Source organism: Lactuca serriola, chromosome 4 (genome assembly GCF_051521515.1).
Source record: "Lactuca serriola cultivar US96UC23 chromosome 4, Lser_US96UC23_V15, whole genome shotgun sequence".
NCBI lineage: Eukaryota > Viridiplantae > Streptophyta > Magnoliopsida > Asterales > Asteraceae > Lactuca > Lactuca serriola.
The window spans coordinates 146,561,185-146,633,273 of NC_136411.1; the positions used below are offsets into that span (position 1 = coordinate 146,561,185).

At 37.7% G+C, this 72,089-nt stretch overlaps 2 protein-coding genes and 1 non-coding gene across 3 annotated transcripts; 2 read left to right on the plus strand and 1 right to left on the minus strand.

The window, feature by feature from the left end:
- Positions 1 to 10,220: 10,220 nt before the first annotated feature.
- On the plus strand, positions 10,221 to 10,634 carry LOC145098892 (uncharacterized). Its single transcript, XM_079036487.1, has one exon. It carries the CDS (start codon positions 10,221 to 10,223, stop codon positions 10,632 to 10,634), a length of 414 nt encoding a protein of 137 aa, XP_078892613.1.
- Positions 10,635 to 29,050: 18,416 nt separating this feature from the next.
- LOC145103569 (small nucleolar RNA R71) lies at positions 29,051 to 29,157 on the minus strand. The gene has a single exon (XR_013706653.1). It is a non-coding gene; the product is annotated as a small nucleolar RNA R71 (small nucleolar RNA).
- A 190-nt stretch (positions 29,158 to 29,347) lies between these two features.
- Positions 29,348 to 30,103, plus strand: LOC145098893 (uncharacterized). Its single transcript, XM_079036488.1, has 2 exons — positions 29,348 to 29,819; positions 29,889 to 30,103. Exons 1-2 carry the CDS (start codon positions 29,348 to 29,350, stop codon positions 30,101 to 30,103), a joined length of 687 nt encoding a protein of 228 aa, XP_078892614.1.
- The last annotated feature ends 41,986 nt before the right edge of the window (positions 30,104 to 72,089 follow it).

A 72,089-nucleotide genomic window follows, 5' to 3' on the forward strand; every position in this document is an offset into this window, starting at 1 on the left:
CTCTGAGCATATGAACTCCGCGAGTCAGTAGGCAGACTCGGCGAGTAGGGTTGACCTGGAAGGTTGACTTTGACCGTAGTTGACTTAGTTTGACTTCTGGAGTTCAGTTGGAACTAAGTGTTATGTTGATACTAGTAGCTAGCGGAGCTAGTGGAGCAGCGGTTTAGAGGGTTGTTGGTCAGCAGCCAGAGGATTATCATCAAAGTTCAGCAGTGCGAGGTGATTCTCCTCACTGGTTGTATGGGTCTAAGGCACCAATGACGGCCCATTTAGATTATGTATGATAGGAAGACCCGGGGGTTAGCCCTAGGCAATATGCATGAAAGACCAGGAGGCGGCTCCTCGCACACAGTATGTTATTATGTATGATAAGAAGACCCGGGGATTAGCCCTAGTCAATATGCATGAAAGACCAGGAGACGGCTCCTGGCACACAGTATGTTATTATGTATGATAGGAAGACCTGGGGATTAGCCCTAGGAAATATGCATGAAAGACCAGGAGGCGGCTCCTGGCACACAGTATATTATTATGAAAGGTAGGAAAACCAGGGGGTTAGTCCTAGGCAATATGTATGAAAGACCAGGAGGTGGCTCCTGGCGCATTGTATGTTATTATATATGAAAGACCAGGAGGTGGCTTCTGGCACACTGTATGCTGTTTAGCTAAGTAGAGCAGTATGTACAGTTGTCTTTGTGATACTTACATAAAAGACCAGGGGGTGGCCCTTGGCACTTGTCTGTAAGACCCAGGGAGTGGCCCCAGGCTTGACCAAGAAGACTACGTGCGGCCCGTGGCATAATGGCAAGACTATGTTTGGCACATAGCACCTTAGCAAGACTATGTTTGGCACATAGCACCTTAGCAAGACTATGTTTGGCGCATAACACCTTACTTGATTATGGATATGTTGGCTTTGTATGGCATGTATGGATCAGTTGGTTCGCATGGTATGTGGTATCTAGGGAACTCACTAAGCTTCGTGCTTACGGTTTTCAGTTTTGGTTTCAGGTATCAAGTTTTCAGAGAAGGAGCTCGGGAGGGTTGCAGTGCACACACCATGACAAGTTAACTTAGGATGTTTTACTCTGATAATTAAACAAGTGTTTGGAAATGAGACTATGATTTGTAATATAAACCCTTTTTGTAAGTTTGAACGACTTAACTATGAATTAGTAATGTTTTTAAAAGAAATTTTTGGACCGTATTTTTGGGGCGTTACAAAACAAAACAACATTTTTATTCTATCTTGATGTTTGAATACATGATGGTTCTTACAAATAACAGTATAGTTTTGTGAATTACCTTAAACAGGTAGACAGATATAACAAAAACTAGTAAGCTAGATGGCCTAAAATCCATGACTAATCCGTCATTTGAATTCCTTGTTTACTGATTCCCTAAGAATACATGTAGTTTTGAGGGTCAACACAAGGATGGTGAGAGTTATAGGTTTTCTGCTAAAAACAGTGATACTTTTAAAAACGTTCAAAAACTATTTTCTTTGTAAGTGAAACTATACTTAAAATCGTGTTCGTAATGAGTCTTTGAATAACCATTGAAAACCAAAATATGTCTTTGCATAAGTAAATTCATACTTAAATTGTGTTTGTAAAGAGTCTTTGAATAATCACTGAAAACCAAAAGATGTATTTGCATAAGTAAATCCATACTTAATTAAAATTGTTTTGAGAGAAACCAAATCTAGGGTTTTGTAGTGAGAGAGAAATATTCTATTTAATGTTTGTAGTAAGTCCTATAACCGAGCTATGTGACTGAACGTACCCCTACAACGCTTCATTATACGTTGTAGTAATGCTAGTAGATACCTATCACCCGCTTCGATTGATTGGTCAAGGTTGTAGCTAGAAACCGCGGGTGGGAACGTCAACCCCGTATAGATCTATACATACATATCTTGCTCCGGAGATTAATGGTTATACTAGTTTGGGTATGCTAAGTTTTTAAACTTAACTAATGAATAGTGTCTCACTATAAAGCCCTTAACTATGGTATGTGAATAGCTCTCAGCCCTAAGTTATATGTGGATAAGTTACTAGGCATAATGATTTGGCATAAAGTTTATAAAAGCTGAGTATGTTTGGTATATACATAAAAGTGTAATGTACTCGCTTTTATAAAGATGTACATATCAAAGTAGTGATCATAAGTATATATATATATATATATATATATATATATATATATATATATATATATATATATATATATATGAAAGACAAAATAGAAAAATTAATCTAGAATGTCGATTCTGTCCCTGTTTTAGAAAAATTCTAAAACAATGATCAGGAGTCGGAGTTAGAATCCGTAAACTCTCAAGGTTTAGATATTGAGTCTACTTTGTCCCTAAGTTTTTACCTGACATGATATGAACCCTAACTAAGGTGAAAATGATTGTTTTTACAGATTGGTCCGAAAAGAACTACAATGATATGCAGTTTTGCAAAAATCCTAACAAATTGTATAAATATCGTATGAATGTGTGTGAGTAGTCCCTAAAAATTTATTGATATGAAATATGTGCATACAAAATAGTTTTTCAAACCATTGGGTTTAATATGGGCAAAACAGGTATTGAACACACCATAAATTTTCACATAAATTGATAACATTTTGTAGGATGTTTACAAGAGTGTTTTTGCATAACCCAAATATGTGAGCACATGTATTCCCACCGATCGATATATATATATATATATATATATATATATATATATATATATATAAACTTTAAAATGGGGCCGTAAACACTCACATTTGATACATGAAGTTGGTTTAGACTCAAGAATGTGATCATTTCCGGGAAGCACCTCGAGAAAACATGAACTAGCAACCACTTAAACCCATGCTATTTTGGACTCGAAATAACCCACGAAATAACTATAAAACTTCGAGACTTGGACTTGGAAACCACAAAAAAATGTCAAGCATAAGGTATAAGGTGGTAGTGGTCAACCACCCTCGGTGGTGTGTTATTTTGGCCAAAAGAAGAGAGTAATGGAGAGGGAAGACATGAGAGAGTTGGCTGATGATTTTGGTGTGGAACTGAGAAGAAGTGAGCTCTATTTATAGCCCATGGAAGTCTCATGCAACCATGCAAGACCATGCCTTCTTAGCTAGTCAAATACACCAACACCACCATGCTTGGTACTTTTCCTCAAATATGCACTTTAGCCTAAAGGACAAGGTAAGGTGTATTGGACGTGATTATGGCCAATAGAAGGGATTTGGCTAATTTTTGGTCACTCATGCAAGGATTGTAGGGGCTAGTGATGTCATCATTCTAAAAAATGCCCAAAAACCATCCTAGTTTTGTGTGCCCAAACCTCGACACTTCATATTTTTTTTTGAAAGTGTCGTATGATTGGGTAGTGTTAAATTATTCCATAAACCCAAATGGATTAACTTTTCAAGTTGTAGAACTCCGGGAAATCGTATTTAAAGTTTCGCGTCTAAATGACCTGAAACGTCCTATTTTTCGACTTTTATAAATATTTTTACTAAAAATATTTCAAGTATGATATTAAATATTAGACCATCGTCCGAGTTCAAAAACGCTCTCAGAATTTCCATTTGAGGTGTGTAAGTGTCTCAAATAATCAATTCGGTTTTAGCAGTTTATAGAAAGTTAGTGTTTTACTAGTTTGTTTTTTATGATTGTCATATCTTTTGCATAAGAACTCTGTTTTGAACGTTCCTTATATTTATGAAAATATGGGAACATGTGGTACGAGACTATAATGTTTTCTTAGCTCACAACATCTTAATATGATTTTTCAGTTTTTCAGACGTATTAACTAGGGTTGCAGTTTGAGCTGTTTGATTCGTTCAATATTTTGCACATTTGGAAGTAAGATACCATCTAGTATCTTATAATAGTTGTAATGACACTATATATCTTTTCAAAATATGCATTTAAGCTCAATATGTCAAATTACAAAGAGGTTTGTGGTGAACAAATTGTCTACAGTTTTAGACCTAAATTTCGGGATGTCACAAACTGGTACAAAAATTCGACTAGGATTGAAAAATACATAATTTCTATCAAGAACTCACTTACTCTTTGGATTTCGATTATATGTGCATTCCATGGTCCTTCATCTTCGCACTGATAGTGGGTGAATTCGTTATCCTTAGCTAACGAAACAGTTAGAATCAAAGAAGAATTGAATCACTAAACTTTTGGACATTTCGGAATCCATAAATGGGGAAATGAAATCGTCTGCCCTAAAATCACAAATGTTTATACCAAGAAATCTCCATTTATTCAAGATGAAAATCTAGCTAATTAAACCAAGAAAGCTCCAAAATCAGGTTTCATAAACAAAAATCAATCTTTAGTCGGTTCACCTCCACCACCTTCAGCCGTCATTCATATTCAAAATCAAAATTTGATATTTAGCCCGCTTGATGTAGGGTTTCGTGTTCATCCCCAAAATCCGGATTATTTCGAAAATGAAAGGGAGAGGAGAAAGATGAAGAAGAAATCAGAGGGGATAATTACAATTTGAAATGGCAATGTTGGAGTTCCGGTCCTAATCGGAGTTCTGTTGTTTGTCGGAGATCTTAGTTTCAAATGACACACCCCACCCGTGTTTTGCTCTAGACTTTCGGGAATCACTGAAACACTGACTGTGACGGTGGCATGGAGTTCGATCTTCAGGAGGTTGAATAAAGGGGATGCCAACGATGGGTTGAGGATGCCAAAGATGTGGTAGGTACGAAGATGTTACATATGTGTGTATGTATGTGTGTGTATGTGTGAGAGAGAGAGAGAGATAGAGAGAGAAAATAGAGAGAGAGAGGTTTTCTCTTTAATAATATTTCATTTTATCGCTTTATTTATCTAAAATTAATAGAAAAATAAATATATAAATATAAATATAAATCATAGTAATAATCAAATCCTTTGTCCCTAAGTGAATGTTTATATAAAAATATGATATGTTTAAAAACGATTAGTTAAACGATAAGGTTTTATATAACATTTTAGATTGATAAGGATATAATAGTTAAATTAGGAAAAAAAAGTTATTCAAGAGTTTAAACATTGAAAAAACAATTTAATTAAAAATCAATAAAAGTAAAATAGTGATGTGACAATATTTTTGACCTATGATATATGTTTACCATTAAAAATGCTCTTAATTCCAATAAACTATTTCTTATGCTACTTTTGGCATGAAAAATTCAAGTAAAAAGCATAAACAATGTATATATAATTATATACGAAAAGCTTTTGAAGATATCATGTTTGTATAGATGCAACTAGATTGTAAAATAATTTTATGAGTGTAAAGATCAAAAAATAAAACAATAATTCAAGAATATTTTCAAATGTGGAGAATATTATTTTTATATATACTATTAATTGTTAAAATCTTGAGGAATAGAAAACTTTGTCAATTCTCATTTTTGCCACTTTTTTTCCTTCATTTACTACTTTGGCCACATATGTTCTGCTTTTTTTGTTTTGTTATTATTACACGCAACTTTTTTGACTTCCTTATTTTGCCACTAAACTTCTATTTCTCCTTTTCTCTCGCACAAACCTCATAAATAATGAAAAGTGACAAGGCTAGCATAACTATCAAGGCCATATGATACATATTTTTATGTGCCTTTGAGAAACACGTTCTTGACCCTATCCACCTCTTCTTGATTTCAACCTGAAAGGAACTTGTCTTTTACGAAAAGGACCAGACTACCCCTGGGCATGCATTCTATGATCACCCGTCGTGAAACCTTTAAACAATAAACCACAAATCGGGGTTAACTAATCATTATTTCAAACTCGCAGAACCTGTACAGCTTGTGTGTGACATCCACTATGAGATGCCAAATGAAAGGTAAAAGATTCAAAGATTCAGTAGCAACTTTACATTGGCAGCAAATATATATTTGTCACCATTAAAGAAATATCCAATCTTTTACTCACAAGCCTCATCAATACGTTACTTGAATCTCTTTAGGATTGTTTTAATTGAAGACAAATAAACTCTCCATTTAATGCTCAATCATAAGAACAGATAAAGAGAAAATTCAACATGCTTTTTGACTTTCTTTAATTTCTTTCTTTTTACTGGTAACCTGCAGCTTTTTCCTTTTGTGGAGACCTAATAAGTCTTTAAGAGAAGTTTGGTCATAAGCCTTTCTCGAAAGGCCAAAAAAATGGCCCCTGGTTCCTCTTTAACTGATTGATAAAGAACATCACCAATACCTTCTTTCATTTTTGAACTTCAATTCTTGAAACCAACATATAAAAAGAAGAGTAGATTACACGAATCGTCCCTGGTGAAGGTGCCAAAATACACGTTTGGTCCTTATTTTCAAAAATTAACCCGGACCATCCCTCATCAGTTTAAAACCTACACGCTTCATGCTTGAAAGACGAATTTGTTACAAGTTTAGTCCGTTCTAGATTTAAAATGACCATAATACCCTTGTTTATTTATTTTTCAATTAATCCAATAATATTTATTATTTTTTTTAGAGTAAATTACTGAAATCGTCCCTATGGTTTGGTCTAAATTGCACGTTTGGTCCCTAACTTTTTTTTGCACTCGGATCGTCCCTGTAGTTTGATTTTGTTGCGTTTTTCGTCCCTATGGTTTGGTAAAAATTGCATGTTTGGTGTGGCGGTTGCCGGAGTTTTGGAGGTGATGGTGGTGTGTGGTTTTCTTCAGGTTTAGAGAGAATATGGGATACAATTTGGGTGGGTGAGGTGAAAGTAGAGGATGAGTGGTGGTAGATGTGGGACCCATTGTTTTAAAATTATGAGTAAATTACTGAAATCGTCCCTGTGGTTTGGTCAAAATTGCACATTTGGTCCCTAACTTTTTTTTGCACTCGGATCGTCCCTGTGGTTTGATTTTGTTGTATTTTTCGTCCCTACGGTTTGGTTTTGTTGCGTTTTTCGTCCATATGGTTTGGTAAAAATTGCATGTTTGGTCCCTAACTTTATGTATGTAAGGGACGAAAAATGCAACAAAATCAAACCACAGGGATGAAAAACGCAACAAAATCAAACCACAGGGACGATCCGAGTGCAAAAAAAAGTTAGGGACCAAATGTGCAATTTTGACCAAACCACAGGGACGATTTCAGTAATTTACTCATAATTTAAAAAAATGGGTCCCACTTCCACCACCACTCATCCTCTACTTTCACCTCACCCACCCAAATTGTATCCCATATTCTCTCTAAACCTGAAGAAAACCACACACCACCATCACCTCCAAAACTTTGGCAACCGCCACCTCCCTTATAAATTCAAAATCCAGCCATTGGAGGTTCATTTAAAGTCGGAAACAAGAAGCTCATGAGATCTTTCAACGTTTCCCTCATTCCTGAGGTTGAAACCTACTATTCTGATAATGAAAACCTAGTTCGCACATGTGTGATCCTCGCAATTGATGGCTCTTTTGCAGTCACATAGTCGGTGAAGTCGTCACCACTAGAGGTACATCCGGCCTCCAATTCGCCATTGTTTCCACAGTCGGAATCGAAGCTCCATAGTTGAATCTGCACCTTCGCCGCCTCCTTCTTCACCCGTGCACCGCCATCGATTCTTCTCTGGTCTCCTTAAATTTCTAATAAGTGGTAACCCTTACCCTGACGGGGAAATAGTGTTTGGGTTTCGAACCTTTAGATGGTGATGGTGATGGTGATTTAGGATTTTTTTTGAACCTCCACTACACCTTCTGCTCCTATGGTGGTGTTAGTGTTGACCGATGGTGGTGTTGTTTATCCATCTGTGGTGGTTGTCTGAACTATGGAGAGGAGACGAACCTGGGGTATGGATTGATGAGTTTTTAGATCTAGGATATGGATTTGATTTTAGGGTTTATATTCAGGTTTCTTTTTTATGTTCGAGATGAATGGTGGTGTTTGTCAGAGGTATTTGGTGCCCGTAGGTTGATGGTTGGCGGATGTCGATGGTAGTCGGAAGTGATGGTGGTGGGAGGTGGTTGAGAAGTTATTAAATGTATTGGCCATTTCTTTTTAAATACAATAATAATTATTTTTTATAATAAACAAATGAATAAATAATTAATAAATAACAAATAAATAGAAACTAAAAAGAAAATAAATAAATAAGGGCAAAATGGTCTTTTTATACGCAAAAGGACTAAGCATGCTAGAAAAAACTAACCCAGGGATGGTCCGAGTTAATTTTTGAAAATAAGGACCAAACGTGTATTTTGGCACCTTCACCAGGGACGATTTGTGTAATTTACTCTAAAAAGAAATGCCCCTACTGGCATTACTTTCTTTTGACTTGACTTTGTCTTCCATAAGCAGCCAATGTTTCTTTTTCCCTTGAAATTGTACAGGCTTTTAAAGACTTCGGACCATTATAACCCTATGAGCTTTATCATTGACATTTTCCTTGTTTTTATATCGAGACCTGAAGCTACCCATGTATCTTTTAAACCCTTGAGACCAAATTTAGATAACATACTCCCTGATGAAACACGTGAATAGAGCAACACACACATCGACCTTAGTTTGTGACCTCTTGTTGTCAGTTTTAATCAAACTTGCTTTAAATGAGATTATACATCTTGATTCCTTGTAACTGTTCCTTGAAAATCACAATCAAACTCACGTGATTGATGGTGATAATAGATGGTTGAAGCTGAGACGGAAGCAACTAGTGAGTCTATCAACGTGAGAGCCCAACTAGTAAGAGTTCAATCAAGGATATACTTTTAACTTTCTTTACTCTACATTACATGAAGAGAGAAGGCAATCACATCTTTTGAGGTCAATGAGAATCTCTATCAGTATGAAAATCCAAGCAGAAAGCACATCAACGAGAGAGTATCATCAGCTTCAATCTTCCTTCTGAATTCTGCACATCTTTCCAAAAATACCCTTTGATAGCATTGCCCTTAGAGTGAGGCAAAGCATGACAAATCAAAGCAACAGAGACCTGTACCCTTTTTGAATGGAATGCACAGTTTTGCTTGATCACATAAGACAGATAACATAAACTAACGCTACTTCCTTTCACACACTTTATCTCTACAATCATCTTGTTTGACTAAAGCCACTTGACAAATGCAAAACGTGTTCCTTGACAAAGACTTCACACAAGTACATACAAACAAATCCGTGACAAAAAGAAATATCAAATCTACGTACTCAGAAAACATTAAACAAAACCAAAACTTGCACAAAACTTTTAACACGTGCAACAAAACCATAGACACAACCTTTCTTTAGTAGAGAGACAACTAATACGGATTATTTAAAAAATAAGACTCTCACATCATCAGAAATTAACAAACCACCATACCAACCCATTTGAGTTTGGGTTTTGGAGTATACCTCACATCTGAATATTTCGGATCAGATTTAGAACATCCATCCTGAGGTTTCAGAACATTCATATTCCTTTCTGAAGATTTTTGTTTCCAATGAATGTTTCCAACTTTACTTGCTGGTTTCGATTCAGAATCAGGAGATATACCTTTTGAAACACAAATCTTCTTTGGTTTTGTTAGTCTAATAAGATTTTGGGCTTTATTTTATATTAGGTTGTATGATTGGGCCTTTTCGCTAGGAAACCCTAATTAGCTTGTCTATATATTATGTCTTTCCTTTTCATTGTATTTGCAATTCTCTTTGATAATAATATGAAACCCTAGCCGTTATATGTATTTCACTTGTTAGTTTACATGGTATCAAAGCTCGGTTGATTATCTGTAGTTTTTCGTTTTTTTGGGACGAGTACTGTTCATCAGCGATTACTGTTCATCGGAGCATTGTTCACCGCGATTACTGTTCAGCAGAGTTACTATTCATCGATTGCTGTTCATCATGATTATTGTTCATCGGCGTTACTGTTCACTGATGATTACTATCATCGGTGTTACTATTCACCGACGATTACTGTTCATCGGTGTTACTATTCACTGATGATTATTGTTCATCGACGGTTACTGTTCATCACGGCTACTGTTCACGGTTACTATTCATCGCACTATTCATCGGTACTGTTCACGTGCACTGTTCATTGCCATCATTTGCAATTTTGGGGTATGCCTTTTTTGCTCGTTTTTGTATTTGGTTTGGTTTGATTTGTTCGTTTATCGGTTTTGAGGGTTTCGTTTTCGTCTAGCTTTGTTGATTTCAAGATCTTGATCGTTTTTTGCTGCTACTCGTATTTACTATTTGACTGATATTGAAATATGGCCCCAAGAGGTGATTCTCTTCAGTCCATTAGTATTCAACTTGATGGCAAAAACTATGCCTATTGGAGTTATGTTATGAAAAATTTCTTGCGGGGCAAGACTATGTGGGGGATTGTTACAGGTGACAAGAAGAAACCAACAGACGAGAAGGCCGCTAATTATGCAACCTTACTGGATTCATGGGAGACTGATAACTCCAAGATCATGACTTGGATTAATAATTCTGTCATCCAGTCTATTGGTACTCAGTTGGAGAAGTATGACACGGCAAAGGAGGTTTGGGATCACTTGGCTAGGTTGTATACTCAGTCTAACTTTGCAAAGCAGTATCAGTTAGAGTTTGATATTCGAGCCCTCCAACAGAACAATCCCAGTGTTCAGGAATTTTATACAGCTATGTCGGATTTGTGAGATCAGTTAGCTCTTACAGAACCTGATGTGTTGAAGGCTTTTAAGCCTTATATTAATAGAAGGTAAAAGCAACGTTTGGTTCAATTCTTGATGGCATTACGTTCAGATTTTGAAGGTCTGCGTGGATTAATCTTGCATCGTACACCTCTTCCCACTGTTGATTCAGTTGTTCACGAGTTGATTGCTGAAGAAACTCGTATCAAGTCCCATGCTGATAAAGCTCCCAAGACAGCTACTCCTGCTGTATTTGTTGTTTCACAACGACCCCAATCTTCAAACCAAAATCGTCCCAGAGTTGCATTTGATGAATGTGCTTTCTGTAAGAAGAAGAACCATTGGAAGGCAAATTGTCCTTTGCTGACAAGCAAGGGAAATCAGCAGCAACAACAAACAAGATCACCAACACACTCTCAGTCTTCACAGTAGAACAAGTCTTCTGGACAGTCACGTCCCTCTTTTTCATCTTTTAGGCCACCACAATACGCTGTTGCTACACCTTTAGTTGAGAATGAAACAGATTTCACACCACCATCAGCCCTGGATCCACAGATTGTTGAGTAGTTCAAACAATTCTTAGCTACCAATCCAACTGCCATGTCAACTTCCATGTCTCACTTAGGTCTGTCTTCATCCAACACGTCAGGTATTCCTTCATCCTTGTGGATAATGGATTCTGGTGCATCTCATCACATGTCACCACATTTTTCATCTTTTGCTTCATTATCTTCTCGTACACCTGTCTCTGTTATGTCTGCTAGTGCTACACCCATGTCAGTAGAGGGTGTTGGTTCTATTTTCACTCCTTATATATCTTTAACAGATGTGTATTACATTCCTACACTTGCTTTGAATCTTGCATTAGTCAGTCAGTTGTGTAAATCTGGTTGTTAGGTCTTCTTTTCTGATTCATTCTGCTGTGTACAGGACATTCAGTCTCGGAGGGTGATTGGGATAGGCTGTAGACTTGGGGAGCTTTATGACTTGGAGCAGCTACATGTTGCTAATGTTGCCGCATCTAGTGTCGATTTGTCATCTTTTCGTTTAAACCCTTCATCGTCTCCTTTTTATCTTTAGCATTCTCGTTTGGGACATGTTTCAGCGTCTCGTTTACGGTTTTTGGTTTCCACTGGTGTGTTAGGCTCTTTGAAATTTGATGATATTTCTGATTGTTGTGGTTGTAAACTGGGAAAATTTTCTGCTTTACCGTTTAATAAAAGTGTCACTCGTTCTGTTGCTCCCTTTGATATTGTGCATTCTGATGTGTGGGGTCCCTCTCCGATAACCTCCAAGTCAGGAGCTAACTATTATGTTTCATTCATTGATGATTACACTCGTTATACGTGGGTTTATTTTATGAAGCGCATGTCTGACTTTTTCACCATATATAGTGAATTCAGAGCTATTGTCAAGACTCAACACTCTGCTATCATAAAATGTTTTCGGTGTGATCTGGGAGGTGAATTTACCTCCAATGATTTTAAACAATTATTGGCATCTGATGGCACTATACATCAATCATCTTGTACAGACACTCCTCAGCAAAATGGTGTTGTAGAAAGAAAACATCGACATCTCCTAGAAACTGCTAGATCCTTACTACTCTCTGCTCAAGTTCCCAATATGTTTTGGGGAGAAGCTGTTCATATCGCTACTTATGTTATTAATCGCATTCCTACTGTGTACACTTCGGGGAAGAAGGTTCTCACAAAGAGAACAGGGCACAAAGCCGTCACCAAGTTACAATTAGGGTTTATCCCTAATACATGACTATATACTAATCTATTCTATAGAATCCCTTTAAATAAGGTATAGATTCTGTTCTAAATCTAAACTGATCTCTATAAATGTCTAATCCTAATCACAAAGATTACAGATCAAATAGATATTCTATATATACAACATATAACTTCCGAATATACAAAGATTACTAATTATGAAGTTCACGTTGGCGCTAATAAATTGGGACTGGTGCTAGCGCTGGTGCTCAGCATATATAGTTTGACTCATCAGATCATAATGTGTGACCTTACATTAAGTTACACTTATATCGGTTTCAGTGTAACTTATATTTATTTTTATAGTCATTGTTAAGAATTTATAAATAAGCTTTATCAGTAATTCCATGTCATTATACTGATTGGTCTACTTATAGGGGTGATATCTAGGCTAGAATTTGTGAGATGTTTAAAGTGAGATTTCCAAACAGTATACTTTGTATACCACACAAACCCTACCTCCAATATGATTGTAACAGCCCAAAATTTAGATAAAAATTTTCATTTAATAATTAGAAATCTCATTCATATTTTTTTTTCCAAAATTCCATTACACAAACACATTGTTCAAAAGATCAGAGTATCCAAAACAACTAATGCGGAAATATTGGAGAGTGCATGTTGCGTCATCAAGTCGGACCCTTGCCCTTAGAACTAGATGTACCTGAAACACCCAACAAAACTATAAGCACACGCTTAGTGAGTTTCCCAAAATACACAAAACACATAACCATATAATGTCATGCACAGATACATATAAATCTGCCATGGACTCTATCCATGGTCTTTAACCGGGATGTCATGGGCTACCCCCATGGTCTTATGCCCAAGGGCCATGGCCTCCCCCTCATGGTCTTACCAAGTGCCATGGGCTCCCCCATGGTCTTCATATAAATCAACACATGCCAAATAACAAACCATTGCATATTCAACTATAGAAATCACTTATGAGAAGACTCACCTCAGTCAGCTGAACACAATAGTTGCTCGATTACCAGTCCAAAACCTCACATTGAACAATTATACAAATAGCCCTAATTAGGATTATAAATCAAACTTATTAAAGAGTCCAAAAACCTAAACCTAAGTCCCTCCATGGTGGCCCAAAAGTCATTCCTTTACTAATAGGCCTAGGATCAAAGTTTAAAGCCATAATGGGTCGCATGGCCCAACAAGGCCCAACCAAGACAACTATGGCCCAAATCAAAATAACAAACCAATAACTCTAAATGGGTCCAAGCCCAAATCTGAATAGGGCTTAATAAGATTACAAGCCGAACGAAGCCCAAACCCATCTTGGGTGCGTATGCCCAACATACCACACCAGTACACTTAGCGTACTGAGTCCCTTCGCTGCACGCGCGACATACACGTTCTTACGCCCGACGTACAAACATACCATGAACCAAACGATCATTTAGTGCTTAATACTTGGGATTTCAATGTCAAACTCCAGATATTAGTCTATTAAGATGTCATAGGGCATAAAGTTGGCAACTTTATGCCCTTGCATGCCATATGGGACCCCAATACTTCATTTTTCTCATTAATACCACTTTTAAGACCTTCTACTCATGCATGGACCCCATACAACCTTCAATATGGCATTTTTATGCAACAAGAAGACTTAAGGAGCTTGAATCAAACATTTCTTGCCTCCGGAGTTGCTCAAACTCTCAAGAGGGAGGTCCATGAACCAAAAATGGACTTCAAAACAAACCCTAACTCAAACTAGAAAAAGAGATGGCAAGGTCTAGACTTTTTACCTCCAGAAGCTCCTCAAGATGAACTAGATGCAGGATCCAAAATCTCAATGACACCCAAGACCTGATCACCACCATATCCTACTTGAATACTAACTAAAATGGCCACCAAACAATCTGTATGCTCAAGGAGCACACTCTCATTAAAATCTGGGGTTAAGCGATGATAATAGACTATAGAGGCTGTCTAGGGTAAGATCCAAGCAACATAAGAGTGTTTATATATGGACCTTGCCCTAAAATTAGGGTTTTAGACTCGGTCCACGTATACCCCGCGTACTGCTTGGTATGCCCTGCATACGTGGTGCATGCCCTCGATATGCCTCCCCTAGTACGCTAAGCATACACCACTGTACTCCCAACGTATGCAGGTACCAATTTTACAATTAAAATCCATTCAAAAGAACAGAATCGATTACCAGAATTTCGACTGTTACAATGATCTTACCTGGTTGCTCCTTAGTTGATAGATCTTGATGTAGACATTGGGATTGTTGAGGAATCTACACTATCATTAGTCATTAGAAATATAAGACTAAGACTTAGTGATAATCATACCTAGGTTACATAATAGGAAAAGCTAAGTGATGAGGCGAAGTAGTGCCCAAATAACGATTCATCACTTTTAACTAGTGGGTGCATTGTTACTTTCATCATACACATCGATATGAAGTATTTAGATAATTAAATTTTATATGTGCTTAATGTATGTGATCAAATGTTCCGTGTTAGATGAAATAATACAAGATGATTTTTATATGATTTACCATATATGTATTTTAATACCTATTATATATTGGGTAGTGATAGGTGATGAGGGATGAATAAAATGATGGGGGTGATGGATGATGAGAGATGAAAACGATGATAATAGGCCACGACTTTAAATAATACTAGTGTACTAACAATGTAGAAATATTACTAGTGTACTAACGATGTAGAAATAGTACTAGTGTACTAACGATGTAGGAATACTACCAGTGTACTAATGATGTACTCATATAACAAAGTATAGGTGACGACCACAGACTACTCAGGACGGTCCGGTGGGACATAAGTAGGTTGATATCATGTAGGTGATGAACTTTATGTTCATTTGATGTACTCTACTACCTACTGACATGTATTACAGAGAACTCCCTATAATAGTACTGTCAGCAACGGTGATTATGATGATCCTTAGGATAGATCCTTAGAGATGAATATATAAGAAAACGTATCAACATGTATTGCAGATGAGTCTTTGAAATAATATTCTCAACAACAATGATTATAATGATCCTTAGGATAGGTGCTTAGGAGTAAATATAGAAGAAAATAGGGATGGGTAATCAGGTTAATTGTTTGATAATTAAACATATTGATTATTATTATTGCTTGAAAACCCTATGTACTCACCAAACTCCTAAGTTTGACCCAGTTAGTTTCTTTATATCATAGGTAGCAGTATGAAGGTACATGGATAGTGATGTTTGGATCTGACGAGAGATCAAGGAAGTGTAGGCCATAGTATAACATTATGTTGCAAGGAATTTAGCATTTATGTTTATGCTTATGTTTCTTCTATTAGTTATGGCATCCCAAGTTTTTAATAATTAATGAAAAACATTTCTTCGGAAATACTTTTAATGGGACAAGTTCAGCAATATAAAGAATACTATGTTTTAAAATAAGCATAAAGAAAAGGTCTTTTCAGGCTGTGAAAATAGGGATGTCACATCACAATGCCCTTAGGTCTTCTTGTTGTTGCAACTCGCCCCACAAAGAAAACCTCTCAAAAATCTAGTCTATTCCGAGAAAAAATCAAAAAGAACCTCTATGGAAGTTCTTCGATTTCTTGATGAAAGGGGACAATTCAATATGGATTCGAAACCAGGTGAAATCATGGGTTGCCAAGAGGAAAGTTGGAGGAACCATAGAGATTGGACAAGCATCATGGGTAAAAACCCCGCATACCCTTGTCATTGATGCCTTATCCTTACTCTTCCAACGAAACATGAGGTTGCTCTGCCAGATCCGAACAATGAGTGGTGAGCTCAACATTAGTGAAGGAAATGAAGCACATATATTTGGACAAGTGATAAGGGTGGGGAAGCACCAGATGAAGGGCCAGGAATCTATTATGAAGATGAACCAGCGGGTTGAATACAACCATGATCGTGTGATGGACCACGATTTCATACTCTTGGGAATAGAGCTCCAGATCCAGATGGCTCCCACAGTAGCAAACAGGGTAGAAATAAGTAACATAATAATGGAGGAGCGACTGACTTAACTAACCCATGAATTGGGCAGTTATTTGGTAATTTGGTAGCAGAATGATGGAAGTTGGTTGTAAAATGGGTGTCAATTGTAGGAAATAGTATATGAAAGTGTATAATTGACTTTCTAATTTTGTTGAAGAATCTTCAAATCCATGTAAATGTAGTAGGATGATTGGGCATGTAAATGGTTGTTGTTAGTAGAGGGGAGAAAGCTTATAGCAAGAGGTTTAGATAGTCTAGCAAATTTTCAAAATTTTCTACTCATGTAAAAATGTTTAGGATTTTTACCCCTAACATGCACACACTTTGGTAATAGTGAAAAATGCTTGTAACCGATAACAATGATATAAATATAATGATGCATATGTTATATTAAATCTTGATCTTGTGGAATTAGTTCTCACATAGATCTTGGAGGGCCTTAAAGGACTTATACGTAGAAGAAATTTATGAATTGCAAGCCCAACAACTTCTACAGAAATGAAGGTGTTATAGGTCCGACACATTGGATTGAAAGGATGGAATCAATTTTCCAAATCTGCTTCTGTCCGGAAAACTACAAATTTAGGTTTGTTGCATGTACATTTATGGAGACTACATTGACCTGGTGGAATGAAAATGCATCAACAATGGGTGTTATCGTGGCAAATGTTATGTCATGAGAAGAGTTGAAGGTGCTACTATTCGAGGTTGGTACAAGATCAAGTGGTGGAGGAGGAAAAACTTGTTATGAATGAGGGGAGATGGGGCATTCCAAGCGCGATTTCTTGAAATTGAAAAAGATGGATAGGAACGCTTGGATTTGAGCATTTTTGATCGGGAATAGAGACGCCATCTAGGACCCTTCAGTTGTAACTGGTATATTCCTCATCAATAACTTATATGCTACAATACTCTTTAACTCAAATGTTAATAAAAGTTTCATAACTCCTGCATTTAGAGAACTCTTAAATGATGAGTCTAGAAAGTTAGATGTAGCATATGAAGTAGAAATGTCCATTGGATAGATAGGAAGCGCTAAGGAAATCTTAGTAAATTACCTATGAACCCTAAAAAACCACACCTTTCACGTCAATCTCATGGTGATGACCATTGGAAGATTTGATGTCATCATTGGTATGGACTAGTTATCTCCCCACCGTGTGTGCAATCACGTGTTATGAAAAAGTCAATTGATTCCCCTTGCCTAACGAAGAAGCATTAATAATCTATGAAAATAAGTCTGGGAAGAATTTACAACTCGTTTCTTGCAAAAAAGAATAGAAAGATCTACACAAGAAATTCCATGATTTCTTTGCTTTCAGATAAAAAAGAGCAAAACGAAAGAAATCAAAGACATACCATAAGTGTGTGATTACCCAGACGTGTTTCCTGAAGATCTGCCCGGAGAACCCCCGACACAATGGGTTGAATTTCAAATTGACCTAATTCCAAGAGAAGAAACAGTAGTAAAGTTACCTTACAGATTGGTATCCTCAAAAATGCAAGAACTATCAAGCCAACTGTAAGAACTTCTTAAAATGGATTTATCAGACAACTATTCTCAACTTGAGGAGCACCTATTTTTTTTTTTCAAGAAGAAGGACGGATCCTTTCAGATGTGTATCAATTATAGGGAGTTAACAAATTAACGATCAAAAACTATTACCCACTCCTAAGATTCGAGGGACTTATTTAATCAACTCGAAGGATCAAGCTACTACTAAAAAATAGAGATGAGATCCAAATACCGTCAACTCATGAAATTAGGAAAAGGCATCCCAAAGACGACATTTAGAACTCAGTATGTTCACTACAAGTTCCTGGTTATGCCTTTTGGACTAACAAATGCCCCAGCAGTGTTCATGGATCTCATGACCCGTGTTTACAAACCGTACTTGGATAAATTTGTGATTGTATTCATCAATGATATTTTGATATACTCATGAACCAAAGAAGAATATAACCAAAACTTGCAACAAATACTAGAACTCTTGAGAAAGTACCAAATTCTCCAAATGTGAATTTTGGATTAAAAAAGTATATTTCCTAAGGCATGTGGTGAACATCAAGGGAATCCATGTAGTACACTCAAAGATAGAAGCAATAAAGAATTAGGAAACACCAAAAACGCCAACCGAGGCATGCTAATTCTTAGGCCTTATTAGCTACTACATGATATTCATTAAGAACTTCTCCAAGATAGCCAAACCCCTTACAACATTAATGCAGAAGGAAGTAAAATTCAAATGATAAGAAAAGTAGGAAACTACATTCCAAAAATTAAAACACGTGATGTGTAGCGTACCAATCCTATCACTTCCTTAAGGAACTAAAGTCCTTAGTGTATATTGTAACGCATCTCATAAAGGAATTGGTTCCATACTAATGAAAAAGGATAAGCTGAGTGATTATGATTCTTGACAACTCAAGGTGCATGGGAACAACTACACTACCCATGACCTTGAACTGGGAGCTGTAGTTTTTTTCCCTAGAAACTTAGAGACATTACTTGTACAAAACAAAATGTACTATCTTTACAGATCACAAGATACTTCAATACATCTTTGATCAAAAGAATTAAATGTGAGGCAATGAAGATGGATCGAGCTACTAAATTATTACGAATGTGAGATTTGTTATCATCTCGAATAGAAAAACAATATAACATATGCCCTGAGACAAAAGGAATGCATGAAACACTGACGGGTACGAGCGTTAACCATGACTATCCATTCCAACCTTGTTGCACAAATCTGTGAAGCCCCACTCGATGCTCTAAAAAAAGAGAACATTGTGGATGAGGGCTTGCGAGGTATGGATAAACAATTTGAGCTTAAGGTTGATAGGACACAATACCTTATGAACCAGATCTTAACACCTAGTTTTGGTGATATTAGAATCTTAGTCATGGATGAAGCTCACAGATCAAGGTATTCTATTAATCTAGGATCCGACAAAATGCACATGGATTTGAAGAAATTACATTGGTGGCCGAACATGAAAGCTGAAATTGCCTCTTATGTGGGTAAATGCCTAACCTGCTCTAAGGTCAAGGCAGAACATCAGAAGCCCTCAAGATTACTCCAACAACCAAACATACCCAAGTAGAAGCAAGAACAAATCACAATAGACTTCATCACCAAACTACCGAAAATGCCTTTTGGGTTTCACAGAATTTGGGTAGTATTCGATTGACTAATAGAGTCCGCCTTCTTCCTACCAATAAAAGAAACAAATAAGATGGAAATGATTACCGAAATGTCTCTCAAGGAGATTGTCAAATTGCACGGTGTATTGATCTTTACCATATCTGACAGAAATATTGGATTCACATCACAACTTTGGAAATCAGTATAAAAATCCTTAGGAAATCTCTTAGACATTAGCATGGCTTACTATCTACTAACTGATGGTCAAAGTGAACGAACCATCCAAACTCTAGATGATATGCTTCGAGCCTGCATGATAGATTTAAAAAATGATTGGGAGACTCATTTACTGTTGATTGGGTTTTCCTATAATGACAATTATGACACCAACATCAGATTCGTACTAGTTGGGGCTCTATACGGACAAAAGTGTCGATAACCGATATGTTGGGCAGAGGTCAGAGATACCAAATTAGCTAAAAAGAATACGAATAACGCAGTATGTACTAGAACATAAATAATACATGAAACCAGTGAAAGGGAATGACGCACCGATTGAAGGTTGCACGTGATCGTCAAAAGAGCTACGTTGACGTGAGGCGTAAGACTCTTAACTTCTAGGTTAGAGACATGGCTATGTTAAAGGTATCACCTTGGAAGGGAATGATTCAGTTCGGAAAACAAGGAAAGTTGAACCCCCGATACACATGACCTTTTGAAATTCATCCCAAAATTGGTCATGTTACTTATCGATTGAAGCTGCCCCAAGAACTAAACAAGGTGCACAACATTTTCCATGTATCGAAACTTAAGAGGTGTCTATCTGATGACACTTTCGCAATCCATTCGATGAAATCCAAGTGAACACATAACTCCACTTTATTGAAGAACCAATGGAGATTATGGAACAAGAGGTCAAACTCTTGAAACAAAGTCGTATTCCTGTTGTGAAGGTACACTAGAACTCACAATCAGAACCAAAATTCACTTAGAAACATGAAGATCAAATGAAGCAGAAACACCCCCCAACTATTTAATAATGTCCCGTCTACAAATTGAATTTCGGGACAAAATTCTTTTAACGCGGGGAGAAGGTAACAAACGGTAAAAATAGGTCAAAGTTTTCTGGTCAAACCACTTCGAACCCTCTTGTATTAGGACCTATTGTATAGTATTCTTTACTTTTGAATGAAATTAAAGTCATTATACTCAAATATGCATTTGGAGTACAATTTTGTCTCTAATTAGTGTCAAATGCTAAAGAACAAAACACAATTCACAAAAAATAAGTACTACTTAATGCAATAAAAAAATAAAATCTATGCATTGAGTGTATTTGGAAACCAATAATTATCAAATTCGATAGTATATGTTCTCATGAGTACATGGATATAAGGAATGTCAAAAACAGAGATCATACGAAGAAGTTATGCCTTTTTCACGTTTGTAAAATCAATATTTAACTGATTTTTTCCCGGAAACAAACTATGTAACGCTTAGTTAGGATAGTCACACATTTCGTAAATTGTTTTTGAGCATGTTTTTGAACTCAGACTAGTACCTAATATTTGATTTTACTTTTACATTATGTTTAACACGAAGTTAAGGCGCATTCACAAAAACTGTCGGACTAGGATTTTATAAAAAGAAACCTTGAATGTCGTTTTCACCTAGTTTCGTATATTGGTTTGGAATTTCGTTTTCATATTTGAACTCAGCTCACTCGGGACAGTCAATAGGTGTATTCATTTTTTTTTTACTAAAATGGATAGCGAGGCATGTTCTTCAAGGTGATAAATTTCATGATGATGACATCATCACCACTTACGATATACAGAGAAGAGATCTCTCAAAATCAGCCATTATTTGCACTCAATCACATGGTCAATCTACTTTCTCTCTCTATATTGCTCTCTCTCTCTCTCTCTCTCTCTCTCTCTCTCTCTCTCTCTCTCTCTCGGCCTGGAAGCACCTACGACCGACAGTGATATCCGACCACTAGAGCTCGACCGAGAAAGAGCTTCATGGTCAGCCACGCGCCAGTCCTGTTTTCCGGAGATGATTCCAACATCCCCAATCAAAGTAAAAAAGTAGTTTTTGTAGACTCATGGCGAGAAGATCTACAAGCATATGAAGTCGTTTTGTCTAAGAAGTCTCCCGAGAAACAGTCGAGAAATCACGAAACGAGTCCTGATTTCCGAAGCGAACACTTTTCATGCTACAATGGTGAGTTTTACGGCCCCTTTTATACATTTAAATTTTCCGGGGAAGATACATGTATTATTCGTTTTACATTAACATTTTCGTTTCACATTTATGCTCATTTACGTTATCGTTATCGTTCGCATTTATGTTTACGATATGTTAACTTTTATGTTATATTTACGTTTATTTACATTATCGTTAACCTTTATGTTTATCTTTTACGTTTATGTTACATTATTTATATTTCTTAACATTTACATTTAAGATCAAGTTATATATATATATATATATATATATATATATATATATATATATATATATATATATATAGGCTAGGTTATTCTATTCTAACTAATTATTATACGGATATCGTACGCTATGAGAATTACTAACAGAATAAGTTGTTTAGCAATGCGAATACGTTCAACCTTATAAAAATATCGTCATTTTTCATGCATTCTCGCTAATTATTATTTATTTTTGTTCTCACACATCGTTTTTCACTCATTTTCATTCTGGAGAATACGACTCAATAAACATTTTGACAAACATTCTGACAGAAATGAGAATAATAATAATAAGTGTATAATAACATTATAGACGATTTAATTAGTGAGAATATATGTTAATGACAATAGTTATGTACGAATGAACGTGTTTGCATTGCTAAACAACTTATTCTCTTAGTAATTCTCATAGCATATGATATCCGCACAATAATTAGTTAGAATAGAATAACATAAGCCTATATATATATATATATATATATATATATATATATATATATATATATATATATATTAGTTTATAATCAGGGGAAACCTCGGTTTTAAAACTAATTAAATCTTTATATTAAAAAATCAAACTTATTAATCAATTATTTTAATTAAACTGTTAATTAAAAAATATTTTTTTAATTATATAAAATTATAATCGTTGATTTAAATAAGTATGTGGTCTTATAATTTGTATTAATGTTATTTTAATGTTTATTCTAATGTTAGTAATTTAATGTAATTAGAATGAAAATTTGAAATAGAGAATCAATAGATTGACAAAGAGCATAACATTAATTAGAGGACCTAATAGATGACATATGGCAAAAGGAGAATAAACATATTCTTTTATTAGAATAGGAATATATATATATATATATATATATATATATATATATATATATATATATATGGAAAAGTTCAATAGAAAACCAAAATTATTGGTTCTTCAAGGAACCAAATCTTTTTTTTCAATTTCTAGAGCTTATTTTTTATCAAAAAAAAAAATCTAAAAATATTTAAATTCATATATTAACATTGTGAATGTGAAAAATAATTTTCGGATTCACGTTGTGAATTTTCAAAAATTCACATTGTGAATTTGACGTAAAAAAAAATCGAATTTTATATCATTGGAAAAATGATAAAAAGTTTTGAATTTCTGTATTTTTAGTTTTTTTTTTTTTTGATAAAAATAAGTTATAAAAGCTGAAAAAAATATATGTTCTTTGATTCCTTGGTTAATTATGGTTCTCTATTGAACCTCACCATATATATATATATATATATATATATATATATATATATATATATATATATATATATATATATATATATATATATATGGTGAGGTTCAATAGAGAACCATAATTAACCAAAGAATCAAGGCACCAATCATTTTTTCAACTTTTAGAACTTATTTTTTATAAAAAAAATAAATACAGAAATTCATAATTTTTTATCCTTTTTCCAATGATATAATATTCGATTTTTTTTACGTCAAATTCACAATGTGAATCTTCGAAAATTCACAACGTGAATCCGGATTCACACGGTGAATCCGGATTCACACGGTGAATCCGAAAAATAGTTTTCACATTCACAATGTTAATATATGAATTTAGATATTTTTAGATTTTTTTTCGATAAAGAATAAACTCTAGAAATTGAAAAAAAAGATTTGGTTCCTTGAAGAACCCATAATTATGATTCTCTATTGAACTCATATCATATATATATATATATATATATATATATATATATATATATATATATATATATATATATATATATATATATAAACTCTAGAAATTGAAAAAAAGATTTGGTTCCTTGAAGAACCCATAATTATGATTCTCTATTATTGAACTTTTTCATATATATATATATATATATATATATATATATATATATATATATATATACATATATATATATATATATATATATATATATATATATATATTCTCAAATTTTTAGATTAAATATTAAAAAAATACGAGATCAAAATAAAATTATATTTTTTTGGAAATTATATTAGATCCTTTATAATGACTCCAACTGTCCAACATGGTCATACGCCTCTAGTATTTGTTTTATGCCAATTGTAATTAAGGTAATCACTAATGGAGTTGTATGGATCACAAAGTAACTTAGGAGGGAAACATATGAGTTGTCAAAATCTATACTTTAAACCGACTCAAGTGATGAATACTTTTAGTTTTTCTAATTTTCTTTTAAACGTGGTTAAATTATACGAATAGTCATAATGTATCAAAACACAAAGACACGTTTAGTCTTTATTTTTTAAAATTAACAAAAATCATTTCTCATTTGTTTTAAATTTACACATTTCATCCATATTGACATAAAATGACTATTTTGTCGTTATTAATTTTTTTATTTTCTCTTATTTCTTTTATTACTTTCAAATTAAAATAATAATAATAATAATAATAAATGAATATCTCTTCTATTTCCTCGGTCATACCTTTGTCTCCTCTTTCTCATCCATTCCCGTTATTGGCACCACCATCATCGCTATCATCTCGAAGCCTTCAAACTTACAACAAGATTCAAGCATACTCACAATCTTCTCCACATTACCTACCCTACGAAACCACATGCTCATTACTATCGCTCCACAACCATTAGTGTTTCTTTGTTCTCTATCTATAGCAAATCAGTAAATCAAAAGCCAGTAACGAAGCTTTGATTAAGGTTGTTGTGCTTTGTCGATCGAAGTGAGAAAAGGGAAGAAGATGGAGAGTTTTATTATCTTTTTTATTTTATAAATAGCTTTAAAAAAATCGGAAAAGAATAACAAAGTGTAGAATAATTATTTCAAGTATTGTAAGGGATGAAATATTTAAATTTAAACTAACAATGAACAAGGTGTATAACTTTTAATCAAACGACAGATATTCGAAGTTAAAATTTTAAAATATATACCTAACATGTAATTTACTCTTTACTTTAAAACTTTAATTGCAATACGACACATATGCTAAGAAATTTATGGACCTAGATGTGGCAGAAAGGTAAGGGTTCGGTAAAGGCCCAGGGTGTTGTTCAAACCACAAAAGCCGAATCTTTTCTTGTATTTTGTGCACTTCCATTGTTCACCCCGTTAGAACATTTTATATATTTTTGATTCAACTGTGTGACAATTTACGTTAATTATATTACTTTAAATTTTGTAACACTTAGCTTTTCATCATAGAATAAAGAGTAAATTACGTAAATTACTATTTACATGGATAGTTACTTTGGTTCGAAGAAATTTACGTTTGTTCCATAATTTTTTTTTCTTTAATTCTGACAATCATAATAATTTGTTTCTGTTAAGTCGTTGGTCCTTGGTTTTGTGTAACATAAAAAACTATTTAGCCCTAAATAATTTATTTTTTAATTTGTTTATTCATTGTTTATTTTTTTTATCCTTTTTATATTATTAATACATGGATAGTTACTATGGTTCAGAGTAATTTACGTTTGGTCTCAAACTTTTTTTTTTTCTTTAATTCTGACAATCATAATAATTTTTTTTTTTTTTTTAAATCTAACATAAAAAACTATTTTGCTCTTAATAATTTATTTTTTAATTTATTTATTCATTGTTTATTCTTTTATCATTTTTATATTATTAATATATATAAAAAATCATTTGCATCCTCACTACCTTATTAACCGTATCTTCTTGCACCATCATCACCAATACTGGTCACGCACATCAATGACGACCATCACCCTTGCCCAATTTTTTCGACAATCAGAAAATACCCAACCCCCCCCCCCCCCTTCCACCTTGATTATCTTGTAAAAAATCGGCAATGAATAACAATGACCAAATCCAGCACAAATTTAAACCCTTTGCTAAAAATGAACAGATTAAACCCTTAGCAAAAAACATGCAACAAAATCTTGCAAAATAAAAATTCCAAAAGGGTTTTAGAAAACTCATTCATCTGAGATATCGATTTTGTTTCACATTTTCAAAACACCGTTAACTTCCAATATTTGTTTCTGAGGTAACATGTTATAGGGTTGAAGTAAATAGGGCGTCAGTGGGGTTGAAGGGGTTTTATGAGAGCTAATCGTGCATGTATCTCTGAGAACCACCAACTAAGAGGAAACTGAAAATAAGATGAAACCCAAAAATTAGAAATCAAAATCGTAATGTTTGAAATCCAAACCCTTTCATGAAGAAACCCAGAAAACCAACGATACATAAATCGACCTAGAAAGCATATGACATTTGAAACCCATCATGGTTCTCTCTGTGTTTGGAGTACAAATCAGTGCTTATAAGGAATTTAGAGATGTTTCTAGTGGAGTAGAGTGCCTTCTGTGTTTGGAGTACAGATCAGTGCTCGATGGTGTGCAGATCGACGCTTAGTCGTAGCTTTAAAGATGTTTCTAGCGGAGAAGAATGGTGGTGGCGCATGTCGATGGGTGACATTTGATGATGGTGTTAGAGCATAGATCGACTCTCTGTTCCTGTTGTATTTAAACAACTCTACTTTCTTAAATAAGGACTTACCCTTGATAAATCTTCTGAGTGTTGCTAACAGACCGACTCCAGCGAGTTCATCGGTTCCGGCCGAAGTGTCAGTATGTGGTCTAATATTGTCATATTTATACACATTTTAGGTAATGTTTTAATACAATTTATTTAGTATTTTGGTTATTTGCAAAGATATGTGGTATTTATTAAATTAAATTGTATTATGCAGCCAAAACGAACACTACTGAAGAATAGGAACCAAAATTGACAAGAATTAGAACTTTGTAGGATGGAATCTTAAAAGAAGAAAAATACAGCAAAAACACAAATCACGACGTGGCCATCAAAATCACGACGTAGAGTGAGTATTCTAGTAGATAAGTATGCGGGAAGTCAAGATCATTGCCCGATGATGATTTATACCCAAGTCACGACGTGAAATCCTTGTTCACGTCGTGAAGCACGAAATTTACAAAACTATAAATACTCATTCACTTTTACGATTAAAGAGGCTTAGAGGGGTTTTCAGAGGGATTTCTGAAGGAGAATTATTCAGATAAACCGAATTTAAGTCCAGAAAGTGCACAAAGCATTCTAGGAAGAAGATTAGCTTGGAGATGAAGAGATTGAAGAGCACATTCATTAAATTGGTTTGTTTACTTTAATCATGTCAATTTATGTGGAGATTTTGTCTATGTTTTCAACCATAAGTAGCTGAATTTAGTTGCTTTCGTTTAGCTAAATGAAACTTTAACTCAATGGTTTAATTTATCAAATTATGGATTTTAAAAGTTGGTTTTGAGTTTGTGTTTGATTATCATTACTTAGCATGTTAATATTTGATACTTTGATTTCTTGAATTCAGGTTCTGTGTAGCCTGGTGACCATTAAATTGAATGAACTTGTTACCTAGTAGTTTAGTGAGTATTAAATTGCTAGAGCTAGGATCGACCAAATATTAGATAAGTGATAGAAGTAACTAATTTAACTGTGCTGGAGAACATAAATTATGACCATAATAGTGTTTATTTATATAAATCTTACATAGCTTATCTATATCCTATAACTGATTTTGTGTTTGCTCGTGTATGACCATACATAATTTTACATGAATTAGTGAAAACATTAGTAAATTTGGACTTGAATTGCTAATAACATAATATTTGATAACCAACTTTAATAATCCATAATTAGTAGCTAACCATAGAGGAGAAGTTGATTTGAATTAAACGTAATTGTTTTTAGTAATTGATTGAAATCATTAATTAAGTGTTTAAGTTTGTCTGTACTTGCAAAATCAGATAAAAACCAGTTTAACTTTTGTTTGTTTTTAGGTTAATTTTTAGTAATTAAATTAGTTAATTAAATCTATTCCCTATGTTCGATACCCAACTGTTAGTGTTATATTATTTGCAAGAAGGTACACTGCCTTAAATCGTAATAGTTAGTTAGATAGTTGGTAAAAATAATAAATGTAGTAATATTACGTATCAAGTTTTTGGCGTCGTTGCCGGGGAACAACTATTTTCGTTTTTAATTTAATTGTTTTAGGTTAATCGATCCTTTTGTGGGGTAAAATCTGCCAAAAGTTAATTTCTAGCGTTAGATTTTCTGAAATACTGAACTCATGACGTGAACTCTTAAAGCTCACAACGTGAGCTCAGCTCTTTTATGTTTTCTTTCATTTGTTCTTTATGTTTAGTTTATCTGCTTCAACCTGAGGTGGTATAATTACTACGTTCTAGTGAACGGTCAGCAAGACATTTTAATTACTTTTGTTCATTTTAAATCTTTATTTTTGTTTTTGTTGTAGTAGTACATGACCCGTCGATCAAACACGCCTCTGACACCACCACTTGAAGATCCAGAGTCAGCTTTTCATAAAAAGAAGGACCAGAACGTAGGAGAAACAAACACACCAAAGAAATCACAATTCAAGGATCTAAAATCGGTTTTTAGTAAAAAGAAAGGCAAGCATGTAGGAGAATCAAGAAACCCCCGAAAGACGAAGGCACTTTAGAAGGCATTGAGAACAATCCTAATAAAAAGGAAGCTGGTTATGAAACTGAAAAAAGTAGTGAACCTGAAAGCGAGCCAAAAGACAAGATGATTGTCATTGCTGACATAACAATGGAGGCCTACAAGAAAAGAATACGAGAAGGACACCGGTCCGGTCCTGGACTTGTGCAACCCGGAATTCCTGCTACTGCTACCTTTGAGCTTAAGGGACATATCCTTACCGCGCTAAAGGATATTCCATTTTCCAGAAAAGACCATGAAGATGCATACAAGCACCTTGATGAAGTCAATGACATAGCCGACTATTTTAACATTCCAAGTGTTCCTCGAGAGACTGTCTTGTTATGAATGCTTCCGGTTACTTTTAAAGGAGCAGATAAAGATTGGTTGAACTTACTTGCGCCAGGGACAATCGCCACTTAGGCATAGATGCATGAAGAATGCCTCCAACAAATTTTCCCACCATCTAAAGTTTCTAAACTCAAGAAGGCCATATAAAACTTTGAGCAACATGTGGGGAAGTCCTTATACGAAGCTTGGGAGAGATCCAAAGGGTTAATCAGAAATTGTCCCCAAAATGATTTAAATGGGTAACAAGAGGTTTCAGTCTTCAACGATGGGGTGAATGTCACGACGAGGCAACTCCTTGATTCGCAAGGACCTTTAACTAAGGAAAATCCAGCTGAAATTAAGGAGTTAATTGAAGAGTTCGCCCACTGGAGCTAGAGTTCTCGAGCCAGAGTTCGCCCACTGGAGCAAGAGCATATGAAATTTATGAACACAGTTAAGGGTATTCTTATTAATACCCCTTTTATTGAATCCTTGGCACAAGTACTTGAATATGCCAAGTTTTTGGAAGACTTACTCGACACTTGCCAACAACTAGAGAAGACCTCCAAGGTTGTCCTTAGTGAGCAGAGTTCTAAGATTATTGTTGAAGGGATACAAAGGATGATGGGAGATCCTAGACACCTTACACTTCCATGTGAATTTGGAAATAACATGAAGACTTACGCTTTAGGCGATTCTGGAGCAAGCATAATTTTGATGCCTTATTCGTTCTATCAAAAGCTCAACCTTCCAGATTTGAAGGCTACTCAAATGACAATTCATATGGAAAATCGTTCAGTGACTCATCCTCGAGGCATAGTTGATGACATTTTGGTGAAAATTGGAAATTTTATTTTTCGAATTGACTTTGTAGTGCTGGACATGAAAGAGGATAAAAATGTCCCAATTATCGTTGGTTGCCATTTTCTTAATACCACACGAGCCTTTGTGGATATTGGCGAGTCTAAACTTACATTGTGAGTAGGAGATGAAGAAATGACTTTTGGAGTGGCGTACGGATTCAAGAACGATTGTGCTCAAAATGAATTATTCAATATAGATGAAGAAAACGAGTATGAAGAGTTAGAGAAATTAATGGAAGAAGAAATTCAAGCACTTAAAGAAGTCAAGCGTATAAAGCCTAGATCATCGATTCCAATGGTTTTGAAGTATTTGCTTATAAAACTCCAAGTTCTTTAGTTAGTGAGGAGAGTGAAGAACGTTTGGTGTTAAGTGATGAAAAAGAAGTTACCTAAGTCTTGAGACAACCAACTTTTGACAAGGAGAATATTGAAGCCAAGGAGCTACAAAGAGAAGAAAGAGAAGGTCCTAAACTTTTTTTGAATAAAGGGGTTAAATGAATCTCAAAGAAGGTAATTCCAAATTGAAAAAGGAAAATTACAAGAAGGCCTACTTCAGGAGAGTGCAAGCGTACAAGAGAAGATGGAGGGAACAGAAGGTGAAATTGGTAATTAAAACTCCAAAAATTCAATGTGAGGCAGCACGGAGTCCGACTCATGACTCCTATATAAGGAAGCGCTTCTCAGGAGGCAACCCGAGTTCGATTTGCTTTTTTTTTTTCTTTTTGTTTTTGCATTTTTAATTTTTGGATTTTTCTTTGAGTGTTAGGGTAAATAATCATCAAGGTCATCTATCTTACTTTTTAATGATAAGTAATAATCAAGTGCAGGGTTTAAAATTATAGAGTGGTGGAGTTTTATAGAAAAAAATTGAATTTTTGGTGAAAAAAAATGTAACATCCATAAAATTAATGAAAAATTTAAACTTTTAAAACCAATCTAGAAACCATCAGTGTTTACAAAATAGTTTTCAAAACATGTTTATTATCAGAGTTTCCCAAAATCATAAAACAAAACACGAGGATGTGCACAATCACACATTTGTCTTCTTACGATCATCTAAGGTACCTAAAACATAACCCAAAACTGTAAACCCAAAGCTTAGTGAGTTCCCCCAAAGTACCAACACACAAAAAAATAACACATATACAATAACATCGTACTATGGGTCCAATCAACCATCAGGTTGGAATACCCCAGGCCCCTCTACCATCAGGTTGGAATGCCAACATATTATGGGTCTAATCAACCACTGGGTTGGAATACCCCAGGCCCCTCAACCATCGGGTTGGAATGCCAACATACAATGGGTCCAATCATCATTGGGATGGAATACCCTCAGGCCCATTCAACCATCGGGTTGGTATGCCCCGGACTGTTGGTTTACGCACAAAGCAGTGAAGCCTCAGCCACTGAGCAAACATGTGCACATATAACAGATCATCATATAACAATCTACAGCTAGTCAAACAGATCTACATATCACTAAGCATAAAATCATCCTATATACCAGGATACCAATCTAACAGATCACTAAAGCATAGCATCATCCTATATAACAGGATACCGATCTAACAAAACATTTCAGTACAATGCATTCATAACCAGATGTCAATCCAATGGGAAAGAATTGGTGCCTTCGACCCGCAAGTACAACAAGGAAAACTCACTTTGCAAACTGAACAGAACTGACGAGGCCCGACTCCGAATGTCACCTCTCTAAATGATACCTATTTCCACCAAATGACCAATTCCATTAAAACCCCAAAATAACCAAAATTCCCTCAAGGTCAACATGGTCAAACTTGGTCAAAGTAAACTGGTCAAACCCACTAAGTCAACTGAGTCAACCCAGCCGAGTCAACTCAACTGATTCAACTCAACAAGGCTGACCCATGCGAGTACGCGGGGTGTACTCCAGAGGTATGCTTAGCGTACGTGAAGTCTTGCATTGACCAACATCGGGGTGGTTGACCAAGTACACGAGGCGTACTCCCATCTATACAGGGTGTACGCTCGCAACCCCAAAACTTCATTAAGTGCTTAATGGCTTAAGCACTCAAGTCCATACTTCAGATCCACGGTCCAAATGCACCCTAGAGTCATAAAGTTTCCGACTTACTGACCTTACAAGTCCATAAAGTGCTTAACATAATATATTAATCCATTAAGACCTTCTACAAGATGCATGAAACAACTCTAGCAATTGGGACCTCATTTATATGGCTTAGGACCCCTCCCAAGGTCTAAAGGACAACTCAAAGCGACAATAACCAACCATGAAAAATATGGGACCTTTGGGACAAGAAAAACAACATAAAACACCCATAAATGGGATCGAACAACCAAAACATCAAATTATAGACTTTATACCTTCTGGAGCTTCTCAAGAAGGCTAAGATCCCAGATCCACAAGCTTGCTTCAACTTTAAGGCTCCTTGATATAACTTATTCTTCCTTTAACACACCAAAAACACACTCTTGAGCTCAAAACACACACTAAGGGGTCTAGGGTTTGCAAAAACGTCTCAAAGGATGTGGAGGCTGAAAAGGTGGGGAGAAATGAGCCATAATGTTGCTTAAATACCCCTCAAACCGTAAAAATGAGGGTTTCCTCCTGACATTAGTACGCCCCGCGTACATAAGTGTATGCCCAGCGTAATACGGCACGCTCTAGTACGCTCAACGTACACACATTTACGCTTGGTGTACTTTTCCTACACAAATTACAAAAATGCCACTAGGGCTTTAAGGCATAATTGTAGGATTTGGAGACCAATTTGCCATGAAATAGAATAATAGGGATGAATTTAGAAGTACCTAAACATCGAGATATTACAATTCTCCCCCACTTGAACTAGACTTCCTCCTCGAAGTCTGCTGCAGCGAACAAATCTAGATAATGCTCCCGCATCTTGGCCTCCAGCTCCCAAGTCCACTCGGAGCCCCTCCAGTGCTGCCACTATACCTTTACCAAAGGTACTTCCTTGCTACACAAAATTTTTACCTTCCTTTCCAGGATAGATACCGACCTCTCAACATAGTTCAAGCGCTCATCGACCTGAATATCATCCAAGGAAATCATTGCATCCTCATCCAATACGTACTTTCACAACTGGAACACACGAAAAGTGTTGTGAATCTGACTGAGCTCCTCAGGATGATCCAATTTGTATGCAACCTTGGCAACCTTGGAAATCACCTGAAAAGGCCCAATATACCAGGGGACCAACTTCCCCCTCTTCATGAAGCGTATCACACCTTTCCAAAGTGAAACCTTTAGTAATATCATGTTGTCGACCTAAAAATAAAACTCAGATCGGCACCAGTCGGCATAACTCTTCTAACTACTCTGAGCGGTATGCAGTCTCTGCCTGATCTGCTGAATCAACTCTGTGGTCTGAAACACCACTTCGGTCCGCCCCATAACCCTGTGACCAAACTTGCCCCAACAAACCGGGGTACGACATCTCCACCCATACAAGAGCTCAAAGGGCGGTGCACCAATGCTGGAGTGATAACTGTTGTTACAGGAAAACTCCGCAAGAGGTAGTTAGGAGTCCTAGCTCCCACCGAAATCGATAACACAGGCATGCAACATATCCTCAAGGGTTTGTATATTCTGCTCACACTGGCCATCAGTCTACAAATGATAGGTGGTTCTGAAGTGAAACCTCGTGCCGAGTTTCTCACTGAACTTCTTCCAAAAATGGGAGGTAAACCGAACATCACGGTCTGAAACAATGGAGACCGCAACCCCATGGAGAGCAATGATCTCACAAACATACACATCGGCCAAATTCTCAGCTGAATAACTCTCCCAAATTGCCAGAAAGTGGGTACTCTTGGTCAATCGATCCACGATGACCCAGATAACATCAAAACCCTTTTCCGTCTTCGGCAACTTGGTGATAAAATCTATTGAAATCTGCACCCATTTCCACATGGAAACCTCCAGAGGCTACAGCTTGTCATGCGGCCTCTGATGCTCAACCTTGAGCATCCTGGCAGATTATGAATCTCTCCACATACCAGACTATCTCTCTCGTCATACACGGCCACCAGTAGCTCAATCTCAAATCCCAATACATCTTGGCAGCCCCAAAATGAATAGAAAAACAAGACTTATGAGCCTCCTCTTACACAATATATCTGACCACACCAGACATCAGAACCCAGACCCGACCACATTGGGTCAACAACCCATGAATATCCGAGAAAAATCTAACAATCTCACCGTTGATCCTCTCTTTCTTTTGATTCTCTTCCCGAACACCCTCGGCCTGAGCCTCCCTGATCAATCCCAAAAGTGGGGAATCCACTGATATCCTTATACACGACACCCCATTTGAAGATCCAGCCAACTTGCAGCTGAAAGCATCTGCCACTACATTCGCTTTACCCGAAGGGAAAAGGATCTCGCAGTCATAATCCTTGACTATGTCTAGCCACCTGTGTTGCCTCATGTTCAGGTTCAACTGATCCATAATATGCCTCAGACTCTTTTGATCCGTGTAGATAGTACAACGGACCCCATACAAATATTGTCTCCAAATCTTGAGAGTAAAAACCACTACCCCAACTCCAGATCATGAGTGGGATATCGCGTCTCGTGCGGCTTCACCTGCCACGAAGCATACGCAATCGCATGTCCTCTTTGCATGAGGACTGCCCCAAACTGGTGATGGATGCATCACAGAACACCACAAAGTCGTCAATTCCCTCCGGGAGGGTCAATACCAGGGCCTCGCATAGTCTTTGCCGAAGAGTCTCAAATGCCGTCTACTACTCAGGGCCCCATCGGAAATCCACCCCGTTCCTCGATAGACGAGTGAGGGGTACCACAATCTTGGAGAAATCCTGAATAAATTTCCGATAGTACCCTGCCAAATCCAAGAAACTCCTGATATATGAGGGGGATTTTTGGAACCTCCCACTGCATCACGGCTTCGATCTTGGACAGATCGACCAAAATTCCATCTTGGTTAAATAGGTGCCCAAGGAACTGGACCTCTCGTAACTAAAAATCGTACTTCAAGAACTTAGCATAAAGTTGTTCTCGCCTCAAAACCCCTAGAAGCTCGCGAAGATGCTCCTCATGCTACTCTCTGGTCTTAGAATACACCAAGATATCATCAATAAACATAATAACATAACGATAAAGTATTGACCTACATACCCGATTCAGCAAATCCACGAATACAGCAAGTGCATTGGTGAGCCCAAAAGGCATCACCACAAACTTGTAATCCCCATAACGAGTCCAAAACGCAATCTTCTCCATGTCCTTATCTCTCACTCTAACATGATGATACCTAGACCTAATATCTATCTTGGCGAAACAAGATGCACCTTGCAACTGATCGAAGAGGTCATCAATCCACGGAAGGGGATAACGGTTCTTCACCGTTAACTTGTTCAACTCCCGGTAATTAATGCACATCTGGTGTGAACCATCCTTCTTCTTGACGAACTATATCGACGCTCCCCACGGAGAACTGCTAGGCCTAATGAACTGCTTGCCTAGCAGCTCCTGTAGTTGAGATCACAACTCCTGCATCTCAGGCGGTGCCAAGCAGTACGGTGCCTTGGCGATCGGGGCCGCACCTGGCACAAGGTCAATCCTGAACTCGACTTGCCTCTTGGGAGGCACACCGAGTAACTCCTCCGGAAACACATCTGCAAACTACCTGACAACCGGGACCCCTAAAATGGAAACCTAATCCCCAACAAGCGTATCCACTACATAAGCCAAGTAGCCTGCACACCCTTGTTGAATATACTGTCGAGCCCTAACTGTTGAACAAAACCCTGAACCCATCCTGGTGTCCTCTCTGTAGATAACCAGTTCTCCCCCACTTGGGGTTCGAACTACCACAAGCTGGCCCTCACAATCGATCATAGCCCCGAATCGAGATAGCCAATCCATACCCATTATCACACAAACATCCTCCATGGGAATAGGTATCAGATCAAACATATAAAGGACCCCAAAGATCTCCAATACACAACCTTAATACACTAATGATGCAGAAAACATGTGTTCGTTAGCGAAAGAAATCCACAATAGACACTCTGACTCCCCAATAGGCATATCAAACCCCCTACTGAACGAACGAGATACAAAGGACCAAATTGCACCCGAATCAAACAACACAAGAGCAGGCAAAAGAATTCACTAGGAATCTACCTAATAGAGGAAAATATATAAGCATAACACAAAACAAAATAAAAAAAGATAATGGATAGAAAAATACGAGTCACAACATCTGTAGCTACTATGGCCTCCTCAACAGTCAGCTGGAAAGCACGACCTCGAGCCCTCGGGGGCTCCACCCTGCCCTGACTCCCATCAGTGATCATCAAAGTAGCCGAGGCTGGAGCCTGCGCTGGCGTGGCAGAAAGCAAGGGACACTGGGCCTTCATATGGCCCACCTGATCATAATGATAACAAAGTCTGATGCCTGGAGCTGGAGCCTGTTGCTGGCAGTCCCTCGTGATATGAGCCTGTTTTCCATATTTGTGGCACCCTGAAGAAGATCGACAAGCTCCATCATTCAACTTACCGGACTTCCCACAAGTACGGCCCCTCTGACTCCCTAACCTAGAATCAACGGTGATCAACCACTTCGGCGTAGGCTGTGACTGCCCCGAGGCTGATCTTTGCTCCCTCGTCTGCAACTCAATCTCAATCTCACGCCGCCTAACGGCCTCCTGCAACTCCAACAAAGAACCATAGCGTTGGGTGGATACGAATTGTCTGATCTCCGTTCTGAGCATGGTCAAGTAATGGGTCATCTAAGCCTGCTCAGAATCGGAAAACTTAGAACAAAAAATGGCCCTCTCTGTGAACATCTTGGTGATCTCCGTCACCGATTCCATTCCCTGACTCAAACCCTAGTACTCCTAGGCCAACCTATCACACTCCACCATCAGCACATATATAGAGCAGAACATCTCTGAGAACTGCTCGCATGAAACATTAGCTCTCTGATCATAAGAAAACGAACTAGGAGCAAGTCTCCACCAATCCTTCGCACCAGACCTTAGAAGGTTAAGAGCGCACCTAACCTTCTGGTCAGTTGGGCAAGAGCTGTGAAAAATCATCCCTCAACATCATATAGCCATCTTATAGCCATAATCGGGTCCTAAATAGCATCGAAAGTTAGGGGATCCATTTCATCGAAGTCCTAGTACAGAAAAACTCGACCCGTACCGACCTCGGCAGCTGTGGAGGCTACAACAGTAGCAATCTCAGCAATCGTTGCATAGTTGTCATCAAAGAACTCCATCATCGCAGTCTTAAGAGACCCAAAAAGCTCTGGTATCTGCCCCTAGAATATTGATACAACCCCCTCATGGATAATCTCTTTGATACGGTCCTCTGACACTGCTCGTCCACATCGACTCACAGTTCCTGATCCCGACCCAGATCCAACCTCAAATCATCTCGTAGGTACCATACTGAAAATATACCAAGGGGATATCAGATAACACACATATCATTAGGGGAAACAACTCCCAACAAATTCGTAGGGGTTATGACTTCCTTGTTACGTGTACGGGTCCTGTGATTTCCGCAGTACGGGCCCATACTACCTTCCACACCTACCCGTATTTGTCTCAAGGATCATCACAACAACCTTAACAATACATACCAGCATGCGCACACACGAAATCCTCATACCCTAGAGGAAGGCTACACATCTCGATATTGGCCAACTGACCCAAGACAACCTATCTTACCACTAACTGCCACATGACCCTCCATTGGTGCCAGATAACTATCGTGTGAATACAATCATATGTCGCATAGTTTAAACAATCTTAGACTAAAAGATTCAATTGTACAATGGTTGTAATCAGACAAGAGAAGTGCAGTAGGACCAAATCCATTTTCCTAAGATCATTGAAACCATGTAGCATGTAACTTAGCGTATTGAATCAATAGCTAGTTCACACACAAAAGAGTCATACAAGAATCAATCAAGTACTCTACAAGAGATAAGGCATAATATAATAGACAATTATACCATGCTGTTCTAACATATCATAACCTAATCTCAACTAACTATGTGGGAATTTGTAGTCTACTTACTAGCTCAGAGTGATCGTATACATCGTATCCTCTTTGATTAATTTGAAAACCATTTAAAATTGTTTTAAAAATATTTTTCCTTAATTTGAGAATGGATTCACATGAGTGTTCCTCCAATTTACTCAAACCAAGGCTCTGATACCAACTTGTAACATCCATAAAATTCTTGGAAATTTTAAACTTTTAAAACCAATCCATACACCATCATTGTTTACAAAATAGTTTTCAAAACATGTTTATTATCAGAGTTTTCCCAAAATCATAAAACAAAACACGAGGAGGTGCACGATCACGCCATTGCCTTCCTGCGATCATCTGAGGTACCTGAAACATAACCCAAAACTGTAAGCCCAAAGCTTAGTGAATTCCCTTAAAGTACAAACAAATAAACAAATAAAACATATACAACAAGAACATATTATGGGTCCAATCAAGCATCGGGTTAGAGTACCCCAGGCCCCTCAACCATCGGGTTGGAATGCCAACATACTATGGGTCCGATCAAGTATCGGGTTGGAATACCCCAGTCCCCTCAACCATCGGGTTGGAATGCCAACATACTATGGGTCCAATAATCCTCGGGATGGAATACCCTCAGGCCCATTCAGCCACCGGGTTGGTATGCCCCGGCCTATTGGCTTACGCACAAAGTAGTGAAGCATCATCCTTTGACCAAACATGTACACATATAATAGATAATCATATAACAATCTACAACCAGTCAAACAGATCTACAGATCACTAAGCATATCATTATCCTATTTACCAAGATACCGATCTAACAGATCACTAAAGCATAGCATCATCCTATATACTAGGATACCGATCTATAATAACACTTCAGTACAATAGCATGCATAAACGGATGTCAATCCAATAGACCGACATTGGTGCCTTCTACCCGTAAGAACAGTGAGGAAAACTCACCTTGCAAAATGAACAGAACTGATGAGGCGTGACTCCGAATGACCGAATCTCAGCTCTCTAAACGATATCTATTTCCACAAAATCAACAATTTAATTAAAATACCAAAATACCCAAAATGCCCTCAACGTCAACTTGGTCAGAGTTAACTGGTAAAACCCACTAAGTCAACTGAGTCAACCCAGATGTGTCAACTCAACAAGGTTGATCCATGCGAGTATGCAAGGTGTACTCCGGAGGTACGCTTAGCATACGCGAAACCTCGCATTGACCATGATCGTAGTGGTTGACCGAGTACGCGGGGAATACTCCCATCTACACAGGGCGTACCATCGCAACCCCAACACTTCATTAAGTGCTTAATAACTTAAGCACTCAAGTCCATACTTTAGATCCACGATCCAAATGCACCCTAGAGTCGTAAAGTTTCCAACCTTTATGACTCTATAAGTCCACAAAGTGCTTAACACAAGATCTTAATCCATTAAGACCTTGTATAAGATGCATGAAACAATTCTAGCAATTAGGACCTCATTTTTATGGATTAGGACCCCTCCTAGGGTATGGAATGACAGCTCAAAGAGAAAATAACCAACAATGCACAATATGGGACCTTTGGGACAAGAAAATCAACATAAAACACCTAAAAATTGGATCTAACCAGGACATCAAGGTATAGACTTTATACCTTCTAGAGCTTCTCAAGACGCTAAGATCCCGTATCCACAAGCTTGCTTCCTCTTCAAGGTTCCTCGATGCAACTTCTTCTTCCTTTAACACATGAAAAACTCACTCTTGAGCTTAAAACACACACTAGGGTTTGCAAACTTGTCTCAAAGGATGTGGAGGCTGAAAAGTTGGGGAGAAATGAGCCATAATGTTGCCTAAATACCCCACAAACCCTAAAAATGAGGGTTTCCTCCTAACATTAGTACACCTCGCATACACAAGTGTAAGCCTAGCGTACTAGGGCGCGCTGTAGTATGCTCAACGTACACACATGTACACTTGGCGTACTCCTCTTGCCCAAATTACGAAATTGCCACTAGGTCTTCAAGGCATAATTCTTGGAATTTGGGACCAATTTGACATGAAATAGAATTATAGGGATGAATTTAGAAGTAGCTAAACATCGAGATGTTACAAAAAAAACCTCGACACCACGATGTGGAATAAGTCCCATGACGTGGTAAAATATTTTTTTCTTGATAATATCAATCTTTTTCGAAATCACAAGATGAGGCTTAACACTCACAACGTGAACTTTAAAAAACTTAGAGGGGACCATTTTATTTCTGACTTCAACCATTTGACCATTATTATACACCCACTCTCGCACAAACGTAGTAGCAGCCCCAAAATCGATTTAGGCTTAATTTTGCCATTTTTGTTCAAACTTCTCCTGATTATTTGTTATTCATCAATTTTAGTAAGATCTTACCCTCTTTAATCTCCTTAATTTTGTTAATTTTAGGCATTTAGAGTTAGGGTTTGTTCTTCAAGTTTTAATGCCCAAATTGGGTCGCTTTGTCAAAAGAATCGTAGTTGCATGTGTGATAAAAAGTCTTAGAATTGTAGATTATATAAACCCCAACAATGGCGAATTTTAACATGAACATAATGTCTAGCTTTTCTCATCTGCTTGGATCTTCCACTAAGATTCCAATGCTTATTCCAGAGTACTACGAGCATTGGGTAGATCGCATGGAGGATTACCTCAACGGGATCGATGTAGTTCTATGGCGTTGTGTTACGAGTGGAAATTACTGTCTAGGAAGGCTAGAACAAATTGGAATACCAGGTTCTTTTGTTGATGTTGCCTTGCAAGCTGATAAACAAAAGGCTAATGACAAAAAGTGTCTTCATGAACTTCGTGGTGCTCTTCCACCAGTTGCTTAAAATTTTCTCCAAGGTTGCAAAACTGCTAAAGGGATCTGGGATACTATGAATGAAAAGTATCAAGAAAGTGGGAAGACGAAGAAGAGCTCGGTGAAGTAGTGCTTGCTGGAACTTGGAGAATTCAAACAAAAGGAATTTGAAACCATCGAACTCTACTACGATCACTTGAATGAGTTGATATTCAGATATCGTTATGGAGTTACACTTGAAGAGTGGATGAATATCAGTTTGATAATAAAGACTCAACAAAGCTTCGGTGGCTATTCAATAGGAGACTTGTATCATGTGCTAAAAGCTCATGAAAGAGAAATCAATGAGATAGTTGAAGAAGGGAAGATGAATCTGGGAGGTCCACTGGCCTTGATGCCGAAGGTGTCAGTGAAGGATTCTGAGATCGAGGTTGCTGAGCGAGTTGGTTATGAAGATGAAGGATTCTTGATGAATTCGGAGGATGAGGCTGTGGCTTACTATTCCAACAATAAAGTGAAATAGTTATTTAAGAAGCCTTTCAATCTGAAATACAAAAGCAACAATGAATTCAAGGGAAATACTTCATCTAGGAAAGGAACTAGAGTGGAGTCGAAGGAAGAGAAGAAGAAGAGCAAGACTGTTGTTGAGAAGGCTGAAAAAAGTTAAAGCGAAATTACAGGTTCGACTGAAATTACTATAATGGTGCAAAACATATGGCAATAGAATGCACGCTGAGAAAGATACAGGAGAAGAAGGAAAGAGTTAATGATGATGCATATTATGTTGAGAGGTTGGAAGAGGTAAGAGTTAAGACAAAAGGGTTGTCTCTGGTTGAAAACGGAGGTGTTGAAGGGGATGGAACTTACTAGATTTGGTCTTCTGGTTTTGATGATGAAGATATGAGAAACCCCACCCATGGTGCAATGTATGCAAGATTCGAAGAGAGCAGTTCAGAAGAGGAAAACATTAATGGGAAATGCTTTGTGTAACCAGGAGCAGACAAATCTCCTATGGTATCGAAGGCATGTTCTCTTCTTGAATCTTTTAACATTCCTTCAAGTTCGTATCTTACTGTTTTATCTGATTTTGATGATACTCTCTCTTATGTTAATGATATGCTAATCTCTATTAGTAGTGAAGATGAACGATCAAAAACTTTATTGCTAGATACTAAAAAACACTTGGAGTTTAAGAGAATTTGAATAGATAGTCTAGAGCTACAACTGAATAATATTACTCTAGATAGGGAGTTGATTAGGGCAGACAATGTTATGTTAATGAAATAAAAAAATATCTACTGTAACAATGCAAGAAGAATCTTTTCAAAATTAACTGAACTTCATCATTCGTCTGACATATGCAAAGAGCGACACAAGAAGTTATTGCCTTTCTTTGTTTACAAAAGAGAGAAAATCATTACAACTTCTTATGATTGTGAAAAGAAACTTTCATAATTCGATAAAGTCCCTAATGATTCTTATGCTTATGGGATTGTTAGAATTGATGAATGTTTGAATGCTAATGAATTAGTGCATATTGTGAATGAGACTCTTACTAAAACTGAACAAATCAAAATTTTGAACATGACTGAGACCTCGACTTTAGACTCTCAACAAAATTTTGCTGATATCGAAGATTATTCTGACAAAATCAGTGAAATTGAGGAAGAGGAAACTGTTGATTGTTCTCAATTATTTGTCATTAATGTCACTTCGATGGCCAAGGGTAAAAAAAAATTCATGATTCAATGAAGAAGTTTAACACTGGCAAACCCTCTACATCGAAAGTTCATAATATGACTATGTGGTTGTAGAAGCTTGTGAGACTGATAGTGATGAAGACGATGTTTCGATTGAAAAAACTATTCCCCGAGTTGTTGTCGAACAAGTTTATAAGGAAACACAACAATTCAAAAATGTGATGAAAGAAAAGGGTTCTCATTATCTTGAATCTAACTCAGTTGTCTATTCGAATTTCAAATGCACCGATGAAGTAGTGTTCCCAAATCAAGTGTTTGTTACCACTGGGAATGGTAACAAAGTGAATCCGGAAATCAAAAAAATTGTTGAAGAAGAAAACAAAGCATAAAAAAGAAGGGTTCTTTTCTAATCAAAGCACGATTGAAAATACCCTAAACAAAAACTCGACGACTTTTCAAAGACAAAAACCGAAACGAGTTTGGGAAGTTAGATTTGAAAAATGAAAAGTCGATAATCAAACAAATGAACCACCTTCATAATCTCAGAAAGAAAAAGTACAATGTTTCAATGAGAATGTTCAAAAAGTTGCAATAAAAGGAAGGTGTTTCGATGTAAAAAGCACAAAACTAAGTCTATTGGAAAAATGTGAAAACTTAAAAAAACAAAAAGTTTTTAAGCAAAAACCATCTGAACAAGTTAAGACGTTTTCTCAAAATAAGACTTTTGTTCAAAATAAGTCCACTCAAAAGCAAAATGACTTTCCAAAGGTTCAATCTAATGTTCACAAACCGGTTTGAACACCAATTGTTTAAAAACAAAGAAATGAGAATTTTATTCCAAACCAACGACAAAGGAATTTTGTTCCAAATCCTTAAAATGAAAGGTTTTCCCAAAACAAAGTTCAAAGAAATGTTGTTCAATGTAATGAACAAAGAAATTTCAATCAATTTGAAGGTCAAAGAAATTTTTCACAAGGAAAAAAGGTTTTTCATCGAACATCAAAGGGTTATAATAAGCAATATCAAAATCAGTTTCACAATTCTCGGAATCCATCTTTTTCCAAACAATCTTTTTCAAGACGAAATTTTGAAAAACTAGAAGTACAAGGAAAGAAACATGAACTGCTTATGCCAACAAAACCTCACTTTCCAAATCCAGAATCGATGCAGAAAGTCAAAGCTTCTTTTGTGAAAGGGAAAAATGATATGAAGAATATAAACCATTGGCTCGAAGGAAAAGGGAAACAATACCAATATGGAAAGTTATCTGAAGAGAAAATTAAGTATGTGTACGAAAGCTACTTGAATGAGTCACAAAATGGTAGTTCATCTTTATTGGAATCGAATCCATTAGTGAAATGTTGGAAAGAAATTCTGTCACAACTGAAAATTTTGAGCTATGTAATCTATACATTCAAGTTAATGTGAATCAAAAACTTCAAACAAACACAACATGCTAGTACTACAAGTAGTCATCAAACAATTGGAAAACCTTAGAAGTTCTTGTTAAGTCTATTTTGGACTAGAACTTCCTTATTGGATTCAAGTGGACCAATAAGCTTCCAATTGGACTATCATGGGCTTAGAACCCTAATTGGGCTCTAATTGGACCCACACTAAATTATTTCAACATTTTGGGCCATGTTGAGCCTAGAATGAAATAAATCAGAAGCTTTGATCCATAATTTAACCTAACCTAGCTTAATAAAGCATAAAAATCACAATTTTATTTTATAAGGCCAATGAACACCCAAACTACCTCAAATATTGGGCTTAAGGGCAAAAAGCCCAAAAATCTTTTTTTTTCCCCACCATTCTCGGCCCAAGGCCCAAACTCAAGAGGATAAGAAGAGCAGTTGACTTTGGTTGCCACCTCACTATTACCCATAGGACTTCCATGCATTATTTCCCATTCTTCCATGCATATCACTTCAAGATCACATCTCTTCTTCTATCCTCTCTCACTCTCGGCCATACACACCTACACACCCCAAAAATCTCTCAAATTCTCTCTAGATCATCTCAAGAACTCTCCTTCCTCCCCTCTCCAAAAATCTCGAAAATTAGGAGCTTTCAAGAGGATCTTGCAAGTTAATCATCATTTAAGGTAAGGTTATACTTGGATCTATGGTTTAGATTCTTTTTGTTATCAAAATCCTTTCCTAATCCATGCAAAAATCATGATCTTGCACTCTAGAAACCCCATAAACTCGAAAGGTTCATCAAGGAGTGCAAAGGCCAAAAATCACTTCATTTCTTCCAATCTTTCTTCAAGAACCGAAACTACCCCCTAAGGTGAGCTTCATACCCCCTATTTTCTGTTTTTATGAGTTTTGTGGGGGGGGGGGGGAATACAAGTGAAAGTGTAGATCTATATGTGTTTGTATGCCTTGTATGATTTCCATGCTTATATGTATGCTTTTATGTGTTTTAATGTTGGATCTAGCCTTAAAACCCATCAAAACCGAGAAATATCTTGTGTTAAATGATTTTAGCTTTGAATATATTTCTAAACACAAAGTGTTTCAAGAAAAATGGCTAAGTGTTTTAGTAATAATTTCCTTTGGGTTAAAAACACAAATTTTGGGCCTAAAATGTGAAAAATACAAAAATAAGGGCCCAAATTGTCATTTCACAGATTCTGATGGATGAAGTGTGCCAAAACAGTTTTCATAAAACTATTTCTGGAATTACACTTAATTAGAGGGCTAAAAACATAAAATTCAAGCTTAATGGGCTAAAAATGAAAATTTCGGCCCAATGAGGCCCATTATGCGAAATTTTCTGTTTTGGAGGGCCAAAACTGTAACTTTCTGTAAAACAGTGGACTATAAGTGTTCCAATTCCTTTTCAAAGGTTTAAAATGCTTTTTAAATTTAAAAAGGACCAAAGTTGCAAAAATTTTCCCATTTGGGCCAAAATTGTCAAATTTGCGAAAAAAGGGGATTGAAACCGAGAAAACTGCATTTTCAGGGTCTTAAACTGTTTTCTATGAAAAAAATGCTGGAAAATGGTTATTTCAATAATTTTTGGTGTTAAAATGTCAAGAAAATTGATTTAAATACCAAACCGGAAAACATTTTAAATAAAGGGTTGAAAAGGTAAATTTTACAAACGAGGAGGGGCTGAAAACAGGAAATTTCCAAGACTAATTCTATACATGCAATATGATCAAATAATGGTACTACTACTATCGACGAAATACAATACATTACAATACCAAAAGTCGTTGTTAAACGAATTGGCTCGGTCTCGAGCCAATAGAAATCTACAACTACTAACACTACGACACTACGATTCATACAAGTAACGTTTGGTAATACATATACATACGAGTGTGCACAGACGTCTACGCACCATCTTTGGGCCCCACAAGTGTAAAATCTTGTTCGTTGAGCCTAGCTAGCCCAATGACCTGATCTTAAGGCCCGAAGACATTTTTTTTACGGAGTGTTGGGTTTTACCGATCCGACACAACGTCAATAGACTTTCAATGGCTTGTATACCACTGGTCCCCAAGGGTCCTTTGGTATTGCTAGTAAGGTCTACATTTCATGCGAGGCGGGTCGGGGACCCCTCATACATTTTTATCCCCAACCGGTTAATGGAGTTACCGGGGTCTTCGTGACCTCTCTCTCTTCGGATGTGGGACTACACCTAGTCAGGGCGATTGGATAACGCGATTAGTACTGACGACGCCTTCGGAGTCGTTAGTATAACTATAAACTGGGCGTTTGTGTAACGCGGGTTTGTAGTAAATAATCCTGCTCGAGAACCTTCCAACGTCGCCTGGGACTGACACTATACGCTATGCAATGGTTTCAATGTAACTTCATGTAATTCAAGGAACTAGGAGAACATCGGGTTTTTCCTAGGGTTTTCAATACATACAGATTTGAAATGCATACATCTTCAATGAACATTTTTTTTACAAGTATAGAAACAAACAAGCATACCCATGGATCTTCACAAACGTTTTCAAAAGCTTTTCTTTTCAGAAAATATCGGATTTTCTGGTGGTTTTTCAAACAATACAAACATTCGATTTCAAACACTACTTATGAACTCACCAACATTTCATATGTTGACGTTTTTCAAAATACTTGTATTCTCAGGGAACCAGTGAATCAAGGGAAATCATATTCAGTGACGGTTGCAGTTTATTTTTGTATGAATTGAACAAATTAATTTTCGGGAATGTAATGTTTAAACAATGTATGACATGTAAACGCTACTGGTTGTACTGTATTGATGAATGGTAACGAATGTTGTTATGTTTCATATATATTCAATGTTATGGTATACAATTGAGTCACGACAGCCCCCGGACGTTTCCGCCGTCTGGTTCGGGGGTGTGACAGGTTGGTATCAGAGCTTTGTTTATAGTGAACTAGCATGTCGAGCCATACATTGATATGCAACTATAAACCAAAAAGAGGGACTAACATAACTCTGAACAGAACAAGTAAATAAAACACTTGCTTGCATTAGGAATAAAGATCCAACGCTGAATCAAACACCATAAGACTGGTATCTCGGTTAATTCGGGACTGTTCTTAGTGATACCAAGGAGTGAATGTAGCCTGATCAACTACATTCTCTCCAAGGTAAAATTAACACACGTCTTGATGAGATCGGGATAGCCAGGAAACCTAAAACTATACCCTTTATCACCCAAAAAGAGAATGTTTGCTTAGTATGTATGATAGACATAGCATCCTAGGATGATGTAGCATATTTACGTACTCGCGCAGACAACATGGCTGGCTTTCATCACCCGGGAGACCCCTACTTCCCTAATCAGGGAAACAACGGGTGGCTAGAGGAGGAGGAGGAGCCTGAGGAGGAGCAGCAGGGTATCCAGTTTCATCAGGCCTTAGTAGCTCACGGGATGCTTGTGGATGAGCCAGGAGGGAATCCAGGCGAAGCACACGATGTCGGACCCGACGAATACGTAGACACTGACTACGAATTTGGAGAGCTCGACGATGACGACGAAGACGGCCGGGTCGGGGACCAGGACCCCATCCCGCCATGCGAGGACGAGGCACGACTAGATCACCCTGCCCCACCAGCGAACCCCCCAAGAGAGAACCGTTCCCTCGAAGCTGAGATCGCCGCACTGCGACAACAGCTGTATGCTATGGAGGCTCGGGCAGTGCAAGCAGAGCATGAGAGGGATGAGGTCATAGGAGACATGGCAGAGATGGCGCAGCTACTGGCACAACATTTCGGCATATGATTTCGGCACCACCTCCTGACGCAGCTCAACGCGGTTAGGGATAGACTTATCATAGTAGGTTATTAGGAACTATGTTATGTACTCCGGCCCTATGTTTAAGTGACTACACTACTCATGGAGCCGTTATGCTGTCGGAATAGTGTTACTTATGTATGCTCCTACGAGCAAATTTTCTTGTACTAAATGCGGATAATATTAATAAACTTTTGTGTGTTTTGCTAAATTATTCTCAGTTGTTATGTGTTGAGACATTATGATTGTATGCTTGATGATAGTAATGTTTAGGTTCGCACCATACACCTAGTTAGTAGAGTCGCCACCTCACAGAAACCACGTACACTCAACATCTTTCCGTTTCATGACAGAAAGATGCCTCGCCCAGCTACTCGCGGAAATCCCGAACCAACCCCGCCGGAAGTTGACTCCACTGCTTTCCAGGCAGCCGTGTCTGCTGCAGTCACAGCGGCTATGGCACAACTTCACCGAGGGAACAACGGAGGAGGTAACGGGCAAGGATCCGGAAGTTCGAACAACGGGACGAACCAAGGATTCACTAAAACGTGCACCTACAAGGATTTTGCGAACGCTAAACCCCGAACTTTCAACGGTACTGGAGGAGTGATCGCCCTAAAGCGATGGATCGAGAAGGTAGAGTCGGTATTCGAGATATGCGAGTGCCCCGAGCAGATGAAAGTGAAATTCGCGGCCTGCACTTTTGTGGACCAAGCACTCACTTGGTGGAATGGTCATGTGGAAGCTATGACACTCCCTGTCGCCAACTCTATTCCCTGGGCAGAAATGAAAGAGATGTTGACGGCTGAGTACTGCCCCCGAGGCGAAATACAGAAGATGGAGCAGGAACTATGGAATCTCACGGTGCAGAATGGGAACATCGATGCTTACATATCGAGATTCAGCGAACTATCTCTGTTGTGCCCGGGTATGATCACATCAGAGGGAAAGAAGATTGAACGATTCATTTGGGGACTGACATCCCCCATTCAAGGGAATGTGATCGCTGCGAACCCTGAAACTTTTGACAGTGCGAAGAGATTGGCAAAGAGGCTATATGATCATAACCACAAAAAGGGCGAGAAACCGGTAGAGACTGAGAAGAAGAAGGAGAGTGATGGTAAGAAAGGATGGAACAACAAGAGGAAGGGGCGTCAGGGTCCCGAGACCTCTAAAAAGCAGCAAACGGTGGCAGTTCACGCTGTCACTGCGCCGGTTCCAGTTACCCCACATGCTCCAGCCTCAGCTGCTTCAAATGCTTCAAGACCCTATTCCGGTAGTCTTCCCAAATGCAACAAGTGCAGTTTCCATCACCAAGGAGAATGCCGGGAACTCCATTGCACCAGTTGCAACCGAAGGGGACACACTGCAAGGTTCTGCAGGACTTATCCTTCTCAGAACCAGAGTCAGGGAAACAACCAGAATAACAACCACCCCCGCAATAACATCAACACCCATACCGGCGGCAACAATGCAGGGCCTAGCCACACCTGTTTTGGGTGTGGAAGGACGGGGCATTTCCGTCGAGATTGCCCTAACAACAACAACTCAGGAAACAGAGGAGCAGGAAGAATGCTGACTATGGGTCAGAGTGATGCAGTTCAGGACCCCGCAGTTGTGACCGGTACGTTCCTCCTAAACCACACTTATGCATGCATCTTATTTGATACCGGAGCGGAACGAAGTTTCGTGAGCGAGAAGTTTAAACATTTACTAAAACAACAACCCCAGAAGCTAAATGAAACCTATACGGTGGAAATGGCCAATGGGAAAACCGAATCCACTAGGGAGATCTACATCGGATGTACCCTAACCCTCAACCAACACGTCTTACGAATAGATCTGATGCCAGTGTCAATTAGGAGTTTCGATGTGATTATCGGCATGGATTGGTTAAGCCCCCACCATGCTGAGATTATGTGCCACGAGAAGGCCGTTCGCCTTCGTCTCCCGAATCACGAAACCCTAGTAATTTACGGAGACAAACCTAGCACGAATCTTCGTCTTATCTCGTGCATCAAAGCACAAAAACATCTGCGAAAGAACAACTTAGCGTTCTTGGCCCACATAGTGGACAAGGCCAAAGAAGAAATTAACATCCAAGACATTCCGGTAGCGTGTGAATTCCCGGACGTGTTTCCTGAAGATCTTCCGGGAGTACCCCCAGAGAGACAGGTTGAGTTCCGAATCGACCTCGTTCCAGGAGCAACTCCTCTCGCTAAATCACCATATCGATTGGCACCTGCTGAAATGCAGGAATTGTCCAGCCAACTCAGTGAGCTTCTGGACAAGGGATTTATCCGACCTAGCTACTCGCCATGGGGAGCTCCAGTGCTCTTTGTCAAAAAGAAGGACGGATCTTTCAGAATGTGCATCGATTACAGAGAGTTGAATAAACTCACTGTTAAAAACCGCTACCCACTCCCACGAATCGATGATCTATTCGACCAGCTCCAAGGAGCTAGCTATTTTTCTAAAATAGATTTACGGTCTGGGTACCATCAACTCAAGGTCCGAGAGGAAGATATTCCTAAAACCGCTTTCCGAACCCGCTATGGACATTATGAATTCGTCGTAATGCCCTTCGGTCTAACAAATGCACCCGCCGCATTTATGGACCTAATGAACCGAATCTGTCGACCGTTCTTGGACAACTTCGTCATTGTGTTTATCGATGACATCCTCGTCTATTCTCGAAGCAAAGAGGAGCATGGCCAACATCTCCGACAAGTCCTAGAGACGCTGCGATCGGAAAGGCTTTACGCCAAACTCTCTAAGTGTGAGTTTTGGCTACGGAGCGTGAATTTTCTCGGTCACGTAGTTAGCCAAGACGGAATTCATGTGGATCCCTCTAAGGTCAAAGCTGTGAAAGGATGGGCAACTCCGACTACGCCCACCGAAATTCGTCAGTTTTTGGGCCTAGCAGGCTACTATAGGAGATTCATCCAAAACTTCTCTAAAATCGCCAAGCCACTTACCTTGCTTACACAAAAGAGTGTGCCATTCAAGTGGACAGACCGACAAGAGATTGCGTTTCGAGCCTTGAAGCAAGCTCTTTGTAGCACTCCTGTACTATCTCTACCTGAAGGAACGGAAGATTTTGTAGTTTACTGTGACGCGTCGAATCAAGGTTTAGGTTGCGTTCTCATGCAACGTGGAAGAGTGATAGCATATGCGTCCCGCCAGCTAAAGACGCACGAAGTAAATTATACAACCCATGACCTAGAACTAGGAGCCGTGGTCTTCGCTCTAAAAATTTGGAGGCACTACCTGTACGGTACAAAGTGCACCATCTTCACGGACCACAAGAGCCTCCAGCACATCTTGAATCAGAAGGAGCTGAACATGAGACAACGAAGATGGGTGGAATTGTTAAATGACTATGAATGCGAGATCAAGTACCATCCAGGCAAGGCCAACGTGGTAGCTGACGCATTAAGTCGGAAGGAGTACACAAATCGCCGTACGAAAACGCACTCGATAACCATTCAGTCTCATTTGGCCACTCAAATTGCATCAGTCCAGTCAGAGGCTATGAAAGCGGAAAATAGAACTAGCGAGGCATTGCGCGGAATGGAGAAGAACCTAGAAGTCAAGGAGAATGGGGTATACTACTTCATGAACCGTATTTGGGTCCCAAAAATCGGAGGATTTAGGGAGACCGTTATGAAGGAAGCCCACAAGACACGATACTCCATTCATCCCGGTTCGGACAAGATGTATTTGGACATTAAGCAACACTATTGGTGGCCTAACATGAAGGCGGAAATCGCGACCTATGTTGGTAAGTGCCTTACATGCGCCAAAGTGAAAGTGGAGTACCAGAAACCTTCCGGATTGTTACAGCAACCGGCAATCCCTGAATGGAAATGGGAGGGGATTTCTATGGACTTCGTGACCAAGCTGCCCAAGACGTCGGACGGATTGGACACCATATGGGTAATAATCGACCGACTGACGAAATCTGCCCATTTCCTGCCGATCAAAGAGTCCTACAGGATGGAGAGGCTGACGCGTTTGTACCTACGAGAGATTGTAAGACTTCATGGAGTGCCAAAATCTATCATCTCGGATAGGGACAGTAGGTTCACGTCACGCTTTTGGCAGTCGCTCCACAAGGCCATGGGAACTCATCTTGATATGAGCACCGCGTATCACCCACAAACGGACGGTCAAAGCGAACGAACCATTCAGACGCTTGAAGACATGCTTCGTGCATGTGTGATAGACTTCGGAAAGTCTTGGGATACCCACCTACCGTTGATCGAGTTTTCATATAACAATAGTTATCATTCGAGCATTAAGGTGGCCCCTTTCGAAGCACTGTACGGGCGTAAATTAGATCACCGTTATGTTGGGCTGAAGTAGGTGACACCCAGCTAGAAAGAACACATACGTCGGATAGGGCAATGACAGGACCGGAAATCATTCGCGAGACCACAGAAAAGATTGTCCAGATCAAAGCTCGATTACAGGCATCGCGTGACCGGCAAAAGAGCTACGCTGATAAACGGCGAAAGCCCTTAGAATTCCAGGTCGGCGATCGAGTATTGTTGAAGGTCTCACCCTGGAAAGGGGTTATACGTTTCGGAAAACGGGGAAAGCTGAACCCGCGATACATTGGACCTTTCGCAATCGTCGCCCGAATAGGTCCAGTAGCATACAGACTACAACTACCCACGGAGCTAAACGGTGTACACCCCGTATTTCATGTCTCTAATCTGAAAAAGTGCCTATCAGATGAAACCCTTGCCATTCCTCTTGACGAAATCGAAATCAATGAGAATCTCATGTTCGTCGAGGAGCCAATCGAAATCATGGACAGGGAGGTGAAGCGTACTAAGCAGAGTCGCATCCCGATCGTGAAGGTACGGTGGAACGCAAAGCGTGGGCCAGAATTCACGTGGGAACGCGAAGATCAAATGAAGCAAAAGTACCCTCACCTATTCTAGCATCCTCAAATCTAGCTTTCAAACAGAATTTCGGGACGAAATTCCCTCTAACGGGGGGATGATGTCACAACTGAAAATTTTGAGCTATGTAATCTATACATTCAAGTTAATGTGAATCAAAAACTTCAAACAAACACAACATGCTAGTACTACAAGTAGTCATCAAACAATTGGAAAACCTTAGAAGTTCTTGTTAAGTCTATTTTGGACTAGAACTTCCTTATTGGATTCAAGTGGACCAATAAGCTTCCAATTGGACTATCATGGGCTTAGAACCCTAATTGGGCTCTAATTGGACCCACACTAAATTATTTCAACATTTTGGGCCATGTTGAGCCTAGAATGAAATAAATCAGAAGCTTTGATCCATAATTTAACCTAACCTAGCTTAATAAAGCATAAAAATCACAATTTTATTTTATAAGGCCAATGAACACCCAAACTACCTCAAATATTGGGCTTAAGGGCAAAAAGCCCAAAAATCTTTTTTTTCCCCACCATTCTCGGCCCAAGGCCCAAACTCAAGAGGATAAGAAGAGAAGTTGACTTTGGTTGCCACCTCACTATTACCCATAGGACTTCCATGCATTATTTCCCATTCTTCCATGCATATCACTTCAAGATCACATCTCTTCTTCTCTCCTCTCTCACTCTCGGCCATACACACCTACACACCCCAAAAATCTCTCAAATTCTCTCTAGATCATCTCAAGAACTCTCCTTCCTCCCCTCTCCAAAAATCTCGAAAATTAGGAGCTTTCAAGAGGATCTTGCAAGTTAATCATCATTTAAGGTAAGGTTATACTTGGATCTATGGTTTAGATTCTTTTTGTTATCAAAATCCTTTCCTAATCCATGCAAAAATCATGATCTTGCACTCTAGAAACCCCATAAACTCGAAAGGTTCATCAAGGAGTGCAAAGGCCAAAAATCACTTCATTTCTTCCAATCTTTCTTCAAGAACCGAAACTACCCCCTAAGGTGAGCTTCATACCCCCTATTTTCTGTTTTTATGAGTTTTGTGGGGGGGGGGGGGGGGGAGGGAATACAAGTGAAAGTGTAGATCTATATGTGTTTGTATGCCTTGTATGATTTCCATGCTTATATGTATGCTTTTATGTGTTTTAATGTTGGATCTAGCCTTAAAACCCATCAAAACCGAGAAATATCTTGTGTTAAATGATTTTAGCTTTGAATATATTTCTAAACACAAAGTGTTTCAAGAAAAATGGCTAAGTGTTTTAGTAATAATTTCCTTTGGGTTAAAAACACAAATTTTGGGCCTAAAATGTGAAAAATACAAAAATAAGGGCCCAAATTGTCATTTCACAGATTCTGATGGATGAAGTGTGCCAAAACAGTTTTCATAAAACTATTTCTGGAATTACACTTAATTAGAGGGCTAAAAACATAAAATTCAAGCTTAATGGGCTAAAAATGAAAATTTCGGCCCAATGAGGCCCATTATGCGAAATTTTCTGTTTTGGAGGGCCAAAACTGTAACTTTCTGTAAAACAGTGGACTATAAGTGTTCCAATTCCTTTTCAAAGGTTTAAAATGCTTTTTAAATTTAAAAAGGACCAAAGTTGCAAAAATTTTCCCATTTGGGCCAAAATTGTCAAATTTGCGAAAAAAGGGGATTGAAACCGAGAAAACTGCATTTTCAGGGTCTTAAACTGTTTTCTATGAAAAAAATGCTGGAAAATGGTTATTTCAATAATTTTTGGTGTTAAAATGTCAAGAAAATTGATTTAAATACCAAACCGGAAAACATTTTAAATAAAGGGTTGAAAAGGTAAATTTTACAAACGAGGAGGGGCTGAAAACAGGAAATTTCCAAGACTAATTCTATACATGCAATATGATCAAATAATGGTACTACTACTATCGACGAAATACAATACATTACAATACCAAAAGTCGTTGTTAAACGAATTGGCTCGGTCTCGAGCCAATAGAAATCTACAACTACTAACACTACGACACTACGATTCATACAAGTAACGTTTGGTAATACATATACATACGAGTGTGCACAGACGTCTACGCACCATCTTTGGGCACAAGTGTAAAATCTTGTTCGTTGAGCCTAGCTAGCCCAATGACCTGATCTTAAGGCCCGAAGACATTTTTTTTTACGGAGTGTTGGGTTTTACCGATCCGACACAACGTAAATAGACTTTCAATGGCTTGTATACCACCGGTCCCCAAGGGTCCTTTGGTATTGCTAGTAAGGTCTACATTTCATGCGAGGCGGGTCGGGGACCCCTCGTACATTTTTATCCCCAACCGGTTAATGGAGTTACCGGGGTCTTCGTGACCTCTCTCTCTTCGGATGTGGGACTACACCTAGTCAGGGCGATTGGATAACGCGATTAGTACTGACGACGCCTTCGGAGTCGTTAGTATAACTATAAACTGGGCGTTTGTGTAACGCGGGTTTGTAGTAAATAATCCTGCTCGAGAACCTTCCAACGTCGCCTGGGACTGACACTATACGCTATGAAATGGTTTCAATGTAACTTCATGTAATTCAAGGAACTAGGAGAACATCGGGTTTTTCCTAGGGTTTTCAATACATACAGATTTGAAATGCATACATCTTCAATGAACATTTTTTTTACAAGTATAGAAACAAACAAGCATACCCATGGATCTTCACAAACGTTTTCAAAAGCTTTTCTTTTCAGAAAATATCGGATTTTCTGGTGGTTTTTCAAACAATACAAACATTCGATTTCAAACACTACTTATGAACTCACCAACATTTCATATGTTGACGTTTTTCAAAATACTTGTATTCTCAGGGAACCAGTGAATCAAGGGAAATCATATTCAGTGACGGTTGCAGTTTATTTTTGTATGAATTGAACAAATTAATTTTCGGGAATGTAATGTTTAAACAATGTATGACATGTAAACGCTACTGGTTGTACTGTATTGATGAATGGTAACGAATGTTGTTATGTTTCATATATATTCAATGTTATGGTATACAATTGAGTCACGACAGCCCCCGGACGTTTCCGCCGTCTGGTTCGGGGGTGTGACAAATTCCTAAGTCAAAGATTGAAACACAATGAACTGTTGATGGAAAAAGGAAAGTCAGTGTCGAAGCTAAACTATTGAATAATTACATTTCGATTCCCAACTCCTTCGAAGTTGACTTAATAGATAGCTTAAAGTCAATACTTCATAATTGGGTACTAGGTTCTTCATTTCACCATGCATTTCAAACTAATAGCTAAGGAACCAAGAAGCCTTAGGGACCTAAATTCTTTTAATTGATCGCGGGTACTGTGTGACGAGCAATACGATGGACATTAGTATATCGATAATGGTTGCTCTCGTCACATTATAGTTCAAAAGGAGAATCTACGAGACTTTTGAAGTTTGGATAATGCTAGAGTGGTGAAGTGTGGAAACAATCAAATGTGTAAAGTGGCATGTTATAGCAAAGCAACGAATGTGAAGTTTACAGTAAACAAAGTAGCATATGTCGAAGGCTTACAACAAAACTTGATAAGTGTTTTGCAACTAGTTATGGACACTGTCAATCAAGTAGTCTTTGATGAGTAAGGTAGTGTCATCTCAAACAAAGAAACTAAGGAAGTTTTGCTTAAGTAAAAAAAGAAATGTGACATGTTCACACTCGACATAAAGCCCATTGTTGGTGGTCCCTCTGTCTGCTTACTTTTGAAGGCCTCATCAGATCTCAGCTAGTTGTGGCATCGAAGACTCTCCTATTTGAATCTCAAGAATCTTAACAAAATGGGTATACTTGATATTGTTCGTGGCTTACCTGTATTAAAATTTGATAACGATTCGTTATGTGCAGTTTGTGAACAAGGAAAGCAACATCGTCAAGGTCATCCGATCGTCATCGACTCAAAGATCATCGAACCTTTGGAACTTATTCACATTGACCTTTGTGGACTTTCGACTATTGAGACTCTCAATAAGAATAAGTACATATTGGTCATTGTTGATAACTTTTCAAGGTTTACTTGGGTTTTCTTTCTTCGCCAGAAGTCTGAAACTGCTCAAGTAATGATCGATTTCATCAAGAACATCGAATTGAGTCTAAGGAAGAAAGATGGAAGAATCAAAAGCGATAATGGTTCAGAATTCAAGAATCAAGCTCTTGATTCATTTTTCGCTAAATTAGGGATTTCACATAATTTTTCGTCTCCTTACACACCGCAACAAAATGGTGTTGTCGAAAGATGGAATAAATCTCTATCCGAAACCGTAAAAACAATGCTAACATATGCGAACTTGTATCAATATCTATGGGAAGAAGTAGTCTCAACAACATGTTTTGCTCAAAATCGATCATTCATTCATAGTCGTTTTAACATCAATCCTTATGAAATCCTAAAAAATCGAAAACCTAATGTGAAATTTTTCCATATTTTTGGTTGCACGTGATTTGTCATGAACCTCAAAGATAATCTTTCAAAATTTCAGTCAAAAGCTGATGAAGGAATATTCTTAGGATACTCGCAAAAGTCAGCCGCATATATAGGGCGTTGAATAAGCGAACTAAGAAGATTGAGGAAACATTCAATCTTACTTTCGATGATTATAACGTTAAACGTGTCGAACAGGCTTTCGAATAAAAGCCAATTCTTTTTAAATGAACGATGAGCCAAAAATTGTAAACTCTTTCGATATTGACTATGAATTAATTTTTGGTTTTCCATACGTAGCAACTGAGGTTGAAGTTCATGCTGATGATAATCGGATTCCAGAAGCATCGAAGTATTCTGATGATTCGACTATGACTAGGGAAGTAGATGGCTCTAAATCAACTTCAACCTCACAAGTGCATGTAGAACGTCTACCCATTTTATATGATGATCAAGTAGAGGGGGAGCGCTTGAGTTCGATGTCACATGCTCATATTTGTGATACAACTGTTAAGGGGGAGCATGCTCAAAATGAACATCAGGTCGATGAGGAGCAAGGACAGGACAATGATTATGTCTAAGGGGAGCATCACAATCCAAATCCATTAGTCGAGGGGGAGCTAAATGGATTATTACCTCTTGTTTCTACTAGTCAACCTGATAAATTTCATGATGTTTCTGATAATGTGTCGAATGCAGATGAAGGTTCTGAAACGGATGAAATATTCTAAAATGCACCTTTGGATTTTGATCCTGCATATCCACCGATGGATAGATGGACACAAAATCATCCAAAAGAACAAGTTCTTAGTGATCCTCAAGATGGAGTGATGACTCGTGGACAACTTCGAGCTAAGAATGAGATATTGAATGTTCACCAAGAATTTTGTATGTTTAATGTGTTTATTTCCAAAATGGAACTGAAAATAGTTAAGGTTTCATTGGAAGATCCTGATTGGATTGTTGCAATGTAATCTGAACTTGCTGAATTTGAAAAAAATAAGGTTTTGAGACTAGTTCCAAAAGCTAATAATGTTTTGGTTATTGGATTAAAATAGATTTTTAAAAATAAAACTGATAAAGAAGGTAATGTTGTTCGAAATGAAGCTAGGATAGTTGTTAAAGGATATTTGCAACAAGAAGGTATTGACTATGATGAAACCTTTCCCCTGTCGCAAGACTTGAGTATGTTCGAATATTTCTTCTATATGCAGCACATAAGGACTTCGATGTGTACCAAATGGATGTCAAGTGCGATTTTCTCAATGGAGTCATAGAAGAAACTGTTTACATCGAACAACCACCAGGTTTTGTAAATAACAAATTTCCTGATCATTGTTATATACTTGAGAAGGCTGTTTATAGCTTAAAACAAGCACCTCGAGCCTAGTATGCAACTCTTACCAATTTCTTAAATCTCTCTAAATTTAAACAAGGATCAGGTTGATCCCATTCTATTTCAAAAGAAAGTAGGGGATTATTTGATTCTAGTTCAAATTTATGTAGATGATATTATTTTTGGCTTGACTGACCCTTCATTGTCTAGGGATAGTTCGAAATGAGTATGATGGGTAAGATAAATAATTTTATGGGATTGAATATTCGTCAAAGAAAGGAAGGTATTTTCATAAATTATGAGAAGTACTCTCGTAACTTACTTGAAAATTTGGCATGACGAATAGTTCATAGTTGAAAATACCAATGGCAGTGTAACACCTGATTCCTGGTATGCATTCATTTATAATTTTGTTCATTTTTAATCAGGAACTCAACGAGTTGGAGTCCCAAACTCGTTGAGTAGGAAATGGATTTGGGACGCAAGTTTTGAAGTCTGCTTGATGAGTTGGAAGCCCCAACTCGACGAGTAGGACCGCTAGAGTGAAACCCTAATTTTGGGGTTTTGCACCCTATTTAAGCATCTTAATCCCTTTATGACAGCCTCATTTATATCCTCCAAGTCCCAAAACCCTAGGCACAAAACCCTAGAGCCTTGTATGAGCTTGTGAGCCATCTTTGAGTGAAACCATGTGTGTTTTGAAGCTTGTGAAGGAAAGTGAAGATTGAGGACTCAAGAAGGAGATAATAGATCCAACAACTTCGTTTCTTCCTCATCATTTTCTGGTAATCAAGTCTCAAATTTGCTTAGTAGCTTCTTAGATCTCTTTATCATCTTTTTATTGAGTTTTTGGTCCAAGAAGCTTAATTTTTGGGATATGGACGTCCCAAGTGAGTGACCATTAGATCTGGAATCATTATGGGCTTTCATCGCATAAAGTTGCAAACTTTATGGCCATTGAACCCATGCAAACCATAGGATGTTATTTTTGGCCTTTTAAGCTCCAAAAGGCCATGCATGGAGTGAAAGGTGGATGCTTTACGTGTTTAAATGATGTCTAAGGCCTAGATCTCTGTTTGTATGCTTTAGTTTGGAGTATGGATGACTTGTGGAGCAAGATCTAAGTCCTAAAGAGTTAGGGTTTGAGCTAAGCCCATCAAAAGAGGGTATTAATGGGTAAAGTTGGAAACTTTACCCTTAAAAGGACGTTTTTAGGGTGTATGAGAAGCTAGAAGCCTAAATCTGAAATGTAGGGGCTTAATCCGTTAAGATGGCCCAAATAGACAGAGGAACTTGTCGAGTCCATAGAGGAACTCGACGAGTTGAGTTGATTTGTCCTGATTCTGAATATGGTAGAACTCGACGATTCTGAGGATGAATCGACGAGTTGACTCGCCTAATCGCGACTATGAGTAGCTAGGGAACTCGGTGAGTCAGGGGGATGACTCGACGAGTTGGATCGCGATTTTAGGGTTTTTGATTTATGGAACTCAACAAGTAGATGGGTCAACTCGGCGAGTTGAGTTAACCCGGAATGTTGACTTTGGCCAGACTGTTGACCTTGACTAGGGGTAAAATGGTCATTTTACCCTAAGAAGGATTATTGAATTCTGACTAAGTGTTATTGTGATAATGATCGTCACGAAGTCGTTAGAGCAGCAGTTAGTGATTCCTCACCGTGAGATTTCATAGCCAACTTTGTGAGGTGAGTTTCCTTCAGTAGGAATGGGTCGAAGGCACCAATGTCGACCCGTTTATGTACGTTAGCATATGCCGGACTTAGGTCCGATGAAGTGGGTTAGACTGATGTAGGCTATATGTTTCCAGACTTCATTCCGATGCTGGGGCAAGCCCGAGGAATGTATGTATACTTGATGTCTTCATGATTCTTGCATGTGTATGTTTATATGTTTCGTGTTTCGGTCCGATGTCGGGGCAAGCCTGAGGAATGTTTAGTTTATATGTCATGTGTTATATGTTCCGGGCTTCGGTCCGATGTCCGGACAAGCTTGAGGAATGTTTATATGTCTATGTTATGTGTTTATGTTATATGCTTGTTGATATGTTATATGTATACTAGACTTCGGTCCGATGTCGGGCGAGGCCCGATGTAGTGGGCAAGGCCCAATGTATGCTATTATGTGATTATGTGCATGGTATGTGGTAGTTTAGGGAGACTTGATAAGCTTCGTGCTTACAGCTTTCAGTTTTGGTTTCAGGTACTTCCGCTAGTAAAGGAAGAGCTCGGGTTGATTGCATGGCACACACCATAGCATTTTAGCCTGGGAGGATTTACTCTGATGTTTTGACATATGATTTTGATATATTGACAGATGTTATGATATTTTTGAAATGCATGACTTATTATTTTATCATGATTAAAGATACTTATGGTTTTTATTAATGATTTAAAATGAAACTTTTGGACTGTATTTTTGGGATGTTTCCAGTTGGTATCAGAGCCTTGGTTTGAGGGATTCGGGTACACTCTCGGGTGTGTCTGAACTCAAACTGTGGACTTGGTATGAAAAGTTTCAAAAGAAAATCATTTTTATAAAAAGAATTTTGAAAAGAGAAAAATAACTTTGAAAAGAGAAAAGGGTGTGGTGCATGCAATCAGCCGAGCTCAAGTACTCCGAAATTACCCATACAAGTTTATGTTATGATATGCTTATAAGAACTGCATGCTAGATTAGGGTTAAGGATCTAGGAAGGATCCCTTATGTGCCCGTTGTATGTATATCAGCTTGATGAACTGCATGCAAGTACAGATTAGTCAATGATATGATGGCCTGATTAGGATATGCTTGATTATGTTTAATCAATGCTCGAATGCTGCTTGCTTTGTGATTTTAGGAGTTCTAGTTATCTTTTACTAACTAGTAAACGAATATGTTAAGTTACATATTGCAAGGACTAAATAATTTCGGAAGGTTAGGTCTAGCTCTATTTCGCAACTCTTGTTTGAGTCCAACCGTTGTAGGGTAGGATCTCTCATTCGAAGAATTATCTAGTCTTATTGATATGTAATGGTATTCGTGAGCTATTTAGGTGGAGATAGTAGGGACTTCTTTTGCAGCTGATGGCGGAGAGTGGGTTGGTGATTACCGTAGGGCAAGCTTAGGATGAGATTAGCAGAGAGCAACAGTAGTGGAAGGGACTTAGTGGAGTTAAAGCTGTTATTGAGGAAAGTACGGATAGATGTGGAAGGTAGTATGGGCCCGTACTACTGAAAGCAGAGGATCCGTACTCGAATCAAGGAGAGCTGAGATGAACCCATAAAACTTGTAGTATGTGAGATCCCTCGAGTTCTGATGTGTATACTGATGTTTGTTATGGTGTATTTTCAGTATGGTGACGCTACACACTAGGCCAGTCGGCAGTTCAAGTGTCGTGAGGGATCAGGCTCGGGCTCTGGAGTCGGGTAGCTCGACAAGCAGACAAGGGCGTTCATTTCTTCTGAGGTTACGCAAAGTATTTTAGACCAGACTCTTGTGATCTTCGGTACGATCAAGGAGGGTATCCTTGATCTTTTGGATGAGAGACTGAGTACATTCCGCACCGAGGTGGCGGCCATGATGGGGTCGCGCACGCTGACGTTATAGGAGCTCCGAGCTTGCGGAGCTCCAGAATAACATGGGGTTCGGGACCCCATTGTTAGCAGCATATGGTTGGCTGATGTCGCCAACGCTTTCCGTACGATCCGGTGGCCCGAGGTGGAAAATATCCGTTGCTTCCTGTCTTCTGAAGGACAGATCACGTGACTGGTGGGAGGAGGTCGCACATGTCATTGGAGATTGTGCGTGTTAGGTGCATTTTGGGCACCTTTTTCACACATTTAAGTCCCTTTTTCTGCATCTATTTAGCATAGTTGTTCTTCATTTTTCTTGCATTTCATCATATTCAGGTTAGCCTCTAGAACAACCTTATTTGCACACTTTCATGTTCTTTTCAGGTAAACCGAAGGTTGAACACGCTTTGGGAGGTGCCAGAAAGCATTGGTGAAGATTTTGTGATGATCGAGCGAAGACCGAAAAAGTTGAAAAAATGAAGTTTGGATTCGGAGTCAGAGGGTTACACGGGTAGTGTTGGACTAGAAAAGAAAATGTTGACCTTGCTAAACATGACCCGTGTCCGTTTAGCTTATTTTGACACAAGCCGTGTTGGCCCAACTGAGCAACTTTGAGCATTGTACTTTGGAATGAAAAGAAAATGTTGACCTTGCTAAACATGTCCCGTGTCCGTTTAGCTTATTTTGACACAAGCCGTGCTGGCCCAACTGAGCAACTTTGAGCATTGTACTTTGGAATGAAAATCGAGGATTGAAGGCCATTTTTCCACTCAACACGACTCGTGTTGATTTACTCTATTTTGACATGGGCCATGTTCGACCCTAAAACCAACTTTTGGCAGTTTTTTCTATATTTCATATCACGGGAATTAGGTCATTTTTAGACACACACATCATATCAGAGCATTATTGGTGAGAGGATTTCGAAGGTTTTTGCAAGGATTTGATCATTTGTCATTTGGAAACATTATTTCTCTTATTTGTAAGTTGTAATCGCATACTATTTCCATCTTTTGACCTGTGATCTAGTTCTAGCCATGTATGGCTAGAACCCTATATTCTCCAACTTTAGGTCTTGACTTTCAGTTGTGATTTCAATCATGTGATTTGATATTTGTTTCTAAATTCTATCTAGTGAATTTGAATTTGCTTTAATCGAATGTTTGATTCTAACTACAATTCTTATTGGACATTTGAATTAGGGTTAGGTCATTCAAGTTATCTATTTTGCAAAATCCGTAATTGTTTTGTGAAATAGAGCAAGTAACAAGCACTAAATTGAATTATTTTGAATAAATCTAGTGTAAATCATATTCACACATTCTTACGCTCCCGAGCTTGTGAGGAGTATTGAATGTCTTTGGGAACATTCACATTAAGCTTAATGCAATCTTTCAACCTAATTCTAAGAGCTTGTTTAGATTAGATTGGTGAGGTTAGGGTTAATCAAAGAGCTTATTTCGGTTAATTGATGTGGTGAATGGGAAATGTCAGAGCTTGTTAACGTTTTCAAGTACCAATTTGGGTAGAATTGAACAAATATCATGTCATCTTGGAATCACATAGCTAAGTAATTACACATAGATTTGGTGTCATTAAAAATTATGAATGCACTTTAACCAGATAATCGTTTGTTTGTCCATTACATTACTTATTTGAATTGTTACATACAACCCCCCCCCCCCCCCCCTTTACTTTTGGTGATCAAAGTACCTTGCGCAAAGAGGTATAGACTAATAGTCCCATGTCTCTGTGGTTCCACCCTACTTGCCTTATACTACCTTTTAGTGCAATATAGCAGTGTTCTTTTGGAGTATATCGTACCCCTTTCATTTGTTGGGTTTGACATGCCTAACAAATTGGCGTTGTTGTCAAGGACACGATGTTACTAATTGTTTATGCCTAGATCTTCCCGTACAGGTACACCACTGCCAATTGACTCGGAGATAGGAAGACTGCGAAAAGGTTACGGAAGCAAGCCAACCTTCGTAAGAGGTGCCAGGGTTCCGGAACTTTTTCATCGTCCACCCCTCCAGTCATTAACATTTGGGAGGATATACCCCTCTCAAGTGTATCCGCATCCGAAACAGAAACTCTCTCACTCTCACCACAACCATCCTCACCCAAAAGTATCACCCCACCCTCTTGACCTATTCATAATATCCCAAACTCCACACTTGCAGAAACTTCAATCCCTACTCGCATAACAGGAGATAACCATGGAGGGAATCCACCTCCAAACCCACCACCTGAACAAACTCTTAGACAATGGGCAAGGCAAGAAGTTACTCAACAACCTCTTTGCGTCAGCTACCTAGCAGCCACAAACCTTGAACTAAAGTCCGGACTCATCCACTTACGCCTGGAAAATGAAGATCCCCTCAAGTTTCTAATTGAATTCCATGTTGTGTGTGTGGGCATGAAACCACACAATGTCACAGAGGATTAAATCAAGCTTAGGGCATTCCGCTTCGTGGTGCAAGATGTAGCAAAAGACTGGCTCTGTGACCTCCCACCGGGGACGGTTACTACTTGGGTAGATCTTGCATGCCTCTTTTTGGACAAATATTTTCCAGAGATGAAAGCTTCAGCCCTGCGGAGGAAAATAATAGGAATCAAGCAGCATAAAAGAGAAGCCTTTCACACATATTCGGAGAGATTCAATAAACTTTGTGCCCGTTGTCCAAAACACGGAATCATCGAATACCAGATTCTCCAATATTTCATTGAAGGAATGACCCCAATGGAAAGATGGATTCACAATGCTTTAAGTAGCGGGTCTTTACCCGACAAGACTCCAACCGAAATTCGCAACTTAATCAAGAACACGGCTGAAGATTCTAAGCATTCAGTCCATGATGAAGAATGGTACATGGATTTACCCCGAGGAGTAAAAGAAGTTCAAACTCTTCAAATTGAAGCTTAATTGTCCGAGCTTAAGAAAGTTGTAATGATGTTGGCTAAAGACAAGGGTGTGCAGCCCACACCCCGTCCTTGTGACATTTGCACTCAAGTAGGACATCCAACCGACATGTGTCATCAACTTCAAGATGAGGATTATGCAGAAGCAAATGCTTTAGGAGGGTATTCCAGATAAAATCAAAGGGGATTTGAGCAGCCACGGGGTGATCAAAGATAGAAAAACAATTAAGGTTGGGGAAGAAATCAACATGGGGGTTATCAACAAAGACCACCATTCCCTCAACATCAACAAAGTCCGCCTTTCCAATCTCAAAATTTCCAACCTCGGCCACCACAATAACCACCTCCACAACCGAGTACATCAAGTATGTCGTTGGAGGACATTGTTAAAAGACTTGCCACTAGCACTCAAACCTTCAACAAGAAACCAAGGATAGAATAAAAAGCTTGGAGCAACAAGTGTCACAACTTGCTCAATCCGTGAGTAGAATGGAATCATAAGGCAAGCTACCATCTCAAACCGAGAAGAACCCAAAACATAATGCATATGCCATTACTTTAAGAGGTGGAAAAAGCTATGAAGGCCCAAGGATTTCGGATGAAGAAGAGGAAGAAAAGGAGATTGAGGTAGAAGAAGTTGTCAAAGAAGAGGAAAGGAAAAATACTTCAAAGTCAAAGAAGCCAATATATACCAAAGTGGAAGTAACTCTAACACCATTTCCTTCAAGATTAACAAGCATAAAACGAGAACGAGAAGATGATGAGATCATGGCAATGTTCCGAAAGGTTGAAATTAACATTCCCCTTTTAAATGCTATTGCACAAATTCCTAGATATGCTAAGTTCCTTAAAGAACTTTGCACATCTAAGAAAAAGCTTAAAGGAAATCAAACAGTAAAATTTGGGGAAAACGTTTCAGGCGTGTTACAAAAACGGCTACCAAAGAAATGCAAGGATCCGGGTGTATTCATGGCTCGTTGTAGAATGGGTAACCTTTTGTGCCACGTGCCATGCTTGATCTTGAAGCATCAATTAATGTTCTGTTGGATTAGTGTATAAGGCTGTAACTATATTTGGTAAGTACTTGACCCGGTTGTGCACGGTCCTTTTAGGTTGTCTTCACCATAGCAACTTGACAGGATGATTTGTAAAGAGAGAAGAGATATTATTGTAAATATATTATGGGAATAATATATTAAAATAATATTATTTGATTGATATAAGTCATATATTAATTAAGAATTAATTTGGTGACCTAAAGGGATTAATTGAATAAAGGGGCATAAACTGTCAAATGTGTGATAGTTGTGTTTTGGGCTATGTATCCTTATAGATATAAGGGTGGATGGATTTTAGGGTTAGGAGAACTTAAAATCGTCCAAGTCTAATATCTAGGAGGATCTTGGATTGCTTAGGGCCTAAGTTATTCAATTAGGGTTAAAGGTGAAACCCTAATGGCTCATAGTATAAATAGATCCCTTGGGTGAGGGAAATCGGCACTCATGCAAGGCAAGAAACCCTAGAGCCGATTTCTCACCCTCCTCTCTCTCTCTCAAGATCATTCTCTTGATAGTTGGTGTTTGTACGCCGTTAGAGGAGTGACAATTGACTCTAAGCTCCAAGAAGAAGAAGTATCAAGCAAGTAACTGAAGGTATTGTTCCAGATCCGATTTCATATGATTAGATTCAATTGTTTTCATTAGATCTAGAATTGTAAGTCTTGGATACAATGCATGTTCAATTAGAGAAACCTAGATCCAAGCATTAGGGTTTGCATGTGCACATAGGAAAGTTCTTATGGCTCAAACCCATCAATGGTATCAAAGCTTTGATTGATTTCTATTGAATTGGTGCACTGGTTGATTGCTTGTTTCTTGAAAAATTCGATTTTTGTGATTCTGCCTGATGAACTCGGCGAGTTCCACTATGGACTCGGCGAGTCCATAGAGGAACTCGGCGAGTTCGAGCGTCAGAAGGAGGTAGTTTTAGGATTTCTTGCTGATTTACTTGATGTAACGCCCGCAGATCCGGGCTAGTCAATTTAGAGGCAATAGGGGTCGAAAACGACTTTTCGACAAAAAGATTATTTAGAATAAATAATCTTAACCAAGTTGTAGAAGATGTCACAGGGTTTCGCGTCGGAACCGGCACGGCGCCGGGAAGCGTAAATAGTAAATTTATGATAGAGCGAGATTTAGATTTAGCGCTCTAAACGAAAGCCGTAGAATATGTTAAACTAAGAACTTCGATAAAAAGAACGCCCAAATCTGACTTCGTATGAAGAAGTTACGATTTTTCGAAGTTTCGGATTAGCAGTGTACAGTCCGAAATTCGAATATTAGATCGAGCGATTTTTAGCCGACACAACCTAAACGAGAATTGAAGATCTCATTATTAGTAGCGTAAAAATAAAAAGACAGACGAAAATGGACATCGGATGAAGAAGTTATGAGATTATAACGGACCAATCCTGTCCCGGCCTGTTAAAAATATAACTTTAAAAATAAATTCAAAATTAGCCGAAGGAGTCTAAACGAAAGTTGTAGAGTGCGTCTCCACCTACGCATGGATATAAAGAACGTCAAAAACGGAGTTCGTATGAACGAGTTACAAATTATAATAGCATATTTACGTATTAAAATAAAGTATAAATCATATATACATACACACATATATATACATATGTATATATCATTAGAAAGGTATCGACGATGCGGTAATTATAAGACTAATGTTGAGTTCTTTCGACATTAGTTTAGTACAAATATCTTTAAATCTATTTAAAATAGTATTATAAAGGAGTGTTTAGTTGTTTATATAACTATAAGGTCATTAAGTAATTATGGGGGGTAGTTTTTGTAAATTCAATTACTATAAATAAGAGGCTTGGGCTCTCATATTTCTTGCACCATTCTCTTGATTCAAGAGTCTTTCTCTCCTTATCCCCCGAGCATTTCGGTCCCTCGTGATTCGACTTCTCTTTCTGTAGTTTTAGTATAGTAAGGTGAGCGCTGAAGCGCTGCACGAATCTTTCTTAGAAAGATTCAGCGACGAAGTTCTGCCCCTGCAGAGCCCGACTCCTAGCTAAAATCCCCTTGTAAGTAAGTTATGCTTACCCTATTTTAAATATAGTTTATATTTAAAATTAGTATTGTTATTATAAATTTATAATAAATATTTGAGCTATTATTATGACTTATATAAGTGTCGTTATAATATCTTTTTAACTACTCACGGTACGGGGAATCTGGTTTAAAGGGCCGCATAGGGTTGTTGGATTTCAGAAGTGCTATATGCCAAAATGGTCCTACCCTCCGGTGTTTTATGTCTGGCCCCTGTCTGTACATAGTGGTTGGAAAGTATTGTTTAAACGCTTATATAATAATAATAATAAGACTAATAATTAGTCACGGTAAATATTAGACTAAAATCTAGTAATAATACTAGGTTTCGTCGAAGGAAATTATTTTAAAGTAAACGAAGCGCTGTCCGAGTACCGAGTCACCACCTTCTCAAGTGAGTGCATAGTTACTTTCATCTTACACATAAATATGAAGTATTTTATATAAAGTACGTGCTATGTGTGCACATTATCTGAATACTTGCTGTCTATGCTGGTTAAACGTTTTATACATGTTTTAAAGGACTTAAACTGTATACGTATTTTATATATACGAAAATGTTGGGTATGAGATGGGTAGATGAATGATGAGAGATAGAAGATGACGTGAGTATACATTGGCAGCTACAGACTTAGTGCCTATGGGACAAACACCGGTAGCTATGGACTTAATACCTTTTAGACGTTGGTAGCTATGGATTTAGTACCTGTAGGAATTGGTAGCTGTGGACTTAGTACCTGTTGAACATTGGTAGCTATGGATTTAGTACCTGTAGGAATTGGTAGCTATGGACTTAGTACCTGTTGAACATTGGTAGCTATGGACTTAGTACCTATTAGATAAAGACTGGTAGCTATGGATTTAGTACCCGATGAATAGACTATAGCAGCTATGGAATTAGTGCTTTATGAACGAACATTAGCAGCTATGGATTTAGTGCCAGTCCCATAACCCTGGAAGTAAGGGACTTCGGAATAAACGAATGCAGGATAGATGACTTTTAGGTTAAATCCTTAAAGAGTAAAGAAGATAATGGGGATGGGTAATTGGGTTGATTGTTTGATTGAACATAATAATTATATTATTGTGGGTTGAAAACCCTATGTACTCACCAGGTTTCCCAACCTGACCCACTCAGTTTATGTATATCACAGGTGACGAAGTGAAGTGACATTACACTGAGAGATTTAAAAGAGATGTAGATCACTAGTGTAAATCATTGTATGTTCTGTTTATGCTTATGTTTCGGTATTAACGATGACATCCCAAACATTTTAAAATGAAATAAATGCGTTTCTTCGAAAATGTTTTAATAACGTATTTACCATGTTTTTCTGGGAACAAATTCCGCAACCTTTTTATAAAATGAAGTACTCTGATTTTTATATCTGGCGTGATTTTGGGGATGTCACACTTGAGGATACTTGCCTTAACTATTTTGGGTTATTAAAATCCGATTTTAAACATATATATATATATATATATATATATATATATATATATATATATATATATATATATATATATATATATATATATGAGTATATTCTTGACCAAACAAAAGATAATTACCAATTAGTTGATTAATAATTTCCTTATATGATAATAATTAATTATTTGAATTGAATTGGTGAATTGTCTTGCAAGTAATATTGAATAAGATCAAATTGAGATAATCTAATTAGTTGATTTATATTATTTGCTATTTGATCCTTATGTTTTGAAAAGTTTAAAACTTGTCCTCAAGTTTTGAAATTTAAGTTTTGTGATTAAAAGTTTAATTTGAATAATTTAAATTTCAAAGCCTAGAATTTTACAAGTTTAAAATTCAACACTATACTATTATATTATTACAAGTTTAATATATATATATATATATATATATATATATATATATATATATATATATATAATTTAAAATCCTAGTCTTATCGTTAGTAGGCCTCATTCACGAAGCCGATCTATAAGGTGGGTATAAGGTTGCTGCCTATAAAATGGCGCTTAATGGGTGGTGGATGTCACACCCTCGGTCGCCGGCGGAAACGCCGAGGTGCGCGATGTAAATCAGTAATCACCTTTATTAAACATACATTGACCAGTACAAATATAATCTTCTATTATTACCGAAATAGAAATTACATTGACAATGACTATTGCTAAATCGTGACACATGCCTGACAATCCGGCGTTTACAAAGATATAATATAACTATCGGAGAGTCTTCTGAGCGAACACTTCCGACCTGCTAAATAACCTGAGAATACATGCATTAAAATACGTCAACAAAATTGTTGGTGAGTTCTACAGGTTTTGACACAAAGTATTTTTATACCCAACATTGTTTGATAAAATTTAGCTGGTTGACCAACTTTTATAAATGTTTATTTTTCTATTAAAAGTATAAAATAATTGAGTTATAACAATGTGTTATGACTCATTCATAAATACCATTTGTTCAAATCCAAATGTACAAAAGTTGGAAAATACATATAAGTAATTTAGACTTGTATCAAAATGCATTTTTATATAAAGATTTTGAATATCAAATTATATAAAAATAGGAAATGTTACCCTTTGTGAGAACAAATAACCAACTTTACTCTTGAAACCTTATACAAAAATTTGTATCATTTATATGAAAAACTCATAAGTATTGAATTTATGAACTTTGTAAAATCGTGTCGTGACAATAATTAAGTATTATCTGACTTAATTTGAAAACCGACACTTAACCGGTGGGGAAAACTCCTCCCACGTAAATATTGTGTTTTACTATAAAAACAAATGGTTTATATAAATAACTCATTTATGTGAGTTAATAAATCTAGTCGGAGCCGTGTCATGATATTAATTAAGTGTTATTTGACTTAATTTTTGGTACTGACACTTATCGCTTTGAGTCACAAGCTATCCCACTAAATACAGTTTTTTTCAACTGGAATGAGTGAACATCAACCTCATATAAATCCAATATCGATTCTATACGGTAACGAAACAAAACTGATATTTTATAATGAAATCATAACCGAACTCGTGACACTGTACTTTATTAATGCACCGACACCATAATAAGGCGTGCGTGCTAAAGTCATTCACCCCGTTGTAACACGTGGTAATGTTTCGATAATGCTAACGTCAGCGCCAAAATTCATCTCGTCAGATGTAGTTGTAGCTAGCAACTCCAGGCGGGCGGTCGTACCGTATAAGATCAATAATATGATACTTACACTCGACGTTAGTCGTTCCCTCGAGGATTAACGGTTATATATTGGAGAGTTTCTACTAAGTACTAAGATCTTAGATTTCGCGAAACCCATAATAGTTTATAACGGAAACTCAAACGTATTGGATATGGCATGCAGAATAGGTATGATAAACCTATAGAATAGGTATGATGAACCTATATCGAATATACATAGTAGGTATGATGAACCTACATGGAATAGGTATGATGAACCTATATCGAATATACATAGTAGGTATGATGAACCTACATGGAATAGGTATGATGAACCTATATCAAATATACAGAGTAGGTATGATGAACCTACATGGAATAGGTATGATGAACCTATATCGAATATACAGAGTAGGTATGATGAACCTACATGGAATAGGTATGATGAACCTATATCTTCCATTCTAAATTCACTGGATATGTAACATTATTCACCGTTTAGGAAAACGACAACTGAAATTCTTATAACTTCAAGAATTTATCATACTAGATACGGTTTTGATGTTGTGTTAGCATAATAGCTAATTTTTGAATTTATCCAAGTTTGGATCGATTGTAAATCTACATTCCCCATATTTTATACAAATAATGTGAGAATATTTTAATACATTTAATTTGGGATAAAGATAAAGTCTTTAAATACAATACTTGACAAGTATTTATTTCGTAAATAACGACTCTTAAGCCATGAAATCGATTATGTTATTTATTATAATAAAATCCATAACTTAGTAAATTGAGTTATATTTTTATAATTATATAAAAATATAGTAATACACTTCCCATTCGTTGTTACACAACCTTATATGTTAAAACTTAAATCTTATAATTTTAATCAATAATTATATAATCTCATGAATTTAATCCTCCACCAATTACGGCAATATACTTTCATTTTATACACGGATAATAATTTTGGTCATTATTA

Bases quoted from the DNA above. Each gene is read 5' to 3' on its own strand.
- LOC145098893 (XM_079036488.1), top strand. From the start codon at position 29,348: ATGAACACAGTTAAGGGTATTCTTATTAATACCCCTTTTATTGAATCC. The intron at 29,820-29,888 runs GTTGCCATTTTC...CATTGTGAGTAG, and splicing joins AAATGTCCCAATTATCGTTG to GAGATGAAGAAATGACTTTT.
- LOC145098892 (XM_079036487.1), top strand. From the start codon at position 10,221: ATGGCCCCAAGAGGTGATTCTCTTCAGTCCATTAGTATTCAACTTGAT.